Source organism: Bidens hawaiensis, unplaced genomic scaffold, assembly GCF_021521415.1.
Source record: "Bidens hawaiensis isolate Kalapana, Puna unplaced genomic scaffold, B.hawaiensis_p1.1 tig00002343_1, whole genome shotgun sequence".
NCBI classification, from domain to species: Eukaryota; Viridiplantae; Streptophyta; class Magnoliopsida; order Asterales; family Asteraceae; genus Bidens; species Bidens hawaiensis.
In genome coordinates this window covers 2,873,408-2,945,496 of record NW_027491127.1, presented here as the reverse complement: position 1 = coordinate 2,945,496, position 72,089 = coordinate 2,873,408, and the positions used below count along the sequence as shown (strand labels likewise).

General features: G+C 36.6%; 2 protein-coding genes and 2 pseudogenes across 4 annotated transcripts; all 4 read right to left on the bottom strand.

Annotated features, from left to right (window-relative positions):
- Window positions 1-40,807: 40,807 nt before the first annotated feature.
- LOC143618834 (protein CNGC15b-like) lies at window positions 40,808-44,422 on the bottom strand (annotated as a pseudogene). The gene is made up of 6 exons (XR_013151079.1): window positions 44,397-44,422; window positions 43,162-43,838; window positions 42,258-42,544; window positions 41,973-42,084; window positions 41,650-41,886; window positions 40,808-41,562 (listed from the first exon to the last, which is right to left on the bottom strand). The product of XR_013151079.1 is annotated as a protein CNGC15b-like (transcript).
- Window positions 44,423-45,004: 582 nt separating this feature from the next.
- Window positions 45,005-48,448, bottom strand: LOC143618965 (30 kDa ribonucleoprotein, chloroplastic-like). The gene is made up of 5 exons (XM_077091021.1): window positions 48,051-48,448; window positions 47,161-47,262; window positions 45,960-46,262; window positions 45,281-45,356; window positions 45,005-45,189 (listed from the first exon to the last, which is right to left on the bottom strand). Exons 1-4 carry the CDS (start codon window positions 48,405-48,407, stop codon window positions 45,294-45,296), a joined length of 825 nt encoding a protein of 274 aa, XP_076947136.1. The 5' UTR covers window positions 48,408-48,448; the 3' UTR covers window positions 45,005-45,189; window positions 45,281-45,293.
- Window positions 48,449-51,730: 3,282 nt separating this feature from the next.
- Window positions 51,731-56,858, bottom strand: LOC143618964 (large ribosomal subunit protein mL102 (rPPR5) pseudogene; annotated as a pseudogene). The gene is made up of 2 exons (XR_013151120.1): window positions 54,502-56,858; window positions 51,731-52,074 (listed from the first exon to the last, which is right to left on the bottom strand). The product of XR_013151120.1 is annotated as a large ribosomal subunit protein mL102 (rPPR5) pseudogene (transcript).
- Window positions 56,859-59,421: 2,563 nt separating this feature from the next.
- LOC143618899 (synaptotagmin-3-like) lies at window positions 59,422-64,604 on the bottom strand. The gene is made up of 11 exons (XM_077090951.1): window positions 64,405-64,604; window positions 63,305-63,403; window positions 63,175-63,225; window positions 62,969-63,092; window positions 62,484-62,704; window positions 62,327-62,401; window positions 62,172-62,248; window positions 61,834-62,089; window positions 60,766-61,134; window positions 59,641-59,775; window positions 59,422-59,569 (listed from the first exon to the last, which is right to left on the bottom strand). The coding sequence occupies exons 1-11, from the start codon at window positions 64,513-64,515 to the stop codon at window positions 59,441-59,443; spliced, it is 1,647 nt and encodes a 548-aa protein (XP_076947066.1). The 5' UTR covers window positions 64,516-64,604; the 3' UTR covers window positions 59,422-59,440.
- Window positions 64,605-72,089: the final 7,485 nt, after the last annotated feature.

The window sequence follows — 72,089 nt, the reverse complement described above, 5'->3', positions numbered from 1 at the left end:
ACTTCGCGCCGATTCAAAGCAACCTTGAATCGCGTATTCGTGACGCGCAGCGCGCATCCATCAGTAATGGTAACCTTCGCGCCGAGTTAGCGTGTGGCGCGGAAGCGCACTTTGTCCCTAATCTGAGTGGAATTCTCTGCTATCTCAATCGCATCTGGATTCCCTTTGATGAGAATCTTCGCGCTGATATCCTGAGTGAAGCGCACAAATCTCGGTATTCTATTCATCCTGGCGCTGATAAGATGTACAAGGATTTGCGCATTACTTATTGGTGGCCCGGTATGAAGAAGGATATTGCTGTGTTCGTAGCTAAATGTCTGACTTGTTCTAAAGTAAAAGCTGAACACCAACGCCCATCTGGTTTGCTCGAACAACCAGAAATTCCTACGTGGAAATGGGAAGGTATAGCGATGGACTTTATTACCAAGTTACCTTTGACAGCAAGCAAACATGATAGCATTTGGGTAATAGTGGATCGTTTGACTAAGTCTGCTCACTTTCTGCCCATTCGTGAAAACTACCGTGTTGAGCAGCTCGCGCAGCTTTATGTCAAGGAAATTGTCTGCCGCCATGGTACTCCTTTGAGCATCATATCCGATCGCGATGGCCGTTTTATATCTCGCTTTTGGAAATCTCTCCAATCTGCACTAGGAACTCGCTTGGACATGAGTACGGCATATCATCCTCAGACCGACGGACAGTCTGAGCGAACTATTCAGACTCTTGAGGATATGCTCCGATCTTGTGTTCTTGATTTTGGAGGTAATTGGGATTCACACCTGCCTTTGATTGAGTTCTCTTATAATAACAGCTATCATTCCAGTATCGGTATGGCCCCATTTGAAGCACTTTACGGTCGTAAGTGCCGCTCCCCGATTTGTTGGAGCAAAGTGGGTGAAACTCAAATCACAGGACCCGAACTTGTTCAAGAGACAACCGATAAAATCGCCAAGATCCGTGATCATCTGCTGACTGCCAGAAGCCGACAGAAGAGTTACGCAGATCGTAGACGGAAGCCTCTCGAATTTCAAGTTGGTGATCTTGTTCTCCTCAAAGTGTCGCCCTGGAAGGGTGTTGTCCGCTTTGGGAAGAAAGGTAAGCTTGCTCCTCGTTATGTTGGTCCATTCAAGATTCTCGCGCGTGCGGGAAAAGTTGCCTACAGACTTGACCTGCCGCCCGCGCTCAGTAATGTGCATCCAACGTTCCATGTATCCAATCTCAAGAAGTGTTTAGCTGACGAGAACCTTCACATTCCACTTGATGAAGTTCAAGTTGATGAATCTATGCATTTCGTTGAGAAGCCTGTTGAGATTATGGATCGCGAGGTAAAGCAAACCAAGCGCAGTCGTATCCCTATCGTGAAAGTTCGTTGGGAGTCCAAGCGCGGAGCCGAGTTTACATGGGAAAGGGAAGATCAAATGAAGATCAAGTACCCGCACCTGTTCTCTGCGCAACCTACTTCGAGATAAATTTCGGGACGAAATTTCTTAAAGTAGGGGAGACTGTGACATCTGCCCCGATCCGACCCGACCCAGGTACCCGTTTCCCTTATCCGATCTTTTTCTTTTATGATTTAATATATATTTATACTTATATTTTACTTTTAATAATAATATATATATTTTCCTTCCCGCCTCTTTCTCTCTCTTTCTTTCCGCCGTCCCGTCCCTCTCCTTCTCTCTTTCCGCCTTCTTTTCCCTCTTGTCGCCGTCCCGCCCTTACGCCTTGTTTCCCTCTTTTTCTCCTAACTCTTTGCTTGTCCTTTGTTCCTTTCCGCCTAAGGTTGTCTGCGCAGCTCCACGCGCCAGACCCCTTACAAGGAATCCTGCGTGAAGACCACCTGTTTCAGCGATACGCGAGACGAACTCTTCTCGCAGCGCGCTAAGAATTGTAATTCTTCTCGCAGCGCGCTAAGAATTATAATTCTTCTCGCAGCGCGCTAAGAATCGTAGTTCATCCCTCGACGCGCGAAGAATTATAGTTCTTCCCGCGGCGCGCTAGGAATTTTAGTTCCTCCCGCGGCGCGCTAAGAAATGTGATTCTTCCCGCGGCGCGCTTAGAAATGTAGTTCTTTCCGCGACGCGTTAAGGTTAGTTCTGTCTGCCTTCGCGCTCGCGCTCTCTTGACCTTCTGTGTCAGCCTTCTCGCGCTAACCCTTTGAGTTTTCTTCTGTTTAATCTAGCCTTTTGCTTTTGTGTTGTCTTATCTTTTGAGCTGTTGACCTAATCTGCTTTATGTCTGAAAAGTTACTTTCGGCGCAGCATGCGCACCAACCCCATTGGTTGACAGATAAAGTGACTGACATAATCTTTTGAGAATCTGCTTTTGCCATGCTTGACCAGTACCTTTATCTGTCCTCTCCCATGCCTTTTTCTGAATCCTGTCAGCCTTTTTCTCTTTTTCCCTGCTACCATATCTTTTGATATCTTTACTTTTCAGAACTTTTTACTGTTGATATCTTTTCTTTTACTTTTGGAGATCTTTTCTAGGGTTTGTGTCCCCTAGGGTTTGCCTATATATAGTACTATTTTCTTAACACTTCACACACTACACTTATTCTCTTCCTCCCTTTTTGCTCTCTGCCGTTGTTGTTCAGCCGCCTCCCTCCTCTCTTGCCTCCGTCTTCCTCCCTGTTCTGCCCTGTTTTCCGGTAATATATTATATAACTTACTTATTAATTATGCTAACTTATAATCAAGACTTAAAACCAATCATTAAAACAACAATCTTATTTATAGGTTAACTTGTGCTTGTTTAAAGTTGATTCTTGCTTTATCTTACACCGCACCGATTATCAAGTGAGTAATCTCGTACCTAATCCCTTTTTGCTTTTGATGTTTTGGGATGTTCATGTGTTCATACAAACTTAGTCTTAAACTTGTTTATGAACTTTAGTCGCGCAGTATCCCATGTGTTGAGGACGTAGACTTGGCTGTTTATTTGTATGTGTGGATCATTAACCGTCTTGTCGGTCTATTCCGCAGTTTTCATGGTACCATTAGATGAACACGGGAGAACTATCGTTTATGATTTTCTCTTTTGTTACACTTGCACAGTTAGTCTTGTTTGTGAGCTCAATTGTGAGCACTGGCAGTCTTGTCTCTTAGAGTTGGTCTCGATCTGATTACACCCTTGTTGAAACCCAGACATACACATGTTGCGCGCAGATTTATTGTTATCTATGTATTGTATTAAACTTGATTTCTCACCAACACGCAAGTGTTTGACGTTTTATTTTAACACATGTTCAGGTTTGCAGTAGCTGTTTTGGAGCTTGTGGACACGTAGGAAGTTTTCTTTATTTTTGACCTAGATTAAAATGTATGAAGACAAGTTATTGTTGTTCGAGTATTACGATTTATAATATATTGATTTATGATGATTTATGTTATCTTATGTTTACCCTGCGCGTGCGCGAATGAATGTATTTATTAAATATTGACACCCAATAGTGTCACGAGTAATGAAACAATATGTGGCACCCCGATGTATAATCCGCCTTTGGTCGGGGTGTTACACAGAACTCGTTTTCAAAACCTTGTTGAGCTAAATGGGATGATCAATCCCGAGTAACCGTGTTTTTCTTTTATTTAAAAAAAAAACGTCACTATCGCTTAGAATTATGTCGGTTGCTTCAGTTTGAAGGACATATCTTCGGATATAATTGGTCCTCATTTCTACCTGTAGAGTATGAATATAGCCATTAACCAGATGACTGAAAGTGACCGGGGCGGTTTATGATGTGTTTTTATTCTTTCGCTGAAAATTAGTCGTTCATACTTAGTTAGAAGGACACATACTCGTATGTGGTCGGTCCAGCTGATCCATTGGATCTTCAGGATAGTCGTTTACCTGAAGACTTTGACTTGATCGGGGCGATAGAAGTTAAAAATATTTTAAAGGGAAATGAAATAATTTTTCAAGTCTACTACTTCGTAAGAAGTTTCTTTACTATGTTTAAAAGAAAATTAATCCAACCTTGGAAAGTGATAGACAAACTGATTCTGTGTGCTTAACTAGTGAAGTTATTAGGCCTAAAAGACTTTAGAACAGTCATTGTATATAATGGTAGCTTTTTATGGTGCGTAAAAGTAGAAGTGATACTAACTTAATCTCCTCGATTTTAAGTGGAAACTCATTAAGAGTTGTGCATGTATTCATACACATCTCTCCGAATGATAGGCGAAAAAGCGATTACCCAGTCATACACGAGCCCGTGAGTGTTCTGATTCCCGTGAAGATAGCGTGTCAAGAAACTGCACTGATCCAGATTCGGGACTTGCAGTTGTTTACTACTCTAAAGCTGTGTAAATATTTTTTATAAATAAAAAAATTATGTGTTATTGAGACATTCTAAAGCTTATAATGTTAATACTTCTCAATCAAGATGCAAGAAAGAGAACGTGAAGAAGACTCTACAGATCGAAGTGTACTTACTATTTAATCAGACACTATGGGTCGAGGTCAACTCGGGGTGACTTGGGGAAAGCCTAATACACTTTGAGAATAGATAGGAGACATCACAATCTCTGATGTGTTGTCCATTTACATTTTGAGCTTAATTGAACATAATCCGTATCACAGAAACGATGAAAACCATACTAAGTTGTTTACCTGCTTAAAACCTATTTCTTTATGTCATAATACAGCTGAACATGGATCTAAGTGACAGTCACTTAATTAGTATGATTCCTGTTCGGATCTTTTCTAAAACATGTAAGTCCCTGTCAAGACTGAAATTTGATCCCGTGTATTCTATCTCAAATTTTGATTTTACTTATGTCGTATTATGGTTTAATACCTGGTTACTTGGTCGTTGATCATATTTTTTTAACGCTTTAAAGGAGGTTTTAAAAGTTAATGGCAAAATGTTCAATTTATAAGGGCTTGTTGTGTAACTTTTAATATAAGCGAAGTTGTGAAATTATAGGCGAACTTAGGCGAAGTTAAGGGGTAAGCGAAGTTAACCCTAACTTCGCCTGTATAATATTGAAAGTATATAAAGAAGTCTTATAGTCAAACTCTTTTTTACTTTTACTTTTCTAAACCCGGCGAACTTGTTCCTATATACCCTCGGCGAAGTTATATTGTGAATCAACTTCAATATTTCTCAATTTCAATCCGTGATCGAGGTGTATAAGGTCGTCATGACTTATACTCTATGTCAATGACGTTAATTGGAGGTCGTTTTGGTTCAATTAGTGACCCCGTTCATTCAAACCCTCAACACCCACTTTTCAAACTTGTTTTAACGTGGTCGTAATCGACTTGATCGTCTTGATCCCCTTGGAAACATGTTTATTAGAGTCCACAATCTTTAAAATCACAAAATTCATCTCGTCGGGTCTCATAATCTGTTGCTGTTTCGTTTCAGGCGAAGTTAAAGTTTAGGCGAAGTTATTCTTAACTTTGCCTAAGGTTTAACTTCGCCTTATCCTTTAATATTAAACAATCAGAGGCGAAGTTGTTTAAGGAGCGAAGTTGTGGTTAGGCGAAGTTAACATTAACTTCGCCTGACCTTTTATATATTATTTTAGCGGTAATCAGGCGAAGTTGTATTAAAGGCGAAGTTATTCACAACTTCTCCCTTTCTCTAACTTCGCTTATACATAAACAATCATAACTTCGCTCATGGTAAAAGGCGAATGTGTGATTTGCTTCGACGTTTATCTAACTTAGACCGTTTGTGTTGCAGATATGGCAGCTGTAGCGGGAGCCGGTGGTGCTGGAGGTGACGAAGGAGGAGATAACAATCGGCAGTTTTTCCCAGGGCATAACATGTACATAACTTTGGACTCGGATACGAGCAGTGTTGATGATTTTCGCGAGATCATCACGTTTCTTATCCGCTCGCGTATCTTCCACGCTATTACTACAACACTGCCCATCTCCCTACCAAACATAGAAGATTTCTGGGAGACAGTGGAATATGATTGTCGAGTCGAGCCCCCAGTTATGCGTGCAACGGTTAACAATCAGGTAGTGCAGTTCTCGTCTGAGCAGATCAGGGTGGCTTTGTACTTTGGGGATGAAACGAGAGACGATCCTATAGACTTCGTGGCTCCATTCAGAGATGGTGCTTTTCTAAGAATGGGCTATTCTGGTCCATTGGGGGATACTCAAAGACGAAAGGGGTTCTTGTTGGACCAATGGCGCTTTCTCATGCACGTGATGATCGTGTGTATGTCGGGGAGAAAGGCTGGTACAGATGGAATGGGTGCAACGATGCAGTCGGCGATGACAGCACTGACTTACAATAAGCGTTATAGCTTTAGTCAGATGATGTTCTACGAGATAGACCGTCAAAGACGAGCGGTGGCGCGTGAGAGGTTCTTGATGTATCCAAGATTCCTTTAAATGATCTTGAATCACGTGGCTCCCACGTTACCTCAGCGCCGTCCGATTTGGTATGTGGAAAGTGTCAGCAAGCGAATCTTTGCCCAATGCAGATCCTCAAGTGCTAGGAGTAAACCTGAGCTCCGTCCTCGTCATACTCCATTATTTGGGTATTTGATCAATCCAGAGTATGTTGCAGCTCGTGGGGACGAGTTTCGGGATCCAGCACCGCAACAGGCAGGAGCACCTCAACCACCACCTGTACCTGTTGTGGCACCGGAGGAACACGTTGATCTTGAAGCTGCCTTTGGCGGCCAAGGATTCTTCGATATGGAACGTGTTGATCCAGAGGAAGAGGTGCAGGTCTCGGCTGCACAGGTTTCAAGTGTTGATGTGTCAATGGCAGCTACGACTGTGGCTGATACGGAGAGAACTGATTCTGACTCTTCAAATGATGATGTGAATGAAGCAAGACAGATTCTGATTACTCAAGAAAGAATTCACGGGAAGAGAAAGAGAGACACCGATGACAGTGATTCGGATTTTGAGGAAGATTTGCATCGGTTGGTTCGTAGAGCGAGAAGGGAAAGAGTAGGTGCAGGTTCGGGAGCTGGTGAGAGCTCAAGGGTGGTTCGTTTCTCTCCACCCGCACTGTCTGGTATGACTATCGTCCCTACATCATTGACAGTTACAGGGGCGATCACCTCGGGTGTTCCAGTGTTGACTACCTCATCTTCTTTCGGCATACCACCCACTACATTCCAGCTCTCGGCTCCGGAGATTGTGTCCTTGCCCCCTCCAACTCTTACTCCATCGGAGGTCGTTGCAAGGTTTGTTGAGTCGACGGTTGTCGCCACTGCAGGGTTGTCGGTTACGATACCACCTGCGGTTACGTTTCCACCTGTTTCTGTTGGTACATAAATGTCAGTAGTTCATAGTCTAGCGTTTGTAATCGAGTCTGTAATGTAATTATGTTTAAGTTTATGTTTATGTATGTAAGCGAAGTTGTCAACAAGTTCGCTTAGGCGAACTTGTTGAACAAGCGAAGTTGTCGACAAGTTCGCCTAGGCGAACTTGTTCAACGAGCGAAGTTACTGACAACTTCGCCTGAGGCGAAGTTGTCGTATATTTATATAGCCTACGGGTTTACGGTTAAGGGGTAAGAGTTTTGGTTAATCACGTGTAATTCAGCAAGTCTATAGACGAGAGATAGAGTCTGTAATAGACGTGTTTCAAGTTATAATATATAACGTGTTCGTTTGTATCGCGTGTGATTGTTTTACGTATTCTACGCTCATAACTACCTACGCAGGGATTCCGCACCTACGTAGATAGCGATATCCCGTGTAAGATCCGTTCAGGAACCTACAATTGGTATCAGAGCTTTGGCTCGATTGTGTGGTTCGGGATTTCACGCGGGTGTAGAAAACGTCTCGTTTGACCTATTCGCGGGACGCGTTTTCGTTGATATTGTGTTATACTCACCTTATACCGTCATATTCAAGCCGTCACACCGACCGGAAACTGCTAAATCGTTGAAAACAGATCTGAATATTTTCAGTGTTCTTCGGGCGAAGTTGTTGTTCTTCAGGCGAAGTTGCCGACGCTGGAAGTAGGGTTTCGGCGAAGATATAAGGTTGAGCGAAGTTAACCACAACTTCGCCTACCTCATAAGTTCGCCTAAGCGAAGTTATCCTCAACTTCGCTTACCTCCTAAGTTCGCTTACCTTAAGCGAAGTTATTCTCAACTTCGCCAAGTCACGCGAATTTAAGGATTTTCCAGCGAAGTTAACACTTAAGCGAATTTATCCTTAACTTCGACTATAGTACTGTTTGGAAGAATTTTTTTTTTTCGGGTTTTTCTTGTTTTCGAGAAGATGTCGCCGATTAACATCTCAGAGTTAGTCAAAATGAAAGTTGAAGCGGGGTCGGCTACTAAGGCCCCAAGGTTGATGAAAGGAACCGACTTTGTGGCGTGGAAGGATAGGTTCATTCAGTATATTAAATATCAGGATGCAAAGATGTGGGTGTGCATCCAGGATGGATATATTCCACCGACAATGGAATACGAAGGTCGGGATGTGATAAAGAAGTACAGCAAGATGGAGGAAGAAGAGCAAGGCCCATGCTGCAATTACTATGGCTCTTCCTCAAGAGATTCTCCATACATTCAGGAAGTACACTTCTGCACGAGAGCTTTGGGATGCTCTTGAGAATAGATTCGAAGGGAACGTGGGTATTCGTGCCTCGAAGATTAAGCTGTTAAAGACTCAGTTCTCTGTCTTCAAGTATTTGAAGAACGAATCGCTCGATGATATTATCACCCGATATTATCATCTAATGACAGAGCTGAACAACTATTCTATTGCTTACAGAGAGGAGGAAATAGTTGAGAAGCTTCTCGATGCTCTCCCACCAAAGTGGGAAATGTACACTGTTCTAATGAGGGAAGACAAAGACTTTCCTAATTATGACTTGGAGACAGCAGTAAACAAGCTCAGAACCTTTGAGCTTAATATGGTTCGTAAAGAGACACCAACGGATCAGGTTCAAGACCCTGGTATGTATGGTGCCAAAGTTATCTCAGGCTCAAGTTCGAAGTCTGAATCTGCTGCTTACTACTCCAAAGGAGAGTCAGGTTCTAACTCTTCTCATGAAGGAAATGTGTCAGTAAACATGAACGGTGATGTTTGCTTTGTTGCTGGAGGATCAAGTGCTTCGAAACCTCAAGCATCCAAGAGTAGTTTCTCTCCCAGTGCTTCAAGCAATAACTACTCTAAGATGCCAATGAGTGTCAAATCTGCTGAAGAGCAGTTTGCACTCTATGCATCTTTTATTGCTTCTTACGAGAACTACATACAAGGGAAGATTGTGGACCCTGCTGCTTTGGAAGAAGACTATGACCAGATCGATCCTGATGATCTGGAGGAGATGGATCTGCAGTGGCAGATGGCGATGATAGTCAGAAGAGTGAAGTGTTTCATGAAGAAGACTGGCAGAAAGTTCGTAGGTGGAAAGCCAGGATTTGATAAGTCAAGGGTGAGGTGTTACAATTGTTAACAAAATGGACACTTTGCAAAGGAGTGCACTAATGCACGTGTAGAACGTAGTCAGGGGAGGACTACACGGCAAAGTGGAAATAACAATGGGAATAATGCCATGATGTCTGATGCTGGTGAATACAACTGGAACATGTTCTCTGGAGAACTCTTTGAGCAGGCACACATGGCGAAGGTTGCAGCTGAAGAATGTATGAAAGCTGCTGAAAATGAAAAAGCTTTCATGGCTGATGACCAGAACTCCGAGGTATGTACTAAACCTATCTGTACTAAATGTGAGAACTTGTCTGAACAGCTTGCTACAATTACTGATCAGTATGTTAAGTTGGATGCCGAATTTAAAACCTTGAAAGAAGATCATCACTTCACAAAGACAAGAGAAAATAATTATAAAATAAAAATTAAAGCTTGTGAAAAAGACGTTAAAAGTTTGAAAACAAAATTAGCTGAGAAAATTGATGTGATCGATCTAAGCTACGAGGTTTTAGAAGAGAAAACCAAGTTAATCGCTGAGAAAGAAAAACAGATTGCTGATCACCAGGTAAAAGTGGTGGAACTAAATAGGAAACTGGAGCAATTCCGGAATTCCTCTGCTATTCTTGATCACCTCGTTAGTGATCAAGGTTCCTCACCTAAGAGGGGAGGAATTGGTTACCATGAGGTTCCACCACCTTATAACCATAATTATACTTTCAATCCTAATGTTCATGAATCTGTTAATTTTGTAGCTGATCAGACAGGTCCTGCTAAGGAAACTGGTAAAGTACCGGAAATTAGTAAAGGCGAAACAAGTTCGCCTGTCTCAAAAGTTAAAATTTCTATTTCAAGTCCAGTCTCATCTGATTCGGATAAGTCATCCGAGTCGGGTAAGACAAAAAAGAAGGAAGTGTTACCCACTAGTGGAGAAAAAGTTAATTCAACTAAAAGGAGTACTCCACTCAACCCATATGTCCCACCTTATGTGAGACGTACGGTTGGTAATACTGCCTCCACATCTAAAACATCTGCTGAAAAGAAAGCTGAACATAGGTGTTGTTTTAGATGTAATCAAACATGGCACCTTGTTGCTGATTGCCCTTTGAAGCAGCGTTTAAGAGAGGTGAGGCCCTCGAAAACTGAGACTAAGGTTTTTGGTAATCGTTTAAATGTTAAAAATGAAAACCATTCAAATTTGAGAGATAATACAGGTTTTCAAAGAAACACATCTCGTTTTTACACTACTAATAACCAAACCAAATGCTATAATTCTTTTGATTCTCTTAATGTACGTCGGTTTGGTTGGCCTCACTATCAGTCTCCAAGGAGGTATCCTGTTAGGACTCGTGGAAATTTTTCTAATGCTAACTTTGGTCAGCCAAGGTGTGTGAGTTCTGTTAAGAAGGTTAATCGACCCAAGACCAAGAGGTCTTGGGTCCCCAAATTTTAATAATTTCTTTTGTTTGTGCAGGAACAGTTGAACAGGGCTTCCAATAATCTTTGGGTTGTGGACAGCGGCTGTTCCCGGCACATGACTGGTAACAAGAATTTGTTACAAGATTTAAAACCTGTTCAAGGAACGAGAGTCAGTTTTGCCGGTGAGAGTGGAGGCAAAATAACAGGAAGGGGTACGGTAACTAACGGGAAGATGACGTTAGAAAATGTGAACTTTGTTGAAGAACTGAAGCACAATCTGCTGAGTGTGTCGCAGATTTGTGATAAAGATTATACCGTACACTTCACGAAGACTGATGCGATTGTGTTGAAGCCTGGTTTTCAAATACCAGAGGAGTGGATAGTAATGAAGGCTCCACGTGATCGAAATACGTATATGATGGATTTAAGTTCAACTGAAATGTCAACGGAAGAATCGTGCCTTTTGACGAAAGCAAGCGAATCGGAATCTGAACTGTGGCACAGGAGAATGGGGCACATTCATCTTCGGAAGATGAACCATATTGTCAGACATGGGCTTGTGTTGGATGTTCCCTTAAAAAGTTTCAATTTTGAAGACAAATGTCTTGCGTGCAAAAAGGGAAAGCAGCACAAGAAGTCCCATCTCACCAAGAAAGTAAATTCAATTGCCAGTACACTAGAGCTGCTTCACATGGATCTCTTCGGTTCTGTGAATGTAAGAAGTCTAGGTGGTACAACTTATTGCTTGGTGATCACTGATGACTACTCACGATACTCGTGGGTATACTTCCTGAAATCAAAGGACGAAACGGCTCAAATGGTGAAGAATCTGATTACCAAAGTTGAGAACATTATGGATAAACGAGTGAAGTTCATCAGAAGTGACAATGGTTCCTAGTTTAAAAATTTTGAAATGGAGATCTTCTGTCTGTCAAGAGGGATTGAACACCAATTCAGCGCTCCGTATACTCCGCAACAGAATGGAGTGGCTGAAAGGAAGAATAGAACTTTAATTGAAGGAGCCAGAACTATGCTGGCTGATTCGAAGCTTCCGGTGGTGTTCTGGGCTGAAGCTGTTTCTACAGCTTGCTATGTACTGAATAGAGTTTTAACGGTAAAAAGACTTAATAAAACATGCTACGAGCTTATGCATGGGAGAAAGCCCAATTTGTGTGGACTTGAAGCTTTCGGGTCCCCGTGTTCAATTTTAAAGGCACATTCAAAGTTTGGTGAAGCAGCCGATGAAGGAATCTTAGTCGGCTATGAAGTTGGGACTCCCAACAGGCGTGTCTTTAATACAACGAACGGCAAGGTTGAGGTGGTATGTAACACCGACATTACGAGTTACAGATCGCCAAGACCGAGCATCAGACCTCCTGGGATTTTCGACTATGATAGGCTCTTCAAGTCTTTTAACATACCTGATTTGTTTTGTACAGAAGAAGAAGAACGTGTTGCTACGAAGATGATTCTAGATGAGGAGGAAAATTTGGCACATAGACAGCTATTTGATGATTGTCAACCTTCCTCATCAAATTCTATCGGTTCCCCTGCTGTCTCTCCTGAAGAAGAGTTTATCAATCCATTTCACTTTCAGCCAGAAACAACCATTGATGAGCTCTCTTCTAATTTAGAAGATAATTTGCATGTCGGTGCTGTTCCGACCACGAGAATTCACAAAGAACACCCTTTGGAGAATGTTATAGGTGATGTGTCCTCCGGTGTACAAACCAGAAGTAGCTTGAATGAGCACACCTGTGTTTATACAAGCATTAAGGAAACGGGTATAATGAACGAATGTTTGTACTCATGCTTTATTAGCCAGATTGAACTGAAAAATTATCAAATGGCTCTTAAGGACAGCTCGTGGGTCGAGGCCATGCAAGAAGAGTTGGCTCAATTTAAGAAGATGGAAGTTTGGACTTTGGTTGAAAAACCAAGGAATGTGCATGCGATAGGCACAAAATGGGTGTTTAAGTGCAAGAGAGATGAAAAGGGGATTATTATAAGAAACAAGGCGAGGCTGGTCGTTAAAGGTTTTAATCAGCAAGAGGGGATAGATTATAATGAAGTGTTCGCTCCGGTGGCCAGGTTGGAAGCGATAAGATTGTTTTTGGCGTTTGCTGCTTTTAAGAAGATGAAAGTGTTTCAGTTGGACGTGAAGAGTGCGTTCCTCAATGGGAATGTTGATGAGGCTGTGTATGTTTAGCAACCTCCGGGTTTTCCTGACCCAGACTTTCCTGATCACGTGTACAAGTTGAGCAAGGCGCTGTATGGATTACATCAGGCACCTCGTGCCTGGTATTCAACGTTATCGGACTACTTGCTAGAGAATGGTTTTGAAAGGGGTTTGATTGACAGCACACTGTTTGTGAAGAGAGATGGAAGTGACTTCCTGCTAGTTCAAGTCTACGTGGATGACATCATATTTGCTGCATCAAGAGTCTCCATGTGTCAGGAATTTGAGGCCGTCATGAAGAAAAGATTTGAGATGAGTGCTATGGGTGAACTAACGTTCTTTTTAGGATTGCAGGTTGATCAAAAGAAGGATGGGATGTTCATTCATCAAACAAAATATGTTCATGATGTCCTCAAGCGCTTCAAGATGGAGGACTCTTCTCCATTTGACACTCCAATTTGCGTCAACCACAAGTTGGGAGCTGAAATAGACGGTGACGCAGATGTGGACCCAACTCAGTATCGGGCTATAATAGGTTCTTTGATGTATTTGACTGCTTCTAGGCCTGATATAATGTTTACTGTTTGTCTTTGTGCTCGTTTTCAGGCAAACCCAAAGGAATCTCACATGAAGGGTGTGAAGAGGATTCTGCGGTATCTCAAAGGCAAACCGAAGCTAGGGTTGTGGTACCCGAAGGGAGGAGACGTGGAACTGGTTGCTTATACGGATTCTGATTATGGAGGGTGCAATCAGAGTCGGAAGTCGACAACAGGAGGATGTCAGTTTCTCGGTGGAAGATTAGTTTCCTGGCAGTGCAAGAAACAGACATCAGTCGCAATCTCTACGTGCGAAGCTGAATATATGGCAGCATCCAACTGCTGCTCTCAGGTTTTGTGGATTCAGCAACAATTGCGCGACTATGGTCTGAATTTCTTACTCACTCCTATTTTTATTGATAACACTGCTGCCATCTCAGTAATTAACAATCCCGTGAAACATAGTAAAACTAAACATATTTACATTCGTCATCATTTCATACGGGATTGTGCTGAGAAGAAACTGATTAAGGTCGAAAAGGTCGATACGCTAGAAAATTTCGCTGATTTATTTACAAAAGCGTTTGATAAATCCCGATTTCAAAACCTAATTGAGCTGAACGGGATGATCAATCCCGAGTAACCATGTTTTTTGTGTTTATTTAAAAAAAAAAAAAACGTCACTATTGCTTAAAATTAGTCGGTTACCTCAGTTTGATGGACATATCCTCGGATATGTTTTGGTCCTCGTTTCTACTTGTAGAGAATGAGGGTCGCCATTAACCAGATGACTGAAAGTGACCGGGGCGGTTATGATGTGTTTTCTTTCTGTCGCTGAAAATTAGTCGGTCATACTTAGTTAGAAGGACACATACTTGTATGTGGTCGGTCCAGTTGATCCATTGGATCTTCAGGATTGCCGTTTACCTGAAGACTTTGACGTGATCGGGGCGATTGAAGTTAAAATTTCTTGAGGGAAATGAAATTACTTTTCAAGTCTGTTACTTCGTAAGAAGTTAGTTAGCCATGTTGAACGGAAAATTGATCCAACCATGGAAAATGATAGATATACTAACTTTGTGTGCTTAACTTGTGAAGTTCTTAAGCTTAAAAGGCATTAGAACAGTCATTGTATGTCAAGGTAAATTCTTAATGGTGTGTAAAAGTATATGTGATACAAACTAAATATACTTGATTTTACGTGGAAACTACTTAAGAGTTTTTCATGTCTTCGTTTATATCTTTCCGCATGATAGGCAGAAAAGTGATTACCCAGTCATACACGAGCCCGTAAGTGTTCTGATTCCCGTGAAGAAGGCGTTTCAAGACACTGCAGTGATCCAGATTCGGGACTTGCAGTTGTTTATTACTCTAAAGTCCATAAGTATGTTTGTTAAAAAAAAAAATAAAATAAAATTTTTTAGTACTTATGAGTTATTGTAACATTCGAGAGTTCAAGATATCGAGACTTCTCAATCATGGAGTAAGAATGAGTACGGGAAGCAGACAAAGAATACTTACAAGTTAATCAGACACTATGGGTCGAAGTCAATTCGGGGTGACTTGGGGAAAGCCAAATACGCTTTGAGAATAGATAGGAGGCATCAAAATCTCTGAGTTGTTGCCCACTTATTTTTTTGAGCTTAATTGAACTTAACTCGTATCACAGAAACGATGAAAACCACTTTAAGTTATTTACATGTGTACAACCTGTTTCTCTATGTCATAATACAGCTAAACACGGATCTATGTGACAGTCACGGAGTTAGTATGATTCCGTTAGGATCTTTTCTAAAACATGTTGGTCCCTGACTAGACTGAAATTTGATCCCTTATTCGTTAAAATTTTATAAGTTTTTCTTAGTTTTGTAGTTGTATTATTTTTTAACTGGTTACTGAGAATTGATCATGTCGTTTATTTCTTAAAGGGAAGTTTTAAAGAGTTAATTCAAATTGTTCAAAATTATAAGGTTTGGTTATGAAAATATAGGCGAAGTTGTTGAATCAGGCGAACTTGTGGATAACTTCGCCTAGGCAAAGTTATCCGTAACTTCGCCTGACCAACTCTGACCCTATATAAGGATTTCAAACAGTAAAATATTCATTATTTCAAAATATCAGCGAAGTTGTTCCGAGAAACCCGGCGAACTTAACTATTATCCGGCGAACTTGATTCGTTTCCGATTTCGATCCTTTTTCTCAGTTTCGTTCATAGATTCAAGGTGTGTGTTATCGATTAACCGTATATCCAAAGACAGTGATGCTTTTCATAGGTCGTTTTGAACGGTTTCGTGACCTCGGTCCGGTGACCTTTCAAAACCGAGATTTACAAACTTGTATTACGTATTCATGGACTATCTTTTCATCTAACCATCCGTAATATCATGTGTTAGAGTCTCCTGGATCGTCAAACTTTGCCGAATCATCGGATTCCGGCTGTTAGAATCCTAACAGTCGCCTATTCTGATGCAGGCGAAGTTAGGGTTTAGGCGAAGTTATCCGCAACTTCGCCTGGGGCTTAATTTCGCCTGAGGCGAAGTTATCCGCAACTTCGCCTGAGACTTAATTTCGCCTAACCCTTATCTTCGCCTGAGGCGATGTTGTGATGAGGCGAAGTTAACTTTAACTTCGCCTAGACCTTTTTACTTAAAATTAATTAGACGAACTTAAAGATGAAGCGAAGTTGTTCCCAACTTCGCCTCACCTTTAACTTCGCCTATACAGGTTTGATCACAACTTCGCTCCTGGTAATCAAGCGAACTTGTGTAACACTTTAACGTTTATCTAATTTGGTTCGTTTAGTGCAGATATGGCTGCTGTTGGAAGTGCAAGAGGTGCAGGTGATGACGGTGATGATCACAGACAATTCTTCCCAGCTCATAACCAGTTCATAACACTTGACCCAGATGCAAATGGCGTGGAGGACTACAGGGAGATAATTACTTTTCTCCTGCGCTCAAGGATATATCATGCAATAACCACTACCTTGCCTATTTCCCTACCGAATATTGAAGACTTTTGGCAGACGGTAGAGTACGATTGCCGGGTTGAGCCCCCGGTTATGCGAGCCACCGTAAACGGTCATGTTGTTCAGTTTTCTTCTGAACAAATACGGGTGGCGTTGCGGTTTGGTGAAGAGACGAGGGATGACCCAACGGAGTTTGTTGCGCCATTCCGTGATGGGGCGTTCCTCAGGATGGGGTATTCTGGTCCCTTAGGGGACACACAACGGAGGAAGGGATTCCTTTTAGATCAGTGGCGCTTCCTTATGCACGTCATGATCGTATGTATGTCAGGACGGAAGGCAGGCACTGATGGTATGGGTGCGACAATGCAGTCTGCTATGACTGCGTTGACTTATAATAAAAGATATTCTTTCAGCCAGATGATCTTTTACGAGATCGATAGGCAACGAAGGGCTGTGGCGCGTGAGCGGTTTACAATGTATCCACGATTCCTACAGATGATTATCAATCATGTGGCTCCGACGCTGCCTCAACGACGCCCTATTCGATACGTGGAAAGTGTGACAAAACGTATCTTTGCACAGTGTCGCACTTCCAGCGCACGAAGCAAGCCTGAGCTGCGTCCCAGGCATACTCTGCTCTTTGGGTACCTTATAAACCCGGAGTATGTGCCTGCGGCAGGGGACGAGTTCAGAGACCCAAGACCACAACAGGCGGCAGCACCCCAGGCTGTATCAGCTGCGCCTGCTGTATCTGCTGCTGTGTCAGCTGCAGAGATTGACCTTGATGCCATGTTGGGAGGCCAAGGATTGTTTGATATGGACCGAGTTGATCCACAAGAGAATATTCAAGTCTCGGGTCCACAAGCTGATTTTGATGATGTGATGGAAGAGGCTAGAAGGATGATGGTAACGCATGAGAAAACAGTTGGGAAACAAAAGAGAATTGTTGACGACGACGACGAGGAAGATGATGAAGAAAAAGCTGTGCAGCTGGTGAGAAAGCGTTCACGAAGGGAAATGACAGGTATGGGTGTAGGAGCTGGAGAGACTTCATGGTTGGTACGTTTTGCTCCACCTGCCCTGTCTGGTATGTCCATTGTTCCTACCTCTGTGCAGGTATCGAGTACAAGCGCTACGGTTGTTCCCCGTAGTGGCTACATCTTCGGCTGACATTCCATCGATCACGGCCGTCCAGACGTCGACTCCAGCAATTGTGTCTCTACCACCTCAAACGCTTACTCCATCGGTGGTAGTAGCACTATTTTTCGAGTCTACGGTCACCACTACTGCAGGGTTATCGGGTACGGTACCACCTGCGGTCACGCCCACTTCAGACTCGGATCGAATAGCTTCACTAGAGCGGATTGTAGCTGAGCAGTCCAAGACTATTCAAAGCCTAGTGGAAGCAAATCAACTGCAGGCATCCTTCCTGGCTGAGCACGGGAAAGTTATAGATGCCTTGAAGGTGTTCTTGGCATCTCAGGGGGAGATGAGCTGTAGAGGAGATGAGCTGAGGACCAAAAGAAGAGAAGACCGAGACGATGATCCCAATGCATCGAAAGATGCAGGTGGTGAGTTGCCAAGAACTACTATAGCTCTTGGGGCTTCCACAGCTGAGGGGGAGTCTGCATCTGGTGATGATGTGGTTGCTGTTGGTGATGATGTGGATGTGGTTGAAGATGTTGAGATTGTTGATGATATGATTGATGCGCTGAAAGAGATAGACGATATGTTAGAGGATGATGAGTTGATAAATGAAGATGATGTTCTGCCAATCGATGAGATTGAAAAGATTGGTGCAGAAATTGTGGTTGAGAATGTGATAGAAGAAGGAGAGATTGTTGAAGAAAATGTAGAGCATGAGATCCCTGTGGTTGAACAGTCGACTATATGTGAAGATGCTGTGGTTGACAACACTGAGTGGGAAGATCAGCCAAACTGGAAGGAAGGCTGCGCTCAGTGGTTTGTAAAGACGAAGAAGCCAGCAGTACCGACGATGTTCAAAAAGTCGTATAATATAAAGGGATATGCAGAATCAAAGAAGGGAATCATATGTTGGTTGTACGATGAAGAGTTGAAACTATTTGTGATCAAACGTTACGACGGCATTCAGTACTTCAAGAAGATGTTAAGATCCCTGAATACCTTACCGGAGTGTGAGGTGAAAGACTTAGCAAGACTGGGGATGATAAACAGAAGTGATGATAACATGGCGAGAGTAATTGGGAAAATTGTTTGGAAGGAGGCCATTAAAGATAAAAAGTTTGAACTTCTGAAGCCTCAGAAAGGGAAATTAGTAGAAGACAAAGATAGAGGGATGAGGGCAGACGGCAAACCATGGATGGTTATGAAGTATAAACCAGTCCGTCATTTAAAAGAAGTGCCGATGAAGGTGATGCCCAAGAATGTCTTGAAAGACTTGAAGTGGTGGTACGTGGATTGTGAAACTGCTGAAGCGGTCATGGAGGATGAAGATGAGCAAGAGATCATGAGAGTGTATGATCCTATGCACTTAGTCAATCTGTCTCAAGCTGACTTGCAGGTACTACATGCTAAGAAGATTTTCTACATTCCTGCTTGGAAAGAGGAAGCTAAGAAGTACCAGAAGTTGGTTTCTGTATGTGTTAGACAGGGAGTGCATGCTTGAAGAGATGAAGAGAGAAGACGAGAGATTACAAGACACAAGCTTTGAAGATCAAGATATGAAGCTACTGCCAAGGGGGAGTCTGTTGGTACATAAATGTCAGTAGTTCATAGTCTAGCGTTTGTAATCGAGTCTGTAATGTAATTATGTTTAAGTTTATGTTTATGTATGTAAGAGAAGTTGTCAACAAGTTCGCTTAGGCGAACTTGTTGAACAAGTGAAGTTGTCGACAAGTTCGCCTAGGCGAACTTGTTCAACGAGCGAAGTTACTGACAACTTCGCCTGAGGCGAAGTTGTCATGTATTTATATAGCCTACGGGTTTACGGTTAAGGGGTAAGAGTTTTGGTTAATCACGTGTAATTCAGCAAGTCTATAGACGAGAGATAGAGTCTGTAATAGACGTGTTTCAAGTTATAATATATAACGTGTTCGTTTGTATCGCGTGTGATTGTTTTACGTATTCTACGCTCGTAACTACCTACGCAGGGATTCCGCACCTACGTAGATAGCGATATCCCGTGTAAGATCCGTTCAGGAACCTACAGTTTCTGAGGTGCCGGTTACATTGGGAATCCCTCCTCCGTACGCTCAAGACATATCACATATGAGGTTTGATTTCGATGCAACCTTATCCGACTCGGAAAGAATAGCAGCGCTTGAAAGGGTCGTGGCAGAACAATCAAGAGTAAATCTAATCCAGACTCATGCTATTCACCGCCTCGTTGCGGAGAATCAAATTCAGTCGTCCCTTCTGATCGAGCATGTTAAAATATTTGATGCCTTGAAACAGTTCTTGACATCTCAGGGGGAGACGAGTTGTAAGGGTGACGAACTGAGGACGAAGACGAGCAACGATCGAGACGATGATCCCAATGCATCGAAAGATGCGGGTGGAGAGTTGCCAAGAACTGAACAAGCTCTTGGGACTTCCACATCTCAGGGGGAGTCAACGAGTGCAGCTGGCGGTTCAGGGGGTGATGATGTGGTGGTTGTGGAGGCTGAGGAGGTGTTGGATGATGATGTTATAGGTGATGAGGATGTGTTACCATTGGAAGAGATCGAGAAGATAGGAGTTGAGATCGTGATTGACAATGAAGTTGAAGAAGGAGAGATTGTGGAGGAGAACATTGAGCATGAAATTCCGGCAGTTGAAAAGTCAGATCTGGGTCAAAATACGGAATGTGATGAGACTGAATGGGAGGAGCAGCCAAGATGGAAAGAAGGCTACGCTCAGTGGTTCGTAAAGACTAAGAAACCGCGGTCCCTGCTATTTTTAAGAAAAGTTACAACATCAAGGGTTATGCTGAATCGAAAAAGGGGATTATTTGCTGGTTATATGATGAGCAGTTGAGGCTCTTTGTGATTAAACGGTATGATGGGGTTCAGTATTTCAAGAGATTGTTGAGGTCGTTGAATACGTTGCCTGAGTGTGAGGTGAAGGACTTAGCCAGGTTGGGGTTGATAAATAGAAGTGATGATAACATGGCTAGGATCATTGGAAAGATAGTCTGGAAAGAAAGCATAAAGGAGAAAAAGTTCGAGCTGTTGAAACCGCAGAAAGGAAAGCTCGTTGAAGACAAAGACAGAGGAATGAGAGAAGATGGCAAGCCTTGGATGATAATGAAGTATAAGCCGATCCGGTGTCTAAAAGAAGTGCCGATGAAACAAATGCCCAAGGATGTGCTAAAGAATCTGAAATGGTGGTACGTTGATAGTGAAACGGCTGAAGCAGTGATGGAGGATGAAGATGAACAAGAGTTGCTGAGAGTGTATGATCCTATGCATTTAGTGAATTTGTCTCATGCAGACTTGCAGGTGCTGAACTAGAAAAAGATATTTTACATTCCTGCTTGGAAAGAAGAAGCCAAGAAATATCAAAGAGTAGTGTCGGTTTGTGTCAGAGAAGGTGTTCATGCTTGAAGACGGGAGATACGAGATTTTTGAGATTACATGACACGTGATTGAAGATGAGATATGAAGCTACTGCCAAGGGGGAGTCTGTTGGTACATGATGTCAGTAGTTCAGTATCGAGTGTCTGTAATAGTGTTAGTTGGTTTTGTTATGAGCTGATTAATGTGTTTCACAAGTTCGCTCATCATAGGCGAACTTATGGTTTAAGCGAAGTTACTGACAACTTCGCCTAACATGTTAGGCGAAGTTGTCGTATGATATATATGTTTAGCTGCGGCTAGGTTTGATAGAGGTGGTTTAGTACGCGTAATCGGTGATTGACATATCACGTGTTATTTGTAGCAATACAACGTGTTCTTTATTTATTGTAACGTGTGTTTGCTTGTGTTTAACGTATATCGATTCTACGCTCGTATCGTCTTACGTAGGGATTCCGCACCTACGTAGAACGAGATATTTCTGTGTAGATCCGGCTGGGAACCTACAATCCTGCCACCCTAAGAGATGGATTTTGAGATTGAAATCGAGATTTTTGAAACACTACGTGAACGTAACGGTTATTAACTCAAATAATAACTATTTTAAAAAAATATATACTAATTTAACTGCTATGCATATTTTAAGACACACGACAGTATTTTCGTCAAGTAACACTGAAATTATAGTGTTTACTGTACATCTAATAAATGCAAAAGTGGTGATACTTTTGCACTTGATGCAAAATTCGTAATACGTTTGCGTCTGTCTAATTGACACAAATATTGTTAGTACTTTTGTGAATGTGTTTGATCATCACTTCTATGCAGAAATTACTAAGTTCGGCTAAAAATTCCACATGTTTAGAATATTTTCTAGTGTTATTTTATTAAAAACTTTGTTACGATTAAATTTATAAATTTTGAAACAAAACCATTAGTGTCGATTATAATGATACATATTGTCAAATGTCAAGATGATTATTTTCTTCACTTTTGGGTTTATTTGTGATGGAATCTGAACTTCAGGGTTCTATTTTGCATTCCGTTGTTGAAATTTAAGGTGGAGAGTTTGTTAGACAATCGAAACTGTTTTTCCTTCTTGTCTGTAAGAAAGACTAGCAAAAGTGTCCGCGCGTTGCTGCGGGTTCGAGTAACTTATCTCCTTGTATTGGTTTGTAGTGTTTGGCGTGGTGTGTAATGGGTTATTAGTGCGATCACATTTTTGCATTTGCATATGTTTGTGTGTGTGTGCGCGCGTGTGGATGGGGGGGGGGGGGGTTACGCACTAAAATATTAATGCATGCATATATATTGGGTACACCATGTTTTGTGAAACATTTGTTAATATTCTTGCTTGTCAGTTTGTAAGGCACCAAGTAGAAACTTTTTGTTTATGCAAGTTAGTACCAGTTACTTTATAACATCATCGATTCCATATATATGCATACACCAGTATGCATGTGCACAACCAACTCACGTATGCCCATCTCTTTACCCATTCTATCATTCGTGAACAGACAACTTAATTGACATTAGTTTGAGTATCTCTTTCATCTCTAACTACTCACCAATTAACACACATTCAATCCTTTATGTTAATTAAAATTTCAAAACCTACCATTAATAATGATTTTACCTGCTTAAATTAAGGACATTTATTTACAAATAAAAAGAATAATGATATCAAACATTACAAGCACTCAAAGTGGTAAGGTATAGCCGTCCTAGAAGATATGGCAATTCTTTTCATCTCTTCAACTTTACAACTTTCCTAGGGTTTGTGAGCAAAGTATAAAAAGCACCATAAACAATACCATATGCAATCTCCATGAAGATATTAGTGGACTCAAAGGGTAGTTCACATAAATTGAGAATAAGGTTTTGGTTCATAAGATAAATATTAAAAATACCAGTAACAAACATAAGATAAAAGTGAAACAATCCAAGTAGTTAGTAAGATAGCAAGACATTAATAGAACCTCAACGAACGGTATCATTTTAAAATAATGTTACGCCTGACATGTCATCTTCAGATACGGTGAGTGTTGTCGTTGGTAGAAACATGTTTTTCCTTGGTGTTCCCCGATAGCTATCTCAGCGTCAATCACGTTACACTTGAACTTGAACTCTTTTGCATATTAGTCTTGTTCCCTTAATTTTGATATTGGTCACTTGATAAAGTGTCAGTTTAATTTCTTATTTATATAATATGAATATAAACTAATGAGTTATTATAATAATTTGTATGTGTAAGGGTGGTTAATAGTCCACGAAGAGAACTTGGCATGCAACCGTGTTATAACACATTTACTTGGAATTAATGTTCATAACTCCATGCATATTAGAAAGAATATATATTTGATCATTCCTAACCCAATCCACCCAAATGGCCCATCCATGTTCACCCATGGACAATCACAATTCGAGTTTTATTCACACACATGCTACATCACCAAAAATTAAAATTTACTGTGTCACCATATTCATGATACTCTTATCATATTTAGTTAGAAAAATAGTCAAATTTTATTATTGATATTTATAAGACAATTTAGTTAGTATAAAATAGTTAGTGTAAAGTGATGTAATGATGTGATTTAGAAAATATACTTCTTTTTTTATATTCGATTAAATTTACACAACATTAACAATAAGGTTTTGATTCATAAAGTAAATATTAAAAATATCAATAACATAAGATATAAGTGAAACAATCTAGGTAGTTAGTAAAATAGCAATACCGGAATAATTTTAAAATAACCTCAGCAAATGGTATTATTTCAAAAGCAACGTTACGCCTGACATGTCGTCTGCAAATACGATGAGTGTGATACTTTAGTAGAAACACTCTTTTTCCTTGGTGTTCCCGATAGCTATCTTAGTGTCAATCGCGTTACGCTTGAATGCCTTGCTATAGCCTTGTTCCTTTGTCTATGACGTTTTATGGGGTAATGTTTCCTAGCAACATGATAGTGCATCCGATCTTTAACCATAGTTTAGTTGTGTTTGAAGTGGGTGTGGGTGTTGCTAACAACCAACAATGTTATTTTTTTTTAATAAAAACAAACTATATAAATTGTAGTTTAATCCTATGAGTAATGAAATATGTTATGAGTGTATCGGGGTCTGGTCCTTTTGGACATTTTGATAATAAATCCTTTCTTGAAGCAGAACTCGTGTTAGTGATGCTTAGTGGTGTATGAGTTTTACTTTTGTCATGGAGCATTCTTGGTGCGGGTCTCATTTCATTAGTATCTTATTAAATATGTGTATCAAAATGGTGTATGTACATATTTAAGATGTAAAGGGAGAATGGGCACTCATGGGTATTACTCATGCATCAGTCAATCATGTATTGTCACCTCATTTCTACTCTTAATTACCCATAAACCACAAAATTACCGGCAACACCTACCCACAAGTACCCTAAAACTTTATTAATTCATTTTAATTCTTCAATGACCAACAATGAATCAATTTTGTGTGACAAACATTTTCCATGAAATGAAGTCACGCATTTCACCCTCATTGGGTGAGGTGATGTTGCCATGTGATTTGAAACCCATTCACTCTATCCATATGGGTGCCCCGTCCTCTCTAATAGCACATTTACTTGCAATTAATGTTCATGACTCCATGAAGATTAGAAATAATATATATTTGATCATTCCTACCCCAATCCTCCCAAACGACCCATCCATGCTCACCCATGGGCCATCAAAATTCGAGTTCTATTCACACACATACTAGACAAATCGGTTAGTGTTAGAGAATGATTATATCAAGGTGCAATTTCATATATACCCTTACAAATATTAAAAATATCATATATACCCATGCAAAACTAAAAATATCGTATACACCCTTACATAGTTATTAATATATCAGTTCATTAAAAAATTTAAAAAATGACCATAGTACTCTTGTTTGATTATAAGCGATAACATGTTTTATAGTGTAGACCATTTGATGCGATAAATCTTCGAATGGTTTGTAATTTTGAAATAGTGACGAGAGACGATTTGGTTGTCGTTAAAGGTGAGAAACGTCAATTAAAATTAAAATAATAACATACGGTATAAACACATTATCTAATAGAAAGGGTTATAATGGTATATTCGTTAAAATGGGCATAAATAAAAATTAATTTTTTTATAAAATAACGGTAAAAATGGTCATTTATTAAATTATTATTAACTAACAGGGGTATATATGATACTTTAATTGTGTTTATAAGGGCATATATGATATTTTAATTACTTTATAGGGTATATATGATATATTAAGTTTTGCTTGGGCATATATGATATTTGTTATGTTTGTAAGGGTATATATGAAATTAATCCTTATATTAACTACCGTTTAAATTTGTTGCCTAAAACTAAGATTTTACCCACCATTTCCGGTATTCACATATAATGCTAAAAATATTGAATAGGGTGGCCCGAATAGTGGTATTTGTGCCTGTTGTATTTGTGAAGTGAGCGAGAGGCAATGTTTCTTTCTAACATTCTGAAAGTGTTGATAGTATTAACAATGTGCATACTTGTTGTGAGAAGGGTGGTAGATGGAATGTTGACTGCAAAGAGTGGCTAGGAATAATATGGGAGTTAACTTGAAATAAGGCTAGTGATGGTGTTTGTGAAATCGAAAGTGTCATTGAATGGATGCATCAATGGGTATTAATTGGTGAGTTGATGAAAAGTGGGTTTCATTTTGTGAATATACTAATATAAGTTGATGAGTTATTAATTAATATTGGTTTAAATTGATGAGTTATTAGCTTGCATCTATAAATATCAAGTACTTGAAGTAAAATTTTATATAACGTAGTAGTTTTTTGAGGAACATTACAAGTCTATATGATCATGTCTTAATTTATTATAATGCTTGTTTGGTGGTTCTTGATTAACTTTTGTGATTATATGTTTCATATCTGGAAAAATTAAAATAATGACACATATACGGTTTAAGACAATTTAGCCATATGATTTTATTGGACTCTGTTTTATAGCACCTCCTAAAAATGATATGACAACTAATAAAAAGTTAAAAACACACTAAATCTCATTATCAAGACAACAATAGATTCCAATTCTACAAATTTATTCAACCTCGTCTAGAAAACATAAACAGACAATGACATTCTTCAAGCCATACACTCTCGATATAATTTAATACAATAAATGTTCTATATTAAATTTAACTTTCTAGAATGTTGTAATACACAAAACATGCATCTAAGTAACCTTTCCCGCTCCATCATTTCACAGTCACACCAAACCATCACCTGCACATTATATTAATGCTATTATCAGCATCTACATGTATTTCAGATAACATGACTTTTTTATTTTATCATACCCCGATAAACTCTTGCTCCTGCTACGAATCTTGCTTTTGTTAATTGAGAGGTATATATGAAGTTGCCCCATTCTTGAATAAACACTTTTTAGGTGGCGGTTTTAGGTAAATAAATCATTCTTGTTATCCAAAACTAATGACTTGACACCTGAATAATCATATAATTAACCAAAAACATAAAAGACTAATCTTACCCAATTTCAAGTGCATTAATTAGAAAAATTTGCTTAATTATGATAAAAAAATGTAAAGAAAGAACAATACATGCTTGAGTTAACACATGAATAATCATATATGTCACTTGATAAAGTGTCAGTTTAATTTCTTATTTATATAATATGAATATAAACTAATGAGTTATTATTATAATTTGTATGTGTGTAAGAGTGGTTAATAGTCCACGAAGAGAACTAGGCATGCAACCGTGTTATAACACATTTACTTGAAATTAATGTTCATAACTCCATGCAGATTAGAAAGAATATATATTTGACCATTCCTAACCCAATCCACCCAAATGGCCCATCCATGTTCACCCATGGACAATCACAATTCGAGTTTTATTCACACACATGCTACATCACCAAAAATTAAAATTTACTGTGTCACCATATTCATGATACTCTTATCATATTTAGTTATAAAAATAGTTAAATTTTATTATTGATATTTCTAAGACAATTTAGTTAGTGTAAAATAGTTAGTGTAAAGTGATGTAATGATGTGATTTAGAAAATATGTGAAATTACCTAAAGTGTCAGTTTAATTTTTTATTTATATAATATGAATATAAACTAATGAGTTATTATTATAATTTGTATGTGTGTAAGAGTGGTTAATAGTTCACGAAGAGAACTTGGCATGCAACCGTGTTATAACACATTTACTTGGAATTAATGTTCATAACTCCATACAGATTAGAAAGAATATATATTTGACCATTCCTAACCCAATCCACCCAAATGGCCCATCCATGTTCACACATGGACAATCACAATTCGAGTTTTATTCACACACATGCTACATCACCAAAAATTAAAATTTACTATGTCACCATATTCATGATACTCTTATCATATTTAGTTATAAAAATAGTCAAATTTTATTATTGATATTTCTAAGACAATTTAGTTAGTGTAAAATAGTTAGTGTAAAGTGATGTAATGATGTGATTTAGAAAATATGTGAAATTACCTCCATTGCCCATCACTCCTCCTTTATATATAATATAATATAATATAATATAATATAATATAGATATGTGTTTAATAGTGGTTATAATTTCTTAGAATGAGGGTAAAGGTGTGTTTACGGTAGGGTAGAATGGGTGTGAAATGGATATATTCTTCATTAATTATGATTTAAGTATAGGTAATTCACATGGGGGGACTACCGGACTACTGGAGCGGTGGGTGGGGCGTTGGTGAAGTGAGAATATTTCAACCGGAAAGCCTTTTAAAATGGAAAATAAATCATGGAAATCAAAAGGATAGTGAATATGACTAAGTATCGAGAAACCAGTATTCACATGGTAATTTTTTTGTTTCATAAGAAAGAGACATGGTAGACTTTTAAATAAAGCAAATCTACATATCTTTCTTTATATCTTTTGTAATTTACTATGGTCTAAAACTGCCAAATTGCAAGTGGTGACAAATTAGGTACTACACATGAGGTACAAAGTGGTTGGTGCTGGTGATTTACCGGTAAGTTGAGACGCCTCGTCGGCGGTAAGGCGGCGAAGCCATTAATGCTATGTTTATCTAGTGAGCAATGTAAACCATCAATCCTCATGCAATTTATGATTAATATATATTTAATACAACTTTAAATTTTGGAGGTTTTTAATTGTTATTGTTTAATTAGGTACTCACCAGTGCATAATGTTATTGTTTAATTAGGTACTCACCAGTACATAATGTTAGGATACCATGGGAGCAATCTAATGATCGCTCTTGTCAATATCCTCCCACCTTATTGTTGACAGCCGATGACGCTGACAGGGTTGTGCACTTGCACACCTTGAAATTTTTGGCGCTACGTATTACATTTTCGTGTCTATATGGTTGTTGGGATAATATATAGGTTACCAACTTTGGTTAAAACAAGCTAGTATATATAAGCTAACAAAGTTAATAGAAACATAAGTAATAACATATTTAAATCATAGACCTTTGTTCGGTAAGGCTATAAATAATAATATTAATAACCCGGTGAATGAATTGGTGAAAGGTCTTTTCATATCAAATCCCTATTTTTTACTTTCCAAAATATTTTTATTAAATTTTCACAAACATAATAGTTATTTCAAACTCATGTTAGTTGTTTGTTTAAACAGTTTTTATATGGTAATTTTGTCAACTTTGTTTTATTGTTCCATTAATCTCAATATTGGTAACATGGTCACTAATGTTTATTTAAGAACTCTTTTTTGCTGTGAAGTCGTAATGATCACATACAGAAAGTAAATGTAACCATCATTTTGTTATTATGATTGTTTTACTGACAATGGCTAGGGTTTGATGACTAAATGCTTATTGTTTGTCTGATATATTGTGTGCATTCACAAAGGAAGGACACTCAAGGAATAAAAGAGAAAACCATTTTTGGCTTGTTTACGTGAGCCATTAAGTTAATTGAATCTTTTCATACATATTGTATTATCCATTGATTTTACAAATTTCCAGCACTACCAAAAGTGTGCTTACAAATTTCCAACACTACCAAAAGTGTGCTTAGTTTAGTCCGAACTTTACACTATCATCTTTTTCCTTAGCCCAAATCGCCTCAACTTTTCCTTATTACATCCTTCTAACCTTGAGAAATAATGTATAGAGGGTATGATAAGTGGAGAAAAGGGAGGTTGTTATTCATTGGTATGTATGTATGTACTTTTATGTAATAGAAGCACAAGAATACACTATATGTAAGCTAACAAAGTTAATAGAAACATAATGACACATGGGAGTTAAGAATGTGGATAGTCACCATAATAATGATAATAATAATCTATCTATAATAATAATAATAACACATGTAAACCATAACGTTTTGTTTTCTAAAGGATTGAAGAGTAATGTCTAAAAAATTGAAGCTTCATGATGTTGTATTAAGAGCTTTAAGAGTTGATGATGGATACATTGACATACAAGATATTAAGTACTTCATTTACAAAATTCAGATAATACAATTATCTTAATATGTTGATTTTAAAATTTAATTAGGTACACGAATAATAAAATTTAATAATGAAAGGAAAAGACATGAAATGTATAATCCCACTTTAATTGGGTAGGCGTTTCTTTCAACAAAATAAAATGAGGCATTATATATGAATGAAGTACAAATACCAATTTTACAAATTTTCAACACTACCAAAAGTGTTTTTACAAGTTTCCAACATTACCAAAAGTGTGCTTAGTTGAGTATGAACTTTACACTATCATCTTTTTCCTTAGCCCAAATCGCCTCAACTTTTTCTTATTGCATCCTTCTAACCTTGAGAAATAGTGTATAGAGGGTATGATAAGTGGAGAAAAGGGAGGTTGTTATTCATTGGTATGTATGTATGTTTATGTAATAGAGCACAAGAATGCACTATATATAGGCTAACAAAGTTAATAGAAACATAATGACACATGGGAGTTAAGAATGTGGATAGTCACCATAATAATGATAATAATAATCTATCTATAATAATAATAGACAGAATTACAAATTTTGTACTTTAAAAAAAGCCAAATTACGGTTCATGTCCTTTTTTTAGTTTCCTTGCAGGCGGTGTCCTTTAAACATTTTTTCCTACACGTTACGTCCTTTACGCTAACTGAGTTAGAAAAACTCAGTTAAATACCTTCACGTGAGACGCATGTGAGGGCATTTTTTTCTTTTCGTCTACCCTGCAACTTCTTCTTCTTCTTCTTTTTCTTCTTCTTCTTCTTGCAGATCTCAATCAACTCCTTTCTCTCTTATTTCTCTCTCTACGCCACCACCATCACCATACCACAACCACTCCGACCATGGATTTCCTCAAACACCATCACCACCCGCCCACCACAGGTCCGCCACCAACCACCGCTCCATCTCCGACGCCGACTCCCATCTCCGACGTCGACTCCCACTCCGGTCGAATCCCTTCTTTCCAAAACCCTAAACCCCTCTCACACCCAGAAACCCACAAAACGACGGTCAATTCCCCTCGTTCCGACGCTGTCACAAAACCTAGAAACCTTCCATCACCATCACCAAACAAAGCTTCCCGGGACCTGATTCCCAAAACCCAGAAAGCCGAAACTCAGCTCCGACGCCATGTGGCACAAACCGTGGCGGCCGGAACTTAACAAGGCGTAACCCACGCTGTGAAACCTTGCCGGAGAAATAGTTAATTGTATCTGGTCCAATCAAGTTAAGAAACGAATTAACGTAAAGGGTATGATTATCTTGAGTCTTGTAAGCTTTCTTGATCATAAAGATTGCAACTTGAGGGTTAATTGGATTGAAATTGAATTGGGGGTTTTGAAACCCTAAGGTGTATACAGCGGTGTTTACAGTTGATTGAGATCTGCAAGAAGAAGAAGAAGAAGAAGAAGAAGAAGAAGAAGAAGAAGAAGTTGCAGGGTAGACGAAAAGACAAAAATGCCCTCACATGCGTCTCACGTGAGGGTATTTAACTGGGTTTTTCTAACCCAGTTAGCGTAAAGGACATAACGTGTAGGAAAAAAATGTTTAAAGGACACCGCCTGCAAGGAAAGGACACGAACCGTAATTTGGCTTTTTTTAAAGGACAAAATTTGTAATTGGGTCATAATAATAATAATAACACGTGTAAACCATAACTTTTGGTTTTCTAAAGGATTGAAGAGTAATGTCTCAAAAATTAAAGCTTCATGATGTTGTACTAAGAGCTTTAAGAGTTGATTGATACATTGACAAATTACTTTTCTTGCCCTATTATGAAATGTCCGTTTTGTCCTCGCCATCTAATTGTGAAATTATCATGAATGTCCATCACTCTTCCTTTATATATAATATAGATAGGGATATAATATGCGAAGCACACTCTCCTAACGAAGCACGTTCAAACCACGTAACTCTATTATTTTCATGTAATAAAACATTTATATATAAAAAAAAATCAAATCTAATGTCATACACCATGGTTGTTTTTTCATACTCTCATCATTGATTTCAGTTAGATCGTTTTATTCAAGCAACTATACTTTAAGTGACTATAACTAAATTGTCAAATTAGAAAACTACCAATTTCTTTTAGAAAGAAGCAAATAATAAAGTCTGGGGTAACCCAATGGCTAAAGAAGATCATATATGCTCGTGATCGCAGATAGTGTTGGGTAAGCCCAAGCCCATAATCTTTTGTTCAGGAAAAAACTTACCGCTTGAAGACTCATTACAGTAAAACCTGGTTAAAATTGGATTCAAACTTCAGACCTTACGATATTCATCTCAAATCTTCATTGCTACACCAATACCTATTGAGTTAAAGCACATGTTAGTTATATTTTTCTTAATTAAATATTAATCCACTATTGGAATGAGGAATGGAGAATGGAAGAAGCTCATTCTTATTGGTGTATCTTTTGTTCATAAAACAACACTCGTTCTTATTTTGTATTCATTGTAACAGCCTCCAAAAACACCCTATATACGAGTGTTGTTTTATGGATGTTTTATACTGTTGATTATATTTTTGGTGTATCTTTAGTTACATAAAACATACAACATGTTCATAATTAAAAGTAAATTAAAAAAAGGAGTCAAGGACTATTGATTAAACTATTGTACATAAAACATGTTCATAGTTTTTGTACAAAAGTTCCTTAGACCTTAGTTCATAGTCACATAATATATCCATCAAAATGAAAATATTCACAAGTCAATAGTTAAAACAAGGACTATATGAGACCTTTAAACATACTTGGGGACATTTTTTGTAACCTTTTGTTAGTGGAAGTGTGGCAACCGATGAGACACTTTGGCTTCATTAGGTTTCTAAAGTGGTGAAAAAGCATTTGCTGGTCTCTACCAGAAATGATACGTAATAAATTCAAACGTACAATAAATATATTGGAAGCATTATTTCATAACTAATAATAACATGGTCATAATGAATTGAATATCCTTAACTAAGTTAAGGCATCTATGAACACACTTTTAAACTTTTTTCGATCGGCACTTAGACATCAATCGTCGTGTCATCAAAAGACTATGCCATTCATCCAAAATTATGGTATGCACACGCGTGTGAGGGCACTTCACGCCCTATAGGCTACTCACTTGTTCCTTATAGATAAGGAAACAATGTCAGATGTCCTATAATTGTAGCTTCGTTTTGGTCAAGTTGTGCTTCATTGCGAAGCTCTCACATCGGAGAATGCAAACCTTAAAAATAATGATTTAATTAATAATAATTGCATAATGTTAAAAATCATACTTTCACTAATCCCTCACATGAATGGAGATCGATTAAAGTTACACGTATCACATATTTAATGTTATACACGTTTATCCGCATGTTCAGCTACTCACAGTGATACACGTTTCGTCCAGTAATCACAAGCACCCTTGTGGATCAAATTTTCCTCTATGAATCAAGTACTCATTGTGAATCTTTGGCCTCATTAAGAAACACGAGGGGTTACAACTGTTGTTCAATCAGCTTAACATGAATTAAAATATGGTCAAAATATGAGTGAAAAACGAGTAAACGACAAACAAATATGGAGGATTTAAGAGCAAGCTTGAAATCCAAAACTTTTGTGACACAAATCAAGCATTTAAGTGGTAGCCAACACTTGTTTTTTAGGACACAAAGCAGTCAACACACACATTGTCAACATATTAGAATGTTGGGTTCTAACACTTGTGTTCTTTTAAGTTATTACGTAATTAGACTATGTTCTTATAAGTTATTACGTAATTAGACTATGTGTTATAGAAAGGTGGGGGTGTCACTCCTTGCCAGCTCACCATCTTCTCAAGGATTAAACCATTTCATCAAATTGTTAACGGGTGCCAAACACAAAATTTCTCCACTAGGCGCCATGGTAGTAACGAAGTAAAGGGCTCAAGTGTGAAGCTAACTAAAAACCAACCAATCTAATTAACCAATTCATATTTTTATATATAAAAAAAAGTAAAGATGATATTGTGTTGTTAGGTAAACCATTTGAGATGTTAGTTAATCCTTACCATCTACGTGTCAGTGACTTGGTATCACTTTTGATTAAATAACCATCAATCTCAACACGTGGTTTTAGAAAGAATTACCATGAAAAATAATGAATAAATATTTAGTTATTACGAGTAATTAAATTGTTTATTGATTCTTTTTTACTTAACCGGTAAATTACGTGTTAAATATGTTAATTGTTAAATCTATGGATATATATAAGTTGTGTAGGAAGAATATGGATAATATCAGACACTTTAATACCTTTCACAATCACATTCTATAAAAACATTTCCCTCCTACAAATCTAAAGTTACAATATGGCCCTCACGTTAACCTACACTTAAATTTTAATATCATATATACTTTCTATTTGTTTTTTCTTTTTATTTTTGTCCAAACACCTTTTGACACATTGACGCTCACAGTTTTATTATTATTATTTTTGTTTTACCACTATAAATTTTAATATATGGTGTATTATAAAATTCCAAACATATTGTTATGATATGGTTAATTTTATCTACATTTCAAATGTAAAATTGATTTAAAAAGAAGTTGAGCATAATAATGTACAATTCATCAAAGCACAGACGTCAAGCCGTCAAAACCACCTCAAAATCTCAATTTGTTTAAAACTTTTTTTCCTCAGTGTAAATTTTTTGAACTCCCTATATCTATTGGGTTGTGTGTTGGGGGGGGGGGGGGGGGGGGTTGGGCGGCTCTTGATTCTTGAGAGGGATTAGGTGGCAATAGAAAGAGCTACATATACTTCATTACTTTTAGTACAAGGGTCTTTTACTATTCAAGTGGTAAGGTATGTCATTATTCGCTGAAGAAAACATCTTTTAGGAAAGTGGTTCATGTAGCTCAAGTGGTTATACCAAAGGACTGAAAATTCTTGTGTCAGTGGTTCGAATCCACTTCTAAGCGGGCCAACAATCCAAAGGCTAGATTTTACAATTCATATGCAAAAGTAAGCCATAGTTATGTGATCGTTTGTGCTTTATATGACATTTTTGTGTTTCCTTGTCTTGACAAAGAAGGAAGATAGTTTTGACATGAAGCTTGCTAGGCATTAATGTTGAAATAAGATATTCTAATATGAAAACAAAGGTAGAAAGCGAACCAAGAAGCGCGAAGTCGCAAACAACTCAACCCAAGTGAGATTAACTTGGGCAAGAAGGAAACAAAGGTACTTTAATAAATCCATTTTAAGTTAAGCAACTCATCTTTTGATTTTCCATTTTATAAGTGATTATTTTCTTTAATAAAATTATTTTGAGATGTCTATTTTTCGTTATTGTTATTATAGGCTGTTTTAAAATAAGGGACCGCTTTCTTTTTATGACAAAACATGCTAACAAATTTTAAACATTTACTACTTTTCATGATGAGGCATTTTAATATTGGCGCTTTCTTAATTTCTATAACTTTATTATGACAATTATTTGGGATGTCATATTTTCTTTTGACGATAACTTCTGCAATAGGTCAATCATTTATGACCTTTTGGAAAAGTTTCCAATACAAGAAATTAGATACTTATTAATAAAATTATAAAATCATATAACTAATGTTAAATATTTGTTTATGCGTCAGCTATACTAGTTTATAGCATCTTAAAGCTTCATTTAAAAATAATCATTATCATTCTATTGAAATATTCATTAAATTATGGGAATGATACGATACAAATTTTTAAATTGTGGTGTGTACTCATGGAATGGAGATGATAATATTGGTCAGTGACCTATCAATAATCCAAATTTGTTGTACAAATAAATTTAGACTAATGTTTAAAAAGGTCAAACAAAAAATATCACTATACTTTATAGAAAAAAAACATTCATCATCAAATCATCTATCTATCTAATCCAAAAGAAAATGGCATAATGTAGTTTTATTAATGTTTCTTGCTCATCATTTTGAAAATTCATAATGTACGTATTAATTTCATGTATATGACATATACGTATGTGTATCGTGTGCATATTATGTTAGCTACATATACATCAAGTGAAGGTAAAGAATAAATAAAATTAAAAAAAAAACATGTCAATAAATTAGTTTGGTTGTTTTATGTACATAGCATATTAACCACTAAACAAAGTTTTAGATGGTTTATATTTGTTATACATGTTTTTGTATGTGAATAATAAAACAATAGTAATAATGTTAATAAAATAAAAGTATGAATACATAATAATAATAATAATAATAATAGTAATAATAATAATAATAATAATAATAATAATAATAATAATAGAAAGGACATTTTACTTTGAAACATAATAAATGTGAAGGCATGTATGTTGTAGTTTTCCCCTAACCACTTAGAACAAAAAGACCCCATGTAGAAGAAATACATGTCCATATGTAACATCTACAACCCCCACTTATGTCTCTTGCCCCCACCCATTGAATCTTGATAAATATGTTGGTGGGTTTTGTCTTTGTGGTGCTTGATTTATCTTCATGACTAAATTATGATCACACACATCTACACATAGTCAATGTCAGACTCATTATCAATGTATGTAAATTTTCTTAATTTCTACAAATACTTATACATGTGTCTTAATTTCAATATAATTCAATTGTATATCTAACTAAAATTTAATATCATTGTATATGTCCTTGTCTAAATAATGTTTAAAATTATTATCTATGTTCATACCTCAAAAATTCCTAGGTTCTACACTTCTACATCCTAAAGAGTTTTAAGGAAAGATTCCTAGTTCCTAGTAAATAAAAAACATTGTATTACATGTAAATGTTTTAATATAGAGATCCACAAATCATTATAACACTTTGCTTAAGAATATACGTGAATATACATATGTAAAAAGCGAAAAGAAGGTTACCTTTGATTTTTTCTTTTTCATTTACAAATCGTTTTAATCAATTACTTTAATATCAATGAATAGGGAAGGTATCATAATGCTATGAACGACGCAATGGAAATACTGGTTATAGTATTAGCAAAAGAACGTTCTTCCATGCTTCCAACATGCTGAGCTCTGCATTTTCTTGTACAGTCAAAAGGAGATCGATTTTTGTAAAAGATTGTATCATATATTGTAAATTCATTGATAGTAATATTTGTGAGTCAATATTATACAGAGAGTGACTTTAGAGTATACCAAATCAATATAGCTTTCCCTCTTCTGATATAGCAATGCACTTTCAGTTAATATTGGAAAATTGTGCTAAATAATTTCTTTATTCCTTTACTTGTTTGTCGTTGTAAAAGCTTTTTATACAACTTAAAAGTTTTAAATAGTTATATATGCTACATATTCTAGAATTTTATTCTTTTTAATTTGATAATATTCTTGCGGTATATTTTAAAAAAAATATAGATTTTTTTCCATAGAAGTGATTACATTGTTTTTATAACAATGTGTCTAACCCCATTATAGCGGTGTGTTTGAAAAGCTCACAAGTATTGTTTATTGCTTTGACGTGTCTAAAACGTACGACAATACCCTAACTTTTCAGTTTTGATTATTAAAATGAATTCTTATACACTATTGATTACAACAATGTGCCCAAACAAAAATGCATTCAAACTTCCTGTCTTATTCACTATTGTAATGTGTTTTGGTTACGCAACTACCATTATGCTATTAAATCGGTGCGTCTAACACATTATAACTGTGTGTCTGGCTTGCATTTATTGCTAACCGAAACACGTATACTCGAATAGGTGCAAGCAGATTTGTTATAACGTGTGTTTTAACAAAAACTGATTGCATGTTTTTTAAGTTATTTGACAAACTTTGTTATTTTGCATCCATATTGGTGAGAGAAACTTACAGCATGTCTTTCAGGTTGTAGTACTTATTTTCCATCATGAAGCAGCACGCAACCTCACTCGAAACCTAGTTAAACATTATGGCACGGCGCTGGGCTAGTTAAAGGAACATGCCAAGAGGGGAGGTGTTGACGCATTAGCCCCTTAGCACCCTTTAACATGAAAAAGAGGCGGATCCACTATCCTCTATCAATCACATGTACACACATGTCTTTTATTTATTTAGTTAAATTACAAGTGCTTGTAAAAACAAAACAAAAAGAAGAAATAAAGAAATAAAAAATAATAATAAGGGAAACAGTGGCGGATCCGGAAACTTTTTTCAGTGGGTTCATTGTTTTTAAATGCTCCAATTTCATAAGTTATAACATAAAAATTTTCGGGTTGGTTCAATGGTTCGGCTTGGGTAAGGCTCACCACATAATAAAGATACGGCACGATAATAAAAAACAAAGTCGTTATAAATAAATAAAAAACCACATAATAAAATTATGATGGTCTTTATGAATAAAAAAACTACTTATAGTGGTTCCCTACGAGTTTTTATCTTTTGAAAACGTTGCATTACATCTTCGACCAAAGGGTGGATGCCATAGACCGGTGACTAATTAGGACGTAAAGGTTCTACGTTATTATAGTGGTTCCCTACCAGCCTAACATAACTTCTGGAAGATTAAACATTAACATAATTATTCCGCCAACAAAGAGAGTTTGAAATCTTGAATATGATAATGAAAGGACTTCTTCACAACCACTCTCACTACAAACATATCCAGCAACAAATGAATAAGAGATTAACTATCCCTTAGCTTTTCCAGTAATATTCCAATGTAAAAGGAAAAACTAAAAAAAATTATGCTGTGCCAACAGCAAGCATCGAATCTGTGACCTTCAATTTGAAAGCCTGAAACTGATTCTCGCAGTCCAGCCACTCAAACTAATCCTCATTATAGTATATAAGTTCACTCCAAATTTATTAACGGGTTCACTTCAGTTTTTTTATATAGTCACTCTACTAATTTTTCGAAACTCATACATAGGTCCGCCCCTGAAGGGAAACACATAGCTACCTTAAGATAGTTACAAGGATGAGAATGAAAGACAACAAGCTACTTGTAGATCCAGTGTTAATAGCTAATGTCATGAATGAAACTTACAAAACTCTCCGAAGATGTAACTCATAAAGATACAATGAAAAACTTCAGGACATCTACCAAAAATCATTATTGTAACAATTTATATTATATTGACTTATTCAGTACAATATATTACTTCTTAGTTTGGGGAAGTTCCCTTTTAAAAGAAAGGTCAATACGAATGAATATATTAATTAATAGCATAAGTTTATAAGATTTGAAATATTTATTCCTTTGATTTTGATTTTGAATTTGACAAAATGAATCCAAAGGGGTCAAAAGTCAAAAGAGTGAGACACTACGACAACACCCAACCATTATGGGCCAACATGTACCTTAAAAGACCACATGCGCTAGCCCATATATGGGCCTTAAAAGGTCTAGATTAACTAAAAGATATTTTCTTTTCTCGTAAAATATATATGATATAATGTAATTATATCTTTTTGATATAATGTAATTATATTAATTAGATATTACATGTTAGTAATTTTATTCAGATAAAGTTTATCATTGAAAAGTTCTCATTTTACAATAATAAACAACTGATAATAATATTAAAGAAAACTTTAAGCTTTTGGAATTTGGATTGATTCTTATTGTTAGGGATGTGCAAATGGGTCAAACCCGTGAGACAGACCCGAACCCTTTTAGTGATATTCTCATACTCGGGACCCAACGCTATTGTAAATAACCATGTATGACTGGTTAGGGTCTCACGAAGTCACGGGTCGTGCAAGTCTTACCAAGTTCATGTAACGAGAAAAATGGCCAGACTCGCAAGACCTGACCAGTACCTAGACCCAGACCCGTTTAATAGTATTCTTAGGACCCATGAACTGACGCTAATGTAAATAACCAAGTCTTATCCGAATCAGATCTCACGGGTCTTACCCGGTTTATAGTCACTCGTACTTATTATTGATCATATATTGCAACCAACCCATATATGCAATTATAATTTTTCAAGTTTTGTTACTTCACAAACAATCTAACATACTTCAAAATACTTTAATAAAGCATTTAAATATATAAGTTAGATTATTTAAATCTCGTACCTAACTCTAAAATAGAGGTAAGACACCTTAACACCACACGATCAAACCTTTACTTTTTCTTTGATTCGTACCAAAACTTCTCTCACTCTTGAAACACATTTGACTAATATATTCCTAGGTTACTTTTATTGGTCATGTCAAACCCATGAATTTCCAATATTCATTGGTGGATTGGAACATTATAAACACCAAAATACTTGCTTGTGGGTTTAGTATCTACATGAATTGATTGCCTAATATGCATGCGGTATGTTTTTCAACTTATAATATCATTAAAAACATAAAACCATATATTTTGTATCTTATATAATATAAAGATTTGTGATTGATACTTTATTTAATGAGGAAAACACAAAAATAAAAAATTGTTTGGTATATTTTTATTACATAAATCAAACAATATTTTTACCTTGAAAATTATCTACTCAAGGTACAAAAATCTTTGTTTGCAGTCAAGCGAAAGTATATTTTGTAACCGCTTTATCCTGTATATCATCATTAATCGCCTCTTCACTTTGACAAACGATAAAAGATACATGAAATTATGTTGCATAATTACAATAACTTCTTTATTACCCAAGGCCCTCTCGTCTGGTGGTACCAAATTATTGGATAAGGCTTTGTCTTTTCAAATGATAAGGGTTCAAGTCTCGTAGTTGTCAACAAAGTTCAAAAACACAAGATGTCTCAAACACGATCTATATTTAACATATACGTTTATCTCGTAGACATACCCAAGACACGAATACAAACTTCGGATTCGGATACACCCGACGGCTACAACGAAGCCTCCTAAAATAACATACAATAAATTATAACATGTTTTATGGGCCCATGATCTGGTTCAAACATGTATGGGCTTGTTTTATCTACAATTTACAACATATAGCCCACATATCATCAATAGCATGGGCCCTGTCTCACTGGCCCATGCTTTGCAATTTGCAATTTTGCATGTTATGTTTACCATTAATAATCTTGTAAGTTGTAACATGAACATCTCTCAATTCTTTAATTAATTAAATTGGATTTTAATAAGAAAGGTATGTTTCATTGTTTTAAATTGGTTAAAATGTCATCACACCTACAATTATTATATGTATATGTATTTATACAACTTCATTATTTAAAAAAAACGAGTAATTCTTCGTTTTATATTGAATAAAAGGATCCGATTACAACAAAGAGACATGTAAGCGGGCAACAAGCTGCGCTGTCACCCATTTAAGTGGCAAAATGTTTGAAATCTTAAATGATGAAGAGTGAAAGAACGTCAAATGCATTGTTTGATCAAACTTATGAAACTTAATCCATCCTTTTAATTATTATTATCATCATCATCTAGGAACTCTGGATCCTTCGGTTTTGGTGGTATCGGGATTCGAATGCTATGATCATCGTCATCATGTCGCGCTCTTACACTCGTTGCCAATATTGATAAACCGGGTTCCTTTCTATTTTGCTTGTTCTTCATGTTATGAGTGTTGGAACCCTCTTTAGCACTAAGAAGTCCAACTTGTTTTCGCTTTTGGTACCTTTTCCAAGCCGCTTGTATGAAACAAGCGGCCCACGTTCGCCATTGGTGCGAGTGCACCCTGAACGTGTGCCTTAGTTTCTTGCTACGAAGCTTACGAAACTATGTGGCTACAAATCGTAAATGTTTTGAGGTGAGAGCAAAAGCTTCCACCTCAGAAATGGCGGTGACTGTACGTGTGGACGATGGCATGATGACACTGGGACGTGGGTCCAGTGCCCACGTTAGCAGTTCCTCACCACAAAAGTCTCCAGGGCCGATCTCGCACTGGTTCAAGAAGCCAGATCGGCCCCCGCCTGTAGTGTAGGAATCTAGGTGACCACACATGATAAATATCATTTCGTTAGTGGGGTCGCCTTCTCGTACTAGACGAGTTCCAGGTGTTGCGATCACGGGTCTTAGTCTCTCGCATATTGCATCCACGGTTCGTTCATCCATTTGATCAAATAACGGAACCTATACGAATTTTCATAATCGTCTTGAGGCAAAAGTCGTGTAGAATAAAACAAAAAAAAATAGAGATAGTATAACACTATAACTCACCCGTCTAATGAGCTCAGCGCGTACATAACGCTTGATGTCTCTCCTAATATCAAGAGGAAGGGCCTTAAGAATTTCTTCTTCGTCCACTCCTCGGGTTGTAATCCATTTGTAAAGATCATGTTTGCGTACACGTTCCCTTAACTCATGTGGCAAGTGTCTATGGTGCATCCATTGCTCGGTATCCATTCGTTTGACACGATACTCCTCTAGTCGTTTAGTTCTTGACTCGAGATATTGCTATTTTTTTAAAGACAACATAAAGTTTATTAAATCATTATGTTTTATGTTTTTAAACCACGAAACATTAACGAAACTCGACTTACTTGCATGTTGCCAATGAGCAAAGCGAAGAGCACCAATCCAGTAATCCCAATGAGTATGCAAAAGTGCGTTTCCGCTATAAACGGACTCGCTTGAAGTTCTTGGCCCGCTGAGCTGAAAAACACGAAATAAAAAAAAATAAAATAAAGTCACTTTTATTATTTCTATATTTTTATTTTACCTGCAGACATCCTTTACTGGCTTGTAAAGGGTACTACAGTATTACTTACTGTTTACAAGCCAGTAAAGGATATCTATCCATATATGTATTTAAAGTTTAAACTTACCTTAACCCTCTTAGGCCCCACCAAAGACAATAAGAGTACTTTTTAAAGAAATTAGCGGACGCGATACTATATCGAACCGCATCTTCAACAAGTCCATAATGGTAGTTATCTGGATCGGTGCATGCACTCGTGACATTACTAGTCGGAAACCATGCTTCGCGTCTAGGAAGATTAACATTAACACAATCAAAATACCGATGTCTGCATTCCGCTTCCTGGTCACATGTTTCAACCCAACATAGCCCTTGTCTCTCGATCGCTAACAGATACCACATCGATCCAATCACCTTCAAAAAAAAAATTAAGTCAGTAAATACTAGGGGTGGCAAATGTGACCCGTTGGGTTGAATGTGTTGTACTAAAATGTATATAATGGGTCAGAATGGGTCAAACTAAAAAACGAAAATGATTGAAACGGGTCAAAACGGGTTGAAATTTCTCAAATTTTTTTTTTGGAACGAGAAAAACAGATGAAACTTTTTAGTATTTTTACTTTTTTAGTTTTTGATTTATATTTCGAGTTATGATTTTTTTTGAATTTTTTAATGAGGGGTTTTTGAAATGATTCAAAATGAGTTTTTGAAAGCTCAACCCATTTTGACCAATTTCAAAAACCTCTCATTAAAAAATTCAAAAAAAATAATTAAAAAATCATAACTCGAAATATAAATCCAAAACTAAAAAAGTAAAAATATTAAAAAGTTTCATCCGTTTATCTCCTTCCATAAAAAAAATCTCAAGAAATGTCAACCCGTTTCAATCATTTTCTTTTTTTAGTTTAACCCATTCTGACCCATTATATACATTTTAATACAACCCATTCAACCCATGGGTCACATTTGCCACCGTTAGTAAATACTAGATTGTAAAACACATTTGGAACATGTTTTTGAACAAAACATACATGTGCAGCCAACATAAACAGGACTAGATTATAAGCAGCCCCGACCCACGCGACGTTAGCCACTAGACCGGCTTGTTTTGAAATATGGGACCCGAGTCTAAACGTGAGATACAACCTTAAAACAAACTGTATCATGATGAAGTACAACAAGCTCGTTTTAGTGCTCATCATTTCCGTCTTGTCAACAATATGAAACCATGTCATCACTTGTGGAATCGGAAGCGTGGCCAGGAAGTCGAGCCAGAATTCACCACGAAGATACCGCTCGGAGATACTCGAAGAATCTAGAATCAACTCACCTCTTCCATACAAACGGGAAGAAGGCGCCACGTAAGCAGTACGAAACCGGACGTAGATTTTGAGTGCGTAAAGGATGTCAACGATCGAACGGATGATAGTGAGTGTGATCTTGAGAGTCTTGTCTTCATCAAGACACATGTCTTCTTTGGTTATAGGTAAGTAAAAGAATAATGGGTCAACTGCAAGTGGTATTTAAGGCTGCAATAAGAAACAACTGGTTCCATTGGTTTATGGCTGCGCCTCGTGGGTCGAGAACGGATTTGCTCGTTTTTGCGTAATCTTCCGAGAACACTCGTGAGAGCTTTTTCGCGAGTTTCGGGTCGTCTTCTTTTAATGATGGAATTTCGGGCTCGGCGGATTCCACATCAGCAGCAAATCTGGTAGGATAAAAGTTAATACCGATAGTTTTGACAAAATTTATAAATCATATGAATATGTGACATTGTGACCAGGGGTGCAAATAGCCGAGCTACTCGATAGCGGCTCGTTAAAAGGCTCGATCGAGCCGAGTTTAATCGATCTCGAGCCTAAAAATAAGCTCATTTAATAAACGAGCACTAGCCTGAGCTTCACTTATCGAGCTCGAGCCGGAACGCAAGCCTAAATGAGCCTGTCACTTATATAATTTTTTACAATGTATATTTAATAATTATTAATTAATATATATAATGTTACGAAAAAATAAATAAAAATAACTAAATATTATTTTATATATAAAACTATAATAGAAAAAAATATATTAAAACAATTATAATTATATAAAAAATAATCGATAAATAGTAAACGAGCCGAGCCCGAGCCGAGTTCGAGCTTCAAAATCCATTCACGAGCCGAACTCGAGCTTTGAAAATAAAGCTCAAAACGAGCCGAGCAGCTCGAGCTCGGCTCGGCTCGTTTGCACCCCTAAATTGTGACATAAGAAATAAGTTTCTAACCTGACGTATCGTTTAGAATTGGTCATTTTTTGCACACGGATATGCTGCAAGTTTCTTGAAACTGTTGATGATCTAAAGGCTAAAAATGCAACTTTATAGGCAAAATGAAGAGATGAAAAAGGGTATATTACTAATATTGGCAGCTTCTGCTGATTTTAATTAATGAAACTGATGTTCTTATATTTGTCTACTATGAGTGTGTGTTGTGTTTATTCTTTTTAATTGTTAAAACTTGCTACAAAACAGAGTAGGAAAAGATACAAAATAAGGAATTTATAGAATTTTAGATACAAACCAAGAATTTATTTCACTTTAAAGACTGCATGAAAGATACTAATCACCAGTGTTGTAAAAATCGCTAGGCGCTAGTCAGACGGTGGGGTAAGGACCAGCGTTAGTCGGGATTAATATGGATTAATCAGATTGAAATTTATATGTAAATTTTCAAAAACACATATATATTCCAAATTTTTTATGTAAAATTTTCAATTTTGACCGAATTTGGACAATGGCTATTAATCGCGTTGTTCAACAAAACAAAACTAATCCAAATAACAAACGGTAATCTGCGCTCACAAATTCACAATGACCATAACATTCTTCCCACGAAAAATCCAACCGAATGCAATTTGCATACACCAATATGATTGATTACAAATCAGTATATAGTTTAAAAGCATTCATTACAAAACTTAATGACACTTATGAGACCTGCTAATCCTTAAGTTACATAAAAAAATGCAGCTTCACAATAAGCATCATTTCACTCTTTAACTTGTAACATGCTGCACCTCTGTCATTAAGCATTCACAAAACCGATTACAACACCGAATTTAAAACATTGTTTAAAACAAATGTATGATCATGAGTTAACCGTAACGCACCTTTTGATATTTTTTAAAACTGACGCCTTTGTGGGGCTTCAGCAACGCTAACTAGAATATTTCTACCGTCAAGATCCTAAAACACAGTTTTTATTAAGTTTCATGAATTATATACAAATATATATATATATATATGTAGCACCAGGATCATGTGAGAACTATTTGAAAATTGAGAACCATTTTGGACCACAAAAAACCCAAAATAAAAAAAAATCATAAAACAAAAAAAAACGCAAAAATGAAAAAAAGTAAAAAAGCCAAAATTCTTATTTATCATCCCGGTTTCATTTAAAATAAAAAACCATCTCGGTTTAGCTAAATTATACATATATGTATAATATGTACATATATGTACATACATGTTTGTTTTTATACGTGTATGTACAATTTAAGGTAAATGATAATGTATATATGTGTACATTACGTAACTAGAGATTAAATGAAATTATACACATGTGTATAATATTTTTTTTATGAAACCGGAATGAAATATAAGAATTTTGGTTTTTTTTACTTTTTAAATTTTTCTTTTGTTTTATAATTTTTTTAAATATTTTTTAGAGATTTTTTAGTGGTCCAAAATGGTTCTATAAGTTCTCAATTTTCAAATGGTTCTCTTAGGATCCTTACCCTATATATATGTGTGTGTGTGTGTATGTAAACATGAATTATTACTTACAACGCCGTTTAATGAGTCGATCGCGCTATTAACTTCATCAGCCGAACTGTAAGTCACGAACCCGAACCCCCTTGACCTACCACTCTCCCTATCATAAACCACCTTAGCTTCCAAAACATTTCCTTGCTCTCTAAACAAAGTTTCAAGAGCAAGATTATCAACACTCCATGCTAGATTTCCAACATAAACGCGGTTCGTGTTGTCAAAACTTCTCCGGCCGCCTTCTCTGGATCCACCAAAAGATTCCTCTCTACGTGGCGGTGGTGGGCCAGCGTTAACCCGAATTGCTCGCCCTTCAAGCTCCTGTAAGTTCCAAAAGTTAAAACTAAATGACAAATATAAAGAAAGATTCTTGACATGCATTATACAATCTTGAAAGTGATAAATCTTTAAACTTTATTAATCGCAATTGTGTTTTATACAAATTAATATTAGCCAATTGAATTTATACAAAACTCAAATGTCAAATATAAATAAAGTTTGTTTGACATGCATTAAACAATCTTGAAAGTGATAAAAGATTAAACTTTATGTATCCGAACCGAATTTATACAAACTTACATAGCTAATTGAATTAAAACAAAATGGAAAGTTTGTTTGACAGGCATTTTACAATCTTGGAAGTGATAGAGCTTTAAACTTTCTCTATCCCAATTGAATTTCATACAAAAACATGCATAGCCAACTGAATTTATACACACTCAAATGTCAAATATACGGAAAGTGTGTTTGACATGCATTACACAATCTTGAAATGAGAAAGCTTCAAACTTTCTTTGTCCCAGTTGATATTTATACAAAAACTTACATAGGCAATTGAATTTATGCAAAACTCAAATGCAAAATATAAAAAAAGTTTTTTTGCACACATTAAACTATCTTGAAAGTAATAAAGCTTTAAACTTTCTATAACCCAATTAAAATTTATACAAAAATTTACATAGCCAATTGAATTTATACAAATTTGGGATGTGGAAAGTTTAAAGCTTTATGACTTTCAAGATTGGTTAATGCATGTCTAATAAACATTCTTTATATTTGGCATTTGAATTGAACTTTATACAAAAACTTATATACCCTGATACCCATTTGCCAAATATAAAGAAACTTTGTTCAACATGCATTAACAATCTTGAAAATGATAAAGCTTTAAACTTTCTACAACCCAATTGAAATTTACACACACAAAAAAAAAACTTACATAGCCATTGAATTTACTAACAGCTTCCTCAACTTCTTCAACTGATGACATTGTAACAAACCCAAATCCCCTGCTTCTTCCACTAACTTTGTCATATATAACCTAAAAAAAACTCAAATTCAATTATGTTGATTATTATTAGGGGTGTGCAAGAAAACAAAAAAACCAAAAAATCCAATCTGAAACTGAAAAACCCGAAAAAATCCAAACCGAATACAGTTTGGTTTTGTGTTTTTGTAAAAGCTGAACTTATGATTCGTTTTGGTTTCACATGTAATATAAAACGAAAAAACCGAACCAAGTTTCTAGATTTTTATTTTTTTTATTTTAATTAACTTAAAAGAAATTAATAAATATATAACTCTAATATATTTGGCCAAATATATAGCAGTTAGTTAGTTAATAATTAACAAAACTATTCATACCTAAATTCATTATTTTCAGCCTAACTTTTTTTTCGTCCTAAAATTATCATCGAGTTTTTGTAAAAGCTGAACTTATGGTTTGGTTTTGGTTTTGCATGCAATATAAATCGGAAAAACCGAACCGAGTTTCTAGATTTTTATTTTTTATTCTAATTAATGTATTAGAAATTAACAAATATATAACTCATATATTTTTGGCCAAATATATAATAGTCAGTCAGTTAGTTAGTTAATAATTAACAAAATTATTCATACCTAAATTCATTATTTTCAACCTAACTTTTTTCGGCCTAAAATTTTCAATCTCAAATGACAAAAACCGTAAAACCAAAACCGAAAAAACCAAAAACCAAAGTTTCGGTTTTCGGTTTGGTTTTAGCCCAAAACAGCACCATGCACACCCCTTACTATTATCTACAAAAGCCCCAAATTTCAAATAATAATAATAATAATAAATAATACTACCTCAACCATCTCCACATTTCCAGCAGACTCAAACAATCCAGCAAGAGCAGCACTATCCACACTAAAAGGCAAATTACCCACAAAGATTTTAAGGTCAGGAGAGAAGCTTTGTTGTTCCTGTTGATCATCATTATTATCATCACTAGACAAGTCTTCATCAACCTCTAAGCCAGTGGACACAGCAGCTACAACATTTCTGATGAGTCTATTGGGTTCAAAGAGCTTGAGCTTTGGGAATGGTTTGAAGGATGAAGTGAATAGGAGGTTGAGGGTACATGGGGTTTTGGTGATGGGTGCTAATGTTTTGGAAGAAGCAAGTGTTAGGAGTTGAAGAGAAGATGTTGTAGAGGAAGCCATGGATTAGGGGTTTAGTACAGGATAAGTTTTTGGTTGGGTTGAGAAAGGATGTGTTTTATAAGGTGAGGCCTGAGGGTGTTGATGGGTATTTGGGTTGACCCGACCCGGTTGTGTCTCATCTTAATTTTATGGTTTTGTCATATTTGGAAGTTACTTGAGATTGGCTTGTTAAAAAACTCGTTTAATAATTGAGCCGAGTCTGTCATTTATATAACTTTTTGTAAAAAAAAAGTAATAATTATTAATTAATATATAATGTTATAAAAAATAAATTAAATAATATATATTATTTATACAAAAAATTATATAAAAAATTTTAGTAATAAAAAACTGATTGATAAATAGTAAACAAGACGAGCTCGAGCTTGAAAATCTACCCATGAGCTAGGCTCGAGCTTTGAAAATAGAGTTCGAAGCGAGTCTAGGGTGTCATGTCACCTCATTTGGGCTCCTCCACTGAACTATACCCACTGGTCTAAGCAATTATTAAAATTTGAATTTGAATTTTAGTGTTGATGTATTTGGTTTAAAGAACGGTGGTCTTCGCATGTCAAAGTTGGAATACGACTTCTAAGAATAGCATGTTTCTTTGAGAAAAGAATTGAATTAAAACTGTAATGGACATGCTAATTAACTTCATTGAAAGAAATTCAATATTTCTTTCAAGTTGTGAAGTAATCTGTAATTCAGTATTTCTTAATTAGAAAACTGAATGTCAAATATTTTTAGCTATATATTACTTTAGATGTTAAGAAAGTTAAAGAGAAAACATTTATCATTTACTTGAACCAAATTGTATTTAAAGGTATGACAATTTTATACACGACAAATCATAAAAAGTCATCATTTTGGTTATCGTTCTATAGTCATACAAGAAAACGATAAAGTCTATAGACATGAGATACCCGACTCTACAGTCGTGTATTTAATTTTTCTCAAGTATGAGACATCATTCCAGTTAGTGAAGGCTAAAACGTATGGCATACATATGATATCCATATTTTGTTCATGCCATTAGCAAAGTACGTTATGTAGTACTTAGCTGACAAAAATGTCAATGTGTGTGCCACTTGCTCCGCACATTATTCGTTTTCTTTGTATATCTAATATGAAAATGACAATAATCATAAGAAAGCTTATCAGGTCATCATCATTATTAGTTAAAAGTAATTAAAAATTTTAATTATTATCTATATATTTTATTTATTTATAGAGTAAAACACGCCACAAAAGCAAGCTCTGTACATTGACTATATGTTGGATATTTGTGCTTAGAAAACAGATTGTTAGTTATTGTTGGATGGTTGTCCTTGTATAGTGGTTTGATTGTCTTTCACCGGCTCCCAGGTTCGATACCTTATACATGTTTCAATTTTTGTCCTTTTTTTTTCTTTTATGTTATTTTAGTTTGTGTGCCCTTGTATAATATATTTCATTTACCTTTTTCTTAGTTTTTCAAGCATATTCTTTAGGGATGAGTTCGGTATCGATTTTGAAAATTGTAAATTTTTGGTACCCGGTGCCGAAGGTAAAAATTCAGGAAATAACGGTACCGTACCGTACCGTACAGACCCTGAAACTCAAAATTTTGGTACCGATCGAATCGGTACCAATTTGCTCATCCCTAGCATTCTTCATTTTCTAGTTAGGCTTTTGTCTACTAGCTATCAACTGGTTTTCGTAATTTCATATATTTTCTTAATTTCATATAATTAGGATTTTCCATGAGTGTTAGTTTTGTATTTTGCATGCGCTTATGATAATATATTACAATTATTATTATTATTATTATTATTATTATTATTATTATTATTATTATTATATAAAATTAACAAGTTTGATGCCGCAAATGGCCTATTGTTCCATTTGACGGCACCGTTTTGGTTGGTAAATTTTGTTTTTTTAGTTTAGTTACCATAATAAATGTAATGAAAACCGACCAAACGTCATTTTTTTTGTTTTAGTTATAATACCATAAAAAATCTGAAAGAAACCGACCGAGTTCGTGCAGACTCACTGCCTTTTTTAAAGCCCATGACCGACAACGCTACCGAACCCCCCCCCCCCCTGATAAATTGGTCGTTGTTCCACTCCGATTTATATCTTTTCGTTTTTTAGTTCTGGTACCGTAAGATACATAATCAAAATGGCTACATTTGTATCAAGTTATCGCCTTAATGTCTGAGACCGACAACACTTGGGTTTTACCACCGACCGGATTTGCCAACCAAATAAACATCATCTTAAATATTTTGTTTTCTTATATAGTTTTTATATGTTAATTTGACGAATTATATTTTTGGGTTATAACCCTTAAATTTTACCAATGGTGTCTATATCGTAACGAATGCCGCCAGTACTGACCGAATTTGTGTCGACTCATCGTCATGACGGTCGGGTTCTACCAACGCCTGAGTTTCAACGCTGCGATTTTCCCAGCTGCCCCGACGCAATGCGCCGGGTAAAAAAACTAGTTATATAGTATAAAGAAGAACTCTGGTTACGCTCTTCAATGATTTATCCACTTGACAAAATTTGATTGGGTCAAGTAATTCATTTTTTTAAGTGACAATTAAAACAGTTATGCGCGCCGACTGCCGACTCACTGTTATCACGCCCGGGACCAACAACACTTGGGTTTTACAAACAATCGGGTGAAATTTACCGGCCATTTTATATTCGTTCCATTACCGAGTTAATTCACCTCAACACACCGCCACACGCTCGAGACCGATATCGTTCGAGATTTACCAACGCCCGGGATGATTGGTCCACTTGTCAGCGTATGATTGGGCCAGGTAATTTACTTTTTTTTTGTTCTTTAAATTGATAATTAAGAGGTTATCTATGTCGACTCACCGTTTCCATATCCGGGATCAATAACGCTCGAGTTTACATAGAAACGGATTTACCAACCGTTTTGTTTTAGTTCCGGTACCGTACAAACATGACGAACCAACCAAATTTCCGTAGACTCACCGCCTCAACGCTCGAGAACAACAGCAGTCGGGCTTTACCAACGTTCGGGTTTTACCGACCGACGCCACCCATTGGTCTACCTTCATTTCTATAATTTTTTTTGTTTCATTTTTGATTTTAGTCCCGGTACAATAATACACGTAACCGAAACCGACCAAATTCGCATCTACTTACTTTTTCTCCCCTTGTGACCTAGAAGCTATCTTTTTTCACTGAAATACCTCCTATAGATATTTATTTATTATTACTTAGTTTAATTAGTTTAATAATAAAAAATAATAGTTATTTGATATCCAATTATCCAGTATTGCAATATCTGCTTCCCATAAAATAATAAATTATGTTAAAAGATTTTAAGTTTTCAAAATATCTTGGAAGCAAATGTTGGGCTGTGTAAAAGCCACATCCCATAGTTTTAAATCACTAGATGAAAGCAGACAAAAAGAGTATAGCAGGCAAATGGCAATCAATCCCACAACTGTCAAAAAATTAAAAAACAATCAAATGGCCAAGAGGGCTGATAGAGATGTAGATTCATCAAAAACCCTTCATAACTTCTTCCCTTAATGCCCCTCTCATTAATGCTGCGAAATATCGAAAGTAACCCTTATCGACGATTGGCCACGCGAACATCAGAACACCTTAGGATGTTGACTCGACAGGTTGCCTCGACCCAATTTGGATACGCCTAAAAGGATGTCAGAGACCGTTTTATTAAAAGTGACAAATAATTAAACAGTTCAAATAACAACCACAAACACTATTAAAACTCAATTAGTAGATCTGCAATTTTAATACTTTTTATTCACAAACAAGTTGTAGACGTGCCAAAAGAAAAGCTGTCACAGCAGATGTATAGCTCAGCTGACCAAATAGCTACACTAGCACTAAAAACGGTATTTTACATGTACCGGATTGGGCTAAAAAATGGTACAACCGGTTGAACCGGGTTATACCGGGAGGTTCAACCGGTAGAATAGTTTACATTATAATTTTCTATAAATGTAAATTAAATCCAAAAATAACCCAAAACTAAATGATTCCTATAAAAAAAATAAACCAAAAGTTAAATCAATATTAAAAAATTAATGCAAAAGCACTCAATTTTAAAAAAATAGTTCTAAATTTTACACGTTTGAATGTTAACTGTTGGGTTAAAAGTAATTTTGAAAAAAAATGAGCCGCAAATATCAAAAATTTCTCAAGCTTAAAACCGGGTTGCCGGTAAAAACCGGTATTTTAGACAAAAACCGCCGGTACGATGTTCTAGCATACCGGTCAAAAAAACAAACTCAAAATACCGGCATACTGTGCGAAATCCGGTTCAACCGGCCAGTTTAAACCGGTTTTTAAAACACTGACTAGCATACTAAGCACATACATCCTTGTAGGTTTCGAAACACAACTTGAATAATATGAATGGTTTCAACTTAACTTGAAAATCCTTATTTTCTGCTAGTTACATGAATACATCAAGTTAGCAATATATATATTATTGTAACTTCTTAGTTTCTTTTGTTTTTTCTTCTTTTTTTTTGTATTTATTAGGAAACTAGTATTAAGCCCCCGTGTTGCAGCTGGGGCATAAACCGTGACAAGTATTAATGCCACACCACCATAATCGACCACCAACACCAGAAAAACTCATACAAAAATGGAATAATACTAGGAGTGCAAATGAGCCGAGCTGCTCGCGAGCTACTCGAGATCGGCTCGTTAAAAAGCCCGATCGAGCCGAGCTTAATTGAGCCCGAGCCCAAGCTCAAGCCTAAAAATAAGCTCGTTTTATAAACAAGCCCGAGCCCGAGCTTTACTTATCAAGCTCAAGTCGGCTCGCGAGCCTAAACGAGCCTGCCATTTATATAATTTTTTTAAAATATATATTTAATAATTATTAATTAATAAATATATCGTTATGAAAAAATAAATAAAAATAACTAAATAATATATATTCATTTATACATAAAATTATAATAGAAAAATATATATAATAATTATAATTATATGAAAAAATAATTGATAAATAGTAAACGAGCTGAGCTCAAGCTTCAAAATCCATTCACGAGCCGAGCTCGAGCTCTGTGTAAGTTAAACGAGCCGAGCTCGAGCTCGGCTCAGCTCATTTGCACCCCTAAATAATATTAAAAAAAGTAAAAACCAAACGGAAAGTTGACGTAAAAACGTTGAACCACACACTCAAAATGTAAAACATATAAAATAATAACTAAGCTGATCTAGGACATGCACGATCGATGGTGCCATTATATGGGAGACATAACATGCGTAAAAACGTTAAGGTTAAACTGTAAAAGATGTAAAAGTATGAGATTAAAAGTAAAAAAAAAAAAAAGAAAGAAACCAAAAACCAACTATGCAACTTTGAAGATGGTACAAGTTTTGTTTCACAAAGTACATCCAATGATTCTATAGAAAGTTTCAAATTGTATATATAAATACTACTAGGATTTATACATACACAGGCAGGAGCCCTAAACTATCATGACCCAGTCATTAAAGGATGGGCTGATTTGGATTAAAAAAAATTTACATATGGGTCCATTTGGGTCATCTTAAATTATATAGCGGGCCTATTTGAGCCCAACCAAATTATAACGGGTTAAAACGGATCACTCCTAAAACAAATTGTAATTTAAAACGGGCCCAAACGGATCGACGCCACCCACAGCCATTGTTTGCCGCCTGCACAAACTGATGTCGCTTTCGCTTTCACCGTCGCTGCCATAAAATAGCCCTTTTTAACCCAATTTTCATTTTGCCCAACCCGCCTGGTTTATCAGACTTATTAAACAAGTAATACAAATTTTCCGCTACCAACGTATAATATAAATCTTAAAACAAAATACTAAAATTCAAAAACTGTTGGTAGATAACATTCATTTAAGGTATAAAAAAACACAAAAACAAAGCAAAAAATTGGTTCTCGGGTGCATAACAAAAACACGAAGCCCTTCGTCTTAGCGAAGATCAAACGACAATAAGTCAATAACATGTTCTATAAAATAAATCTAAAACCTCAACTAAAACAGTGAGATAGATGCATACTACAATAACTCCACCATATATTATTAATCAGAACAGTAAAAAAACAACTCACATTCAGTCAAGACGCAACCGCAGCTTGTTTCTTCGCTTTCTTGCCACCTGTCCCTTTAATCATCCTCGACAAAATATCCGCCTGTTTCGTATTCCCCTGTTCGTTTAATATCTTAATCAACTCCTCGCCACTGCTTTTATCCGTCACACCTCCTTTCTCTTTAATCTTACATAAAATCGAGTACGCGTTAAGCGTTTTTCCCGCAGCTAATAACGCATCCAAAACCTTGTCGTAAGTCGAAAACTCAACAATATAATCATGTTCCAAAACATAATCCAAAAGCTTCACCGCAGCAATCGTCTTCCCTTTCGCACACACAACCGACAACAAATGATCAAAGTCAGGGGCAAAACCGTCATTCATCATCAAGTCGATTCTTCCTAACGCTTCCTCGACATGACCCCGTAACAAAAGCGCTTCCAAGATTTTTATAACCAAATCTTTATGCTCTTTAACACCCTTTTCGATCATGATTTTCATCACCCGACTCGCGGTTTGCACCCGCCCGTTTTCGAACAAACTTTGCATTACCGACCCGTAAAGAACCGGATCAGGGCTATGCCCGGTTTCGATCATGCAGTCGAATGCGGTTTTAGCATCGGCCGGCTCGTTTTTCTTCAAGTAACTCTCGATTAGCAGCTTGTAAGACGCTTCCTCACACGGGACGTTTTTCCTCTGCATGATTTTCAATATTTCGAAAGCGGAATCGGGTGAGCCTTCGGTTGAATGACCTTGTATTAAACTATTAAAACCGACCGGATCCAACACGCCTAACTTCATCAATTGTCGGAATAACGTTTCGGCTTTACTCGTCATACCGTTGTTACATAAATAATCAATCATTGGATTATACGCGGTTGACCCGAGCTCTAACTTACCTTTTGTATTCAACACGGCTTCGTTTTCTATAAGTTGATCTAACAACTTAACCGCTTCATCGTAAACACCGCGTTTACAAAGACTTTCGATTATCACACCGTAATGTCCCGCTTCCGGGACAACGTTTAACCGAATCATGAACTTAAGCACGTCTGCAGCCGCTTCAAGATTCCCCGCCTTACACTGACCGGAAATCAACTGTAAAAAGACGGAATTGTCCTTCGGGGCGATATGCCGGTGAACCATTTCCTTCACGATCGTTTGCGCGTCCGTCATTTTATCCGATTCACAAAGCCCGGGTAACAAAACCGAATACGTAAAATCATTCGGTTTCATACCGAAACTCTTCATTTCTTCGAATAACTTCAACCCGTCATCCACTCGACCGACGTTAACATACCCTTTAATCATAGTCGTGTAAGTCACAACCGTCGGTCCGATATTCTTCGCTTTCATTTCAACAAACAACTTCTCACACTCGTCAATCTTCTTCACCCGATTAAACCCGTTAATCATCGTATTATACGTCACAACATTCGGCGAAACCGAAACCGAAACGTCCCGACTCTTCATATCCTCGAAAAACCGGGTCGCAGTCTCGACTCTCGACGAAAGAAAAAACCCCCAAATCATAATATTATACGTATGCCGGCTCGGACTTATCCCCTCACTCAACATCTTATTAAAATACCGTTTCGCCATCATATACCTTCCTCGTCTCATAATAACCTTAAACAAAACATCATACGATTTCCCACTCCTCGACACGCCTAACTCGTTCATACTATTAAAAATCTTGACACTCTCCTGAACAATCCCGGCTTTCCCGTAACTATCGATTAACGAAACGAATAAATCCTCGTCCCACTTAAGACCCTTTTTGGGCATGTCTAGTAAAATGCACCTAGCATGATTTAACATTGAATGTTTCCCTAAAATGTCTATGATCTTATAATGCAGTTCGCGGTCGGGTTTGTGTAAACCCGACCGTTCGACCCAGCGAAAGAACTGTAACGCGTGGTCCGGGTTGCGGGCGGCATGTAAGACGTTGTAAACTAGGTTATGGTCGAATAAAGGGGCTAACTTTCTTATGGAGTTTTGTAATCTTGTTGTCCAGGCTCTATTAGCCATCATTCTGGATATAATATCTTCTATCTTTTCTGGGTTTTGATGCTTACCTCTTGGGAGTCGTTGGTGGGTCTGGGTGGTTTCGGGTTTGGGTTGGTGGGTCGGGTCTCGATCCGGGTTTGGGAGGTGGGTTTCATCTGGGGGAGATGTTGAAGTGCAAAAGTGGAGTGATTTGAGGGTTTGTTGGTGGGTGGTGCAGATTCTTGAGAGGTTGGAGAAGAAGTTGTTGTTTGAGATATGGGATTTGGATGCAGAGATTAAAGACATGGTTTGTGGTGATTTGGAGGATGAAAATGGCGGAGTGATGGTGGTGATAAGTGTTTTGAGGGCTAGGGTTTTAGTTACAACGATTAGTGAGTCGACTCAGTGATGACTCGAGAGTGGAGTAGCAAAATAGGAAGATTTTTTCTTTCAATTTTGTTTTAAGCAAAATAAATGTTTTAGGTATGGGTGTTTTTCGGGTTTCAAAGTTTTAAATTCAGACCTGAAACCCAACTTCAACCTCTCACGATTACTTCAAGTTCGGGTATTCAGATTCGGGTTTTTTCGGGTTGACCCGAAACCTAGAATTCAAATCCAAGAACTAACCCGAATTACTTCGATTCGGGCATGGGTTTCTTGGTTCGGGTTAATTACGGTACGCGTTTTCTCGGGTTGGGTTTCGGGTTTTGAGTAAAGATGATAGCCCTGTTTTTAGGGGGTGTTTGAGATTTCTTATGAAAACTTCTTATAACTTTTCAATAAGTTAATAAGTTACAAAAATGTAACCTCTCACGATTACTTCAAGTTCGGGTAATTCAGATTCGGGTTTTTGCGGGTTGACCCGAAACCTAGAATTCAAATCCAAGAACTAACCCGAATTACTTCGGTTCGGGCATGGGTTTCTTGGTTCGGGTTAATTAGGGTACGCGTTTTCTCGGGTTGGGTTTCGGGTTTTGAGTAAAGATGATAGCCCTGTTTTTAGGGGGTGTTTGAGATTTCTTATGAAAACTTCTTATAACTTTTCAATAAGTTAATAAGTTACAAAAATGTAACTTATTAACTTATCACTCTCACAGCAAAAGCAAACCCAAACACCTTATTATTTTTCAATAAGTTAATAAGATACAAGTAGGCTAAAATAACAAATCCCAAACATTCCTTAATTTTACATCATAAGAAAAAGTTACAAAGTTTGTGATTTATCAACACTTATCTTCCCACATAATAAGTAATCTCCAACATTTTTTTACTTTTCAATAAATTATAAATAATAAGGAGGTAAAAATAAGAAATCCCAAACGCCCCCTTATTTTGTAAAAAGTTGTAATTTGTGACGGGTAATGAATTGTATATTTATACCCTGAAAGCTCATATCAATAAACTGCATGTTCATCAAATTTATCCAAACAAGCTTTATGGTAAACAAGGCAAGGCTTATTAACCGGAAACATAGGGATCATTTAACGATATTTAGGAATGGCCTGGTACTCCACCGTTGACATGTATTAGCCTAACTCTTCGATGGGGATTTGGCGAATGGATAGACCAAACTTCTCTCCCAAACTCTGTTAACCCGATGAGTTAAACTCAACTCGGATACACGAGTTTGACTTACAATCAAAATTTGTTTAGATTGAGCTAAAATAATATTTTATGTGTCGTGTTAAACGTTACCTCATGTAGGTTTGCAAAAAAATAATGTTGAATAAATGGATTTATGAAAATGAAACATCTTGTATGATTATCTGGGTAGGTCGGGCTCCCAATATGTGATTAATAAATAAAAATGTGTTGGTTGAGTCGTTCAGGTATGACACTTATGGTATGTTTGGCAAAACTAGCTGGTAGCTGTAGCTGGAAGCTGGTGGCTGGAAGCTGTAGCTCGTGGCTGGAAGCTGTAGTTTTTTAGATATATTTAGATGTTTGACAGAGTAGCTGGAGCTTTTAATAAAACGTATAAAATTACTAAAATAGGCATAACTAAAAACAATAATAGTAAATGTATTTATTTTGGAAGGTTATTAAAGTAAATTAATATACTAAAAGCTTGTAGCTCTTTCTAAACGCTACTAGTAGGAGCTTTAAGCTTTAAACTTTTTCTCCAGACCTAAAAGCTTCAAGCTCCTTGAACCAAACAGAGCTTTTAATTGAGTAAGAGCTTTTTCTTAAAAGCTTAAAGCTTGAATCTCTTAAAAGCTCTTAAAAGCTTCCAGCCAAACATACTTACTAGCACCTAACCCATTTACTCGAACATATACTTGATAAAAATATACTTTTAAATCTTATTTTTCTTTTATCTTCTTTGTTGAACGGCTATTAATCGTATTCATGTCGATGGCTTTTCGACCTAGTACCATATAGCGTTTATCCCCATTAAATAGGTGTGGGGTCAAGTCCCTTAACGTGGGCAATAGGTGGATTTCAGATGCAGAATTTATCAGAGTGTATACGTCGCTCTAAAAAAATTAATCCAGCTCTTGAATTTACATAGTTGTACATCATGAGATTCATCATTGATCACTTGAGAGGAAACATCATTTTACACATCTCGATACCTGTAATTAATGGATTATTCCCTTTATTTATCTTTTAATTATGTTTTGATGTCAATAAAGTCCCTAACTATGAACATAAAGGTTTGTAATGTTGGAAAAAATAACACTTGATATCTAGGCTTGTCTTTGATTTAAAAAAAAAAGTAATTATAGATAGAACATAGTATGGAAGTCATAGAAACAACTCACTTTTAATAGATGAGAAATACTTTGAATTTACATAAATAAATAAAGAGAACAACCTATCTAAAACAAAATGATTTTTGAGCACCATTTTAATTAAAATCTGTACTTTTCATCATAATATCTTTGTCACAACCAACAAATCTCTATGCAACCTTTGACAAACCTTCAAACAATGAACTCATTCATGTAACCATATCTGCAACTGTACATCATGTAGCATTCCATTCAATATCAACATGTATCATCCCATTTCGTGAGTTGATAAGATGGTACTTCTCATTAATCCGATTATTATAAACGACGTCCACAAGGTTTATATCCACATGCCCCAAAGCTTCCTGCATGTTAAGACATTCCTAACAAATGAATCATTTATACATTTGTTCTTGAAAGATATATAAAAGTCTACCTTTGATGAACTAAATCCGATCTTAAGCTTTCGTTTGCTTATTACTTCGATATGAATAACGTCCTCAAATGGAGGCTCGTCTAATACAAACTGAAACTCTTCGTTCCAACTTGGATCCTGTGTTTTCTTCATTATCTGTCGTAAAAAGTCAACCAAGTCAAGAATCAAACTACAAGTATAAACTAGTGAAATCATTATTCGTTAATATGCCTGTAAATGAGCCGAACGAGCACGAACACTTAATCAAACACATATTTTGTGTTCGTGTTCGTTTATTTAAAAAATGAACATGTTCATGTTCGTTTATGTACATTTGTTTAAATTCTAAACGAACATAACTGAATAAAGATAAACAAACATAAGTGAACATGTATTAACAAATGTAAATGAACACAAATGAATAGATATAAAACAATTAATTGAACACATATTTTGTGTTCGTGTTGGTTTATTTAAAATGGTTTATTTAAAAAATGAATATGTTCGTTTGTTTAAATTCTAAATGAATAGTTCACAAACATAAACGAATATAACTGAACAAAGATAAACAAACATAAATGAACATATATGAGCAAATGTAAATGAACACAAACAAACATAAACGAGCACAATGAACACAAATGAATAAATATAAAACAGTTAAGTAGATGACTCTTTAAGATAATATTTACTCCCTCTGTCCCGGTCAAAGTGTCTTAGTTTGAAAAATACAAAGTTTAAGGTAGATTAAATTATTGTTTTTTTGCTTACCAAATGACAATAATGACCTTGGAAATTGGGTCCACAAATATTGTTTATTAATGTTAGTTGTGTTTGTTTAAGGGTAAACTTGGAAATTGGCTAATAAATTTTAAAAGTGGACATTTGTAATGAGACAAATAATAAACAAAATGTGGACACTTTTAATGGGACGGGGGGATCAATTATTTTCTATTAATATGTAAATGAACATAAATAAACGAACGTTCACGAACATAAACGAACGAACGAAACATGTGTTCATGTTCGTTCATGTAATTAACCGAACACAAATTTTGTGTTCATGTTCGTTCGTTTATTAAATAAACGAGCATAAACGAACTTCCCGCCAAACATTTCCAGGCCTATTTAACAATCACTAATCACCTTGGTTTTACGTTTATCGCCTTTAAAAATGACTAAAGCGAAGGGGTTATTATGATGTTTCCCTTCAACATTTGTTGCACTGATTACAGTCACTAAAAGTAATCCTGGCTTGTTAACAAATTCACTCCCAAGGTTTTTGGAAACAGTTTCTTTCCTCATATAGAAGTCAATAGGCCCATTAAGTCCCATGTTTTCTTCCACAAATGGAACAAAAGTCATCTCAACTGTTATACTCCCTCTTGGCTTCCTGTTTCTAGTATCATTTGAATCCAAATTCTTGACCAAACCAATAGTCAACTCCTTTTTAACGTTCGGTTTTAATATCATCAAGGGAATAACTTGCATTCCTAGTTTGTCATGAAGCCCAACCTGCATACAAAGTATTACAACTCATCATCAAAATGAAGTTTTGATTTTTTTTCATAAATACACAACTTTTAATAATATTAACACAAACCAAACTACATCCGAATGAAGTTTTTTTTTATTTTTTATTTTTTTAATAAATGCATAACTTTTAATAATATTAACACAAACCAAACTACATCTGGATGAAGTGTTTTTTTTAATACATAACTTTTAACCAAGTTTTGATGTAAAAAATAAAACAAGTTTCTAGTTTTAGGTATCATTTGCAAAGAATTCCATAAAAAGGTATTTTAAACTAGTCGTGACGACTAGATTCTTGGTTTTAACGAGTAGTTCACAAAACTGGTCACAACGACTATTTTAGGCTAAAAAAATTTCAGGGACGAGTATTTTGAAGCACTAAACTTGTCGGGACGACTGTTTTAGGTAAAAAAATAGATTGGATGAGTTTTTATGAAATATTTGGTACTTTTCTTAATATTATATTATTATATTTCATTTTACTCATAATTAGTTTTATTTTATAACTTTTAAAATATAAAGTTTTACTAAATTTATTTTTTTATCTAGGTGCTGACATAAATTTTATTCAAAAACGAGATGGTCAAATTTATATCGGAGTTTTTAACTTTTTTTACCTAAAACTAGAAACTTGTTTTTGAAAATACCTATTTTGGGAATTTTCCCATAAAAACGCACCTTTTCCCAGTCGTATACGTATAATTCAAGAACTTGTGACATGTGATCGTTTACAGTAAGTTTAAACTCTTCGTTCCACACGGGGTTTAAATTTTTAGTTTTTACCGACGTTTTCTTGGAAGGAATAATCCTCCCAGCTCCACTAAGTTTAAGCTTAACGTATGGATCAGAAGAACCGAGTAAATCCATCTTTAAAAGGTCACTCGCACGTATAACTTTCACGTGCAGTATGCCCACCGGTTTGTTTGCTGCTCCACTGTCACCAAGTCGATATCAGCATATGACAAAATCAAAATCCAAACACGAAACACCACCTAATTAAGAAAAAGTTTACTTACACCGAAGCATCAAGAACCGGTATTTCTAAATACTGAGGCCATAGATAAAGACTAGCAATATATTTCTTAATAATATTCTGTCATAAAACCAACATTTAAACTAACTTTAATATTCGGATACGAAATGTTTTTAAAAAAATGAAGTAAAAGACGACCTGAATGAATTGATAGAGTCCCGGGATTGCCATTACATCGCCTCCCATTACTTTCAACCCGAAATCCACATCCGGCTAAACATATACACAACATAAAATTCATCCAAATATTAATATTTGATAACAAATGACTCATCTAGTTAAAAACCATACCTACTTTGTCCAATAAAGAAACAACAACATTAGAAAAACACGGGAAAGTTGGCACAAGCGGCTTCAGTGTCAACCGAACCGATGCAGTTATTTGCATATCTATTAACTGAACTTTGATCGGTAGATGTGAAACATTTAAAACAAGAATAATGTTGGGATTTCCAGCCCATTTAGCCGCGAGATCAAAGACCAAATTGTCCTCGTTCATTTCGTGCACCTTTATACCTGTCAAGTTAATACCAGCAGCCTATAACATGTTATGCAAAGTGTCTAATAATCTAATTATAATATTAAATATCAGAGTTAATTAAAACTTTCGCGGAATAACAATAAAGGTCAACCATTCATTACAAACATTCATAACTTGTCTTTTAAAACATAACATAAAATATAATATCAAATCATCATGACAAATCTTCAGATGTCAGCCTCTTCAGATCCTACCATGTGTCCCCCTAGCTTACTAATGATTAGTGAATAAAAACATACCTTGGATTATAGGAGGAAGACTTCCAAATGTAAGGCTTTCGAAATCTATGGATCTTATAAAATACAAGCCAATGTATTCATCAAATATCGGCTTACACATGCTTTCTATCATACCGCATATTGCCTATACAAGAATGAAATAAATGTGAGACATGAGTTACTTCTTGTGACTAAAGATTCATTAAAGTGCCGAAATTTTGTGTCACCTTATCGACGTAAGGCCACATATCACGAATAACATCATTTAACCAATCCACCTGTATTTTTAAAAACCATGCTGCATTGTTATAAAAAGTTTAAAGATGATGAGTAAGAATGTTTGGATATGGTACTCACTCGTTCATAGTCGGGGTGCTTTACCCATAATGGAAGCTCGGGTAGTATATCAAGCAATGAACTTTTATCAAGTTCTTGAATCGGTCTAATGTATGGATCCTGCAAGTGTAAGTTGAGAGTTGAGATGCCTCTAAATGACTATATCGATACAACATTTATATATTATAAGGGAGTATCAACAAAATACGCAAAGTTGACCCAAAAATTAACAAAATACTGGAATAGGCAAGCTTTTGGAACCTAATCAATTTAGGCGCCACCAATCATATTCGGCCACATAACCTCTTTAGGCTCAACTAGGTACCAGAGAGCGCTACCGGTTTTAAGTACAAAATGAGTTGGTATATATGGTAAGTTGCATTGCCCTAGATGGGCTACATAAGTGCCTAAAGGTGAATAACAAGGCTAAGATCTTACATGTCTGTCATTACTCTAGAGGAAACATGGCGGGAGCTTGGACAAAAACGTTAGGGGGGACTCAAACTGTATAAAAAAAATCATAAACCGGGGGGGAGGGGGGGGGGTGTTCTCAATTTTAAGGTTAAAAACGGGTTAATTTACACCAGGTATACAAATTTTCAGGCGAAAAACGGGCTAATCTACACTACTGCGCAAAAAAACAGGAGACCAGGGCCACCCCTGGCCCGGCCCTCAATAGGCTTAGCCCATATGCTCTGTCAGGCACCCTTCTGGACCAAACAAGCCAAATTTTAGGCCAACTACATATATGAAGGCTAGGCTACGATGGTGCCTAACAAAGCTGGTTGAACTATAAAGTTGCCTAACTAGTTAGGCACCATTTGTGTCTAACATCCCGTGCCTAGGCTCGTTCAGTGCTTAGCTGGTTAGGCTCCAGGTTGTACTAGTTAGGCAACGGTGTCTGACTTTTAGCACCTCTGGAGCCAACCAGCAAGGCACCGTTTTATAATAATATTGTACCATATGCCATGGTACAACATTATTATAATACAAGAAATATTCAACTCTAATGAACAAAACTAATTCCATTGAAACATGTTATCAAAAACACATATCACACACGTCTTAAAAAACAACTACAAGTTAAACCCATAATCACAAACACGAAACAAATAAGTCACCTTAAAATCTGTGGAGTCCGCGTGTCTAAAAATAAGAAAACCAATAGAAACACCAACCGGAATCCCAATCGCAAACCCTATGATCTCAAACAAGCTACCAATCATGCTCATCTTAATATTATTTCATTTGTATAATTCAAACAAATAACTTGATCATGGTTGTTGGATCATATAAACATATGGTTTATAAATGACTGTTTGGTGTCTTATAAGGAAGATAAACACAATGGATTTAAGAAATGGTCACTTAACGGGAAATAAAAGCAATGAATGATGGTTTATGGCTTGCAAGATTGTATATGAATATGAGATTGGTTTGCGTTAACGTAGTGCAAAGAGTGTTGTATCATGAAACATATATGATTAAACAGACAAAAATGGGCTTTTGAGGATGCGATACAAGACAAAAGAAGATGTGATCATGTGAATAGATACGAGGAGAGAAAGTGGATGTGTTAAAGAGTTGTGTTTTGTACCCTTCATTGTTTATGTTAGTATCAAGTTTACCCCTTTAAAAAATAATTTGTTTTACTAGTTGGAAATCATTATCTAATCCAAGACCCGCCCGACTCGAATGGCGACCCGTGTTGGGGAAGATTGGAGTGGATATATAGCAAGTTCAAGATTTGAATTCGAATTTCTTATATGAATTCAGATTTTTTATTAACGATTATCTCTTTAAATTTTAATTTCTTAGTTTATCTTGTTTCTCAGTTTATCTATTATCTGTTTAGTATAAATGTGAAACTATTTTATTGTTTAGCTAGTTTGATTATGTTTTAAAAAAGAATTGTAAGCGTGAACATTGACTGCGGAGGTTTTCAGTTAGAAAGGTTATGAATTAATCATTTGATTTGAGTCATTTGAGTATTACCGTGGATTTGAAAACCTGGGTATAAATGAGCTGACCAAACCAAGTCTTGTCTATGTTGAGTTTGCTTCGTTTAATTTATGAGAGCTCTATCTGTAAAACTCAAGCTCGGCTCGTGGGTAGATGTTTGCACTTAGACTCTGAGCTATTTTTTTTTAATTATACTTTAACTAATATGTGTGTACATTTATATAATAAGTAAATTTTATAAGTATAACTTTTATTTGTAACAAAATATATGTTATTTAATAATGTTTGTTATAATTTTATATATAACAATAAGTATCATAAAATATATGTTTAATATATTAAGTAAATGTTATATAAGCTATTTATTAGTATGCTAGTTTAGACTCGCAAGCCTAATCAAGATCAACATATGAAGCTCAGGTTTGGCCTCCATTATTAAACATACCCTAATATAAGCTCAATCTAATTTAAGTTTTTGCTCGATTCAAGATTTTAGAGTCAAACTCGAGTGGCTCAGTCCGTTACTCCTTACCAATGACATATAGAACATAAAATTTGCCTCTAACCCGCTCTTTGGTCGCTATAACATTTGTTTATGACTCATTAGACGTGTTACTTTACTTAATTAAAAATATAACTAAAGCTAAACTGAAAAACAATGTAACGACTAGAAGTTGTTTGGCTGTTGCATGTGACAATTAACATGATGTAGAAAATGGTTTGTAAATATCACTTGTTCACTTCTTATGTTACCAAAAGGACAAAAATTAGAATTAGAATATTAAGTGAAATAATAGCAAACTACATGGATGGTTTATACAAATATATACAGATATATGATTGTGTTTGAACTCTAAAGTTTAGAAAATAAATAAAAAATGCAAACTTGTGACAGAATATTCCTAAGACTTCTTCTACATGACTATTCAACACCACACGTTTCTTCATCTAACTTTGAGATCTCAACACAATCGTTCATTTACTTCATCATTTAATACATTTAGTCATGGCGTATTTATATGGTAATAATACTTGTCACTTTATATTACACCATTAATTTGATACAGTATATTATATATTTATCTGATATTCAAAGATACGGTGTACTTTTCTATGATGATACCTATAAACAAACAATGATATATACGATAATGCAAGTTTTGGTAATGAACGCAACGCTAACTCTCCCGTGAGAAGATCATTTCACGTGTGACGCAGGGCGGAAACCCGGAGAAGAAAGCAGAAACCATGGGATTTCTTTTATAATATTTGGTATTGAATTTCAATACTAGTTCTTGAATTTTGTTTAATATGTTACACATAGCCTAATTAGTTGAAAATGAACTTTAATTGGCCCTTGAGATAGTGTTACATATGTGAAGTTTAACGATTTTTTGCATAATTGTTAATAATAGTTAATTAATTAGTTGAATAATTTCTATAACTAGATCTTTTATATATATACACTAAACTAGATTTAGAGCCCGTGTAATACACAGGATTATATAAATTATAAAATTACATGGAAAAAATAGTCAATTTGTCAAATCCCGAATCTTTTGATTATTTCCAAAAATGTCAATAAAAGTAAATTTGAAACCCGAATCATGTTTAAAATTCTAACTTTCATCCGTTTGACATTTTAAAGTCAACACTTTGAACCCGTAACAAATCTGACGATAAATCTATTTGTATTCTCAAACTTTAAAAAATACTCAGATTTTTCATTTCGACCCGTAACAAATTTTGACACAAATGTATTTAACTTGTATCAAACAATTTATTTACCAACTCTTGACTGTATAAATCAAATTAAAGTTTCCCAAAACCCGAAACAATCCTACATAAAAAATCAAGAAATTAAATATGATAAATTTGTTACATATGAAAGTGATTGGTATATATTTATCAAATAACCGAAAAAAATATATAGTTTACTAAATTAACTTAAAAAATAAATTGATAGATTTAAATCATATATTTATAATTTATAAATTTATATGACAAATGTATATATATAATATAAACATAATATAAAAGGAAAGTAAATATGACATACATTAGGGTCAATTAAGATCTTGGTTTTGGAGGGAAAAATATTATGAGGTTTAACCATAAACTGATATGTGTTACAGTTATTTTCTTTTATTAGAATAGGTAGATACATTTATATTTGATATTTCAAAACCAATATTATGTCACCTAATTATTTGTCTTTTGCTTTTTGCTTCTTTTTTGATATGGGTTCTAGCAATTTTAATTAGGGGGTGTTTGTTTTTTCTTCAAACATATTCAAGGGAGCTAATGTCTGCACGCGCGCAGACATTACCCTTGAAGACTGTTTGTTTTTTTTCTTAAAACAGATCTTAAGTTATCTTCTTTCATCTTAAAAGAAAAGCAAAGAAATCTTGCTTAAAACATCTTCGCAAAAAAATCATACTCTTATCCCTTTGAAGCCACCCTCTCATCCACTCCTCCCACCACCGTCCGCCACCACCACCCACCGTACGCCACCACCACCATCCCCCACTGCCACCGTCCACCACCATCCACCGCCACTACCCACCGTCCGCCGCCACTACCAGCATCCACCACCACTACCCATCGTCCGCCACCACCACCACCACCACCATCCATCACAGCCACCACCAATCACCACCGTCCACCACCCACCACAACCGTTCATCACCACCACCACCCACTGTCGGACGCCATCACTGTAACACCCCGACCAAAGGCGGATTATACATCGGGGCGCCACATATTGCTTCATTACTCGCGACACTATTGGTGTCAATATTTATTAATACACATTTTATCGCGCACGCGCAGCGGGGAAAATAAAGAACATAAATCAAACATAAATCAATATATTATAAATTATAACATTCAAACAACATGAACTTGTCTTGATACATTTTAATTCTAGGTCCAAAAGTAAAAACGTCCTACGTGTCCACAAGCTCCAAAACAGCTACTGCAAACCTGAACATGTGTTAAAATAAACGTCAAACACTTGCGTGTTGGTGAGAAATCAAGTTTAATAGATAATCATAGATAATCACAGTAAATCTGCGCGCAACACGTGTATGTCTAGAGTTTAACAAGGGTGTAATCAGATTGTGATCAAGCCTAAGATAGTTCATAGATCATAGTTCAATCCATGCTCCCAATTGAGCATAAAAACGAGAAAACATCTGTGCAAGTGTAAACAAAGAAAACCGTAAACGATAGGTCTCCCGTGTTCAACTAATGGTACCAACGGAACTGCGGAATAGGCCGAACAAAGCGGTTAATGATACACACATACAAATAAACAGCCAAGTAAACGTCCTCAACACATGGGATACTGCGCGACTAAAGTTCATAAACAAGTTTAAGACTCAAGTTTTGTATGAACACATGAACATCCCAAAGCATTTAAAATAAAAAGGGATTAGATACGAGATAACTCACATGATAAACGATGCGGTGGTAGATAAAGCAAGAACCAACTTTAAACAAGCACAAGTTAACCTATAAATAAGATTATTGTTTTAACGATTGGTTTTAAGTCTTGATTATAAGTTAGCATAATTAATAAGTAAATTATAATATATATTACCGGAAAAGCAGGAAGAACAAGGAGGAAGACGGAGGCAGAGAGGAAGACGGCAGAGAGAGCAAGGAGCAAGAGAGCAGGAGAGATTAAGTGTTTTGTGTGTGATGTGTTATGAAATTACTACTATTATTTATAGAAAAACCCTAGGAGACATAATCCCTAGAAAAGGGAAAAAGATCTCAAAAAGCAAAAGATTCCAAAAGCAAAAGATATCAAAAGATATGGCAGCTGCAGGGGGCAAGATAAAGCTGACAGGGGACAGTAACAGGCATGGGCGGATCAGATAAAGGTACTGGATAAAGCTTGGCAAAAGCAGATCTCAAAAGATAATGTCAGTCACTTTTTCTACCAACCAATGGGGGTTGGTACGCATGCTGCGCCGAAAGTAACTATTCAGACATTAGATAGGTTAGGTCAACAGCACAGAAGATAAGACAACACAAAAGCAAACGGCTAGATTTAAACAGAAGATACAAGGGTTAAGCGCGGGAAGGCTGAGTGCGCGAGCGCGAAGGCTGGCACAACAATCCTTAGCGCACTGCGGGAAGAATCACAAATCCTTAGCGTGCTGCGTGAAGAACAAGAATTCTAAGCGCATCGCGGGAAGAACATACATTCTTAGCGCCTTGCGGGAAGAACATGCATTCTTAGCGCGCTGCGAGAAGAGTTCTCTTCACGCATCGCAGGAACAAGATGTCTTCACGCAGGCTTCCATGTAAGGAGTCTGGCGCGTGGAGCTGCAGACATCCTTAGGCGGGAAGAACCAAAGGACAAGCAAAGAGGAGGGAAACAAGGCGTAAGGGCGGGACGGCGACAAGAGGGAAAAGAAGGCGGAAAGAGAGAAGGAAGAGGGACGGGACGGCGGAAAGAAAGAGAGAGAGAGGCGGGAAGGAAAATATATATTATTATTAAAAGTAAAATATAAGTATAAATATTAAATAATAAAAGAGAGATCGGGTCAGAGAAACGGGTACCTGGGTCGGGTCGGATCGGGGCAGATGTCACAGTCTCCCCTACTTTAAGAAATTTCGTCCCGAAATTTATCTCGAAGTAGGTTGCGCAGAGAACAGGTGCGGGTACTTGATCTTCATTTGATCTTCCCTTTCCCATGTAAACTCGGCTCCGCGCTTGGACTCCCAGCGAACTTTCACGATAGGGATACGACTGCGCTTGGTTTGCTTAACCTCGCGATCCATAATCTCAACAGGCTTCTCAATGAAATGCATGGATTCATCAACTTGAACTTCATCAAGTGGAATGTGAAGGTTCTCGTCAGCTAAACACTTCTTGAGATTGGAAACATGGAACGTTGGATGCACATTACTGAGCGCGAGCGGCAGGTCAAGTCTGTAGGCAACTTTTCCCACACGCGCGAGAATCTTGAATGGACCAACATAACGAGGAGCAAGCTTACCCTTCTTCCCAAAGCGGACAACACCTTTCCAAGGCGACACTTTGAGGAGAACAAGATCACCAACTTGAAATTCGAGAGGCTTTCGCCTACGATCTGCGTAACTCTTCTGTCGGCTTCTGGCAGTCAGCAGATGATCACGGATCTTGGCGATTTTATCGGTTGTCTCTTGAACAAGTTCGGGTCCTGTGATTTGAGTTTCACCCACTTCGCTCCAACAAATCGGGGAGCGGCATTTACGACCGTAAAGTGCTTCAAATGGGGCCATACCAATACTGGAATGATAGCTGTTATTTTAAGAAAACTCGATCAAAGGCAGGTGTGAATTCCAATTACCTCCAAAATCAAGAACACAAGATCGGAGCATATCCTCAAGAGTTTGAATAGTTCGCTCAGACTGACCGTCAGTCTGAGGATGATATGCCGTACTCATGTCCAAGCGAGTTCCTAGCGCAGATTGGAGAGATTTCCAAAAGCGAGATATAAAACGGCCATCGCGATCGGATATGATGCTCAAAGGAGTACCATGGCGGCAGACGATTTCCTTGACATAAAGCTGCGCGAGATGCTCAACACGGTAGTTTTCACGAATGGGCAGAAAGTGAGCAGATTTAGTCAATCGATCCACTATTACCCAAATGCTATCATGTTTGCTTGCTGTCAAAGGTAACTTGGTAATAAAGTCCATCGCTACACATTCCCATTTCCACGTAGGAATTTCTGGTTGTTCGAGCAAACCAGATGGGCGTTGGTGTTCAGCTTTTACTTTAGAACAAGTCAGACATCTAGCTACGAACACAGCAATATCCTTTTTCATACCGGGCCACCAATAAGTAATGCGCAAATCCTTGTACATCTTATCAGCGCCAGGATGAATAGAATATCGAGATTTGTGCGCTTCACTCAGGATATCAGCGCGAAGATTCTCATCACAAGGGATCCAGATGCGATTGAGATAGCAGAGAATTCCACTCAGATTAGGGACAAAGAGTGCTTCCGCGCCACACGCTAACTCGGCGCGAAGGTTACCATTGCTGATGGATGCGCGCTGCGCGTCACGAATACGCGATTCAAGGTTGCTTTGAATCGGCGCGAAGTGAAGCTGGGTGCGCGGCAAGATACAGTTAAGTTGGCAGGGTTTTCGGCTGAGCGCATCGGCTACCACATTAGCCTTACCAGGGTGATACCGGATCTCACAATCGTAATCGCTGATGAGTTCGTTCCATCGGCGTTGTCTCATGTTAAGTTCCTTTTGATCAAAGATATGCTGAAGGCTTTTATGGTCAGTGTAGAGGATACACTTAGTACCATAAAGGTAGTGTCTCCAGATCTTCAAGGCAAAAACAACTGCACCAAGCTCGAGGTCGTGAGTTGTATAATTCTTTTCATGAACCTTAAGTTGCCTTGATGCGTAAGCGATAACCTTGCCTCGTTGCATAAGAACACAACCGAGACCTTGGTTGGATGCATCGCAATACACGACAAAATCATCATTACCCTCAGGTAGCGCAAGAACAGGAGCTTCACACAACAAACGCTTGAGCGTCAGAAAGGCTTCTTCTTGCTTCGAGCCCCAAATATACGGTTTACCTTTGTGCGTTAGAGCTGTTAAAGGCAAAGCGATCTTTGAGAAGTTCGAAATGAAACGCCGGTAATAACCAGCTAAGCCCAGAAAGGAACGGATCTCAGAAGGAGAGGATGGCGTAATCCAGTTCTTGATTGCTTCAATCTTGGATGGGTCGACATGAATACCCATCTTGTTTACAACATGACCAAGAAACTGTACTTCATCAGACCAAAATTCACACTTGGAAAGCTTAGCATAGAGTTGC

Coding starts and splice junctions, on each gene's coding strand:
- LOC143618899 (XM_077090951.1), bottom strand. CDS start 64,515: ATGAGCATGATTGGTAGCTTGTTTGAGATCATAGGGTTTGCGATTGGG. Junction 63,404..64,404: donor CGGACTCCACAGATTTTAAG/GTGACTTATTTG, acceptor TTACACTTGCAG/GATCCATACATTAGACCGAT. Junction 59,776..60,765: donor GCGATAAACGTAAAACCAAG/GTGATTAGTGAT, acceptor TTTTTACGACAG/ATAATGAAGAAAACACAGGA.
- LOC143618965 (XM_077091021.1), bottom strand. CDS start 48,407: ATGGCTTCCTCTACAACATCTTCTCTTCAACTCCTAACACTTGCTTCT. Junction 46,263..47,160: donor TTAGTAAATTCAATGGCTAT/GTAAGTTTTTTT, acceptor TGGAACTTACAG/GAGCTTGAAGGGCGAGCAAT. Junction 45,357..45,959: donor TCGACTCATTAAACGGCGTT/GTAAGTAATAAT, acceptor ACTGTGTTTTAG/GATCTTGACGGTAGAAATAT.